The 71,360-nt window shown below is 44.8% G+C and overlaps 1 protein-coding gene and 1 long non-coding RNA gene across 7 annotated transcripts; one reads left to right on the forward strand and one right to left on the reverse strand.

Moving 5' to 3' along the window:
* The first annotated feature begins 2,610 nt into the window (after positions 1 to 2,610).
* Positions 2,611 to 52,480, forward strand: SPOP (speckle type BTB/POZ protein). 6 transcript variants are annotated; one of them, XM_083408428.1, is made up of 11 exons: positions 2,626 to 2,740; positions 29,806 to 29,860; positions 37,105 to 37,249; positions 37,798 to 37,919; positions 40,540 to 40,691; positions 40,832 to 40,959; positions 44,806 to 44,983; positions 46,482 to 46,537; positions 47,622 to 47,744; positions 49,872 to 50,014; positions 51,100 to 52,480. In XM_083408428.1, the coding sequence occupies exons 3-11, from the start codon at positions 37,172 to 37,174 to the stop codon at positions 51,242 to 51,244; spliced, it is 1,125 nt and encodes a 374-aa protein (XP_083264554.1). In that variant the 5' UTR covers positions 2,626 to 2,740; positions 29,806 to 29,860; positions 37,105 to 37,171; the 3' UTR covers positions 51,245 to 52,480. The 6 variants fall into 6 exon arrangements, with proteins under 6 accessions (XP_083264550.1, XP_083264554.1, XP_083264552.1 ...); XM_083408425.1 differs by lacking the exon at positions 2,626 to 2,740 and adding an exon at positions 3,012 to 3,033; XM_083408427.1 differs by lacking the exon at positions 2,626 to 2,740 and adding an exon at positions 3,107 to 3,504.
* LOC310661898 lies at positions 3,946 to 6,063 on the reverse strand. The gene is made up of 2 exons (XR_014504157.1): positions 4,877 to 6,063; positions 3,946 to 4,110 (listed from the first exon to the last, which is right to left on the reverse strand). It is a non-coding gene; the product is annotated as an uncharacterized lncRNA (long non-coding RNA).
* Positions 52,481 to 71,360: the final 18,880 nt, after the last annotated feature.

Genomic DNA, 71,360 nt, shown 5'->3' on the forward strand with positions numbered 1-71,360 from the left:
CCAAGTAAGAAGGGGAGGGAAGTCAGATGTAAATGGAATACAAATGAATCAAATGATTATGAATATACCTTTGTTTTCTTCATTATGTTTTAGGATCACATGTTTAATGACAGGAAAATTTGAAATCTTATAATGTGATTTTATGTTAAAAGAACCCAATAAAGATGAACTGAAAAAAATAATAATATGGAAAGCGTAATGCGTAAACAGAAGAGGTTTAAAGACTCTTTCAAGGCAAATCTAAAAAAATGTAGTATAAACACCAACAACTGGGAAACACTGACCTGTGAGTGCTCTAGTTGGATAACAGCCTTTATCAAAGGTGTCACGGACTTTGAAGATGCTCAAACTCAGAATGAAAGGGAGAAACATGCAAAGAGGAAGGCACGCTTGGCAAACCCTCACCGTGATCAACTCCCGCCTGGAAACCTATGTCCCCACTGTGGAAGGACGTGTGGATCCAGAATTGACCTCCACAGTCACATACAGACTCACTTTTAAAACCGTGTTCATGGAAGACAATCTTACTCGGCTATGAGTGATCGCCAAAGAAGAGAGAAAGAAGGGTATACATGATACAAGTAAAGACCCTCACGTTTTTTTCTAAAAGGATTTGTAATCTTCACACTCGCACCCACAACTCTCATTTTATGCCCTCTGCCCTTCCTCAGTGGATATTCCCCCACATATGGGAACTGGAGACAGATTGATGGAATTTCCACTACGGGCTGAAGAACAAGGCAGGGGAGATTTATCCAGTCTCTCAACCTCAGTTTCCTGATCTGTAATACGAGAACGAGATTGATTCACCTATTTCATTTTAGGAAGAAAAGCAATTGTAATAGTAAGCTCAAGGTGGAGTTAAGAAGCCTGCTGTTAAAAAGAAAACCAACAACCTGCAGTATCCTACCTTAGAAGAATTAAATATTGCCTGTGGGCACCTTGAAAGTCTGCATCTTTAACCCCGTCAAAGTTTCATTCAAAAGCCCATGCTGCGTAGGCAGTACCTTTGTAGTTTAATTTGATACAGGTAGCTCATGAGTCTCAGAATTCAGAATCAAAGGACTCCTTTTGCTCCTAAACCGTCTGCTTCATGGATTAAAAGCAGGAATTCATAAACACACCATGTTGCCAGCAGCAACCATACATTTATTTCTGACAAGAGCTGCGTGCCCATTGAAAGAGCACAGCTTCTTTCAATGCAATCACAGTATGAAAAAGCCACTCACTGTTCCACACTTTGGTATGGGGGCTCTTCTGCACACACAAAGAGGACTCTCCTTCACTGGAGGTTTTTAAGCAGAGATTGGATGGCCTCGCAGGGTCCCTTCCTACTCCACAATTCTATGATTTAGAGGAGGATTGGAATTCTGGTCTCTCCTTTTGCATTAATAATAATAATAATAATAATAATAATAATAATAATAATAAATTTTATTTATACCCTGCTTTCCCCAGCCAGAGCCGGGCTCAGGGTGGCTAACACCAGTAAAAACATAATTGGGGGGGGGGACCAATTTAAAATACAGATTAAAATGCAATTTAAAATGCAGCCTCATTTTAAAAGTAGCCCATAGATCTAAACCATAAGGGGAGGGAAACATAAGGGTCAGACTCAGTCCAAACCAAAGGCCAGGCGGAACAGCTCTGTCTTGCAGGCCCTGCGGAAAGATGGCCCTAGTCTCTTGTGGCAGAGCGTTCCACCAAGTCGGGGCCAGTACTGAAAAGGCCCTGGCCCTAGTTGAGACCAATCTAACCACCTTGTGACTTGGGACTTCCAAAATACAGTATTGTCATTTGTGGAAGGAAGTCAGAAAGGGGGGGGGGGCTTCTGCCCCTTTCTGTTTCTTCAGCTACCATTGGCTCATCTGCTCTGATTTTGGGAATGTGATGCACTGACTGAGGCAACCCAGTCATATGGGCAGGGTGTAGTAGTAGTAATAATAATAATAATAATAAGTCCCTAACAGAGAAGAATAGCAACTTAAATTAATGGACTATGCTGAAATGGCAAAAATGATCAGAAGAATCAGAAATCACGAAGACCAGAATTGTAACAATGGTAAAAATTTATAATTTATCTTAAAAAGCATTGTAAAGAGTTTGAATCGTTAGCAGGATTGGAATAACACTTGTAGTTTAATTGTGAATTTTGGATATATTGGAGATGTAAAAGATTTGGATTATAAAAGACGAAGGAGGAAATGACTAACAACAGGACCCCCAAAAGGTAGGAAGGAAGTCCAGGAGATTCTTTGGCATCTTGTTTTTATGTTGTATGTTGGATATGTGTGTAACATTTTAATTTGAAAAATCAAATAAATAAATTTTATTAATAGAAGAAATAGGACGACCCTATTTTTATCAGAGAAATATTGGAGGGTCTGCACCTAAAGAGTTGTGCTTTTGACATATGTACACAAAACCTGTAGTCACTCAGAATAGGAAGCAAGGGGTTTTAAACGCATCTGAGGAACAACTGTGCACCGTCTGCCGCACCTCTTCTTTATGCTTCCCCACCCCGCTAATCTAAACTCAGCATTTCGACGAATTGCTGTTTTTCCCGCCAATTTTTCTTTCCAGGGAAGGTCCCTTGCGGCGCATGCGCAATACCTCCCCTCCTCCTGTTGAGTGAATGAAGCGTCGTGGCGACGTCACGGGAGAGTCCCGGATGTGTCAGGTCAGGGCGCTATGAGGAGACCACAAGGGGACGGTCGCAGCTACCGCATATCGCTGTCAGGTGAGGTGGAAAGGGCGGCGGATGTGGCTCGCCGTGCCGTAGGGACAAAGGGAGACGTATATTAACGGCCGCGGGCGACCGGCCGCAAAATTATGAGCTGGAAAGGCCTGACGCAGGGAGAAGGGGCGGGGCAGAGAGAAAGAAGCCTCGGGCGAGAGGTGCGCATGCGCGCGCCTTGTGGTTTCTGTGCCGCTGGAACTGCAGGCGCATGCGCCTTAGGTTCAAACGGTTGCCGGGGACCTGCGCAGGCGCCTTACTGTGCACTCGGCGTCGTGCGGGAGAAGGAGGCGCAGGTGAGGTCCAGGGCACGCATGCGGCGCGAAAAGTTTTGTAGCACGCCGCCCCACTGCGCCTGCGCAAAGGGGAGTGGAAGGGCAACAGCCACATCCTGCAGCTTCCTGGCTTCCCTTCTCCCATCTCCTCTCCCCCCCTCCCGTACCTCCTATCCCTTTCCTGTTGCGCTTGCGCATAATGTTGCTGCAGGGGCCTTGCGGAATAATGATCCTCCGCAGCTGCGCAAGGGGGAAAGAATTGCAAGAGGAGACATGCTGCCAAATAGTGAGCCGCGAGTGCTGTTGCTAAGCTTTCACAAGGGGAAAGGAAGAAGGGGGCCAGGAATGATGGTGGAGTAGAGAGGGAGGGGGTTGTCTTTTTTTGCCTACGTTAATGCCCCACTCACGTCACCTGCCTGGGTCACTGGCCTACCACCCCTGATTATTCTGATAGCGAACAAAGTGGCAGAAGTTACTTACTGAGGCCAACAGGTAAGAGCTCCATTCTTCTGATACACCCCCCACCCCCTCTAACTGAATGATGGAAAAAGTGGTTGGGAGAGATAGATCTGTTAATAAAGGAATTGACTGGAGTGGTGGCGTTTGATCCTTGAAACCTTGACTGGGATCTTGTATGGTCCAATGAGTTTTGGTTTTGGATTTGGGAGACATGGTGTGAAATCACTGGTAAAAGACTGGAGGGTGGGGGAGAAAAAAGCCAGGTAGTCTGTGGGTAAGGGCTTCTACTTCCCACACCTGTTAAAATGGTAATGATAGCATCAAGTTTTTGTTTTGTTTTTTGTTTGTAGGGATCGGAAAGTTTAGGATCAGAGATCATGCCAATGAATGGGTGGGTGTTCCCTGTGACAGGTTTACATGAGTTGGCTTTTGAGTTCCCTCACTTGTTCTAAAATCTTCACAACACAAGTCAGATGGAGTTGTGGAATGTGTAAGTTTACTTTTGAAAACTTAGAACCTTTGAGGTGGAGAGAGTTAGAAAACAAAATAGAGGCCCTTTTCGTATACTTTGCCACCTCATTCATTGATCTAGTAAAAAGTGATAATTTTCATGATGAATGCGGTGCAGTGAGTTCGATTCTGAAAGGAAGAAAAAGAAGTGAGGCAGAATAGTTATTTCACAGTTTAACTTAGCATTACTCCCAGAGGTCTGAGAGAGCAGATAAATGGACTAACTAGATTAAGAGTCAAAAGTGGCTCCTGTGTTGTGTGGTAGCTGCATATGAGGGAGAATTTTTTGCAGCTTCAGCTGTCACAGTATTGTAGTAATGGGTAAAGCTGCAGCTGCTGAAAGTTTTTCTGCTCTGTAGCTACTGAAGGCTTAGGAATCTCTTCTTCTGCATTGAAACTGACCATCGTAATGTCTGGACAAACCATCAAATACAGAAGTTGTCAGCACCTCCAGTCTTTGTTGTTGCTGTGCCTTTTTTTGACTTACAAAAGTGCTGCCTTGCTTATGTTGTCGTAGCACCTATGTAACTCATCCAAACTGTTTTCAAACCATCTGGCGGCACAACCAAAATAAGCAACTGAGTGTACTTAATAAAGGGTTGTGTGCAAAGCAAACTGATAATCAGGATATTTTAGACTTTTAAGCCACCCAGTCCCCCAAAAGTTCTGAATGTATAACAGCATTTAATATTAAAAAGGCTCCATTTGGACATACCCTCCACGAAAAAACCCCAAACCCACACATGTTAACATTCGTTACTCATTCATATGACCACTTGGCTAAACGAAGATCGTCCATCACTTGCTAAATATTTTGAGACTTAGGCTCTGATGGTACTTCTGGGAAGAGGACCATAACTAAGATGTGAGTGTGAAATCTCTCAGTGTGCCTTACCATGGTATTTTGGCATACTTCTTTGGAGAAAGCTTAGCTCAGTCAGTTATGTTTGGAAGTGGGTGAGAGTAGAGAGAAACCTAAGAGTAAAGTGTTACTGGAACAAGGAGTTGCTGGAAGAGATGATGATGTGCTAGCATCACACCAAATCACTCTTGTCAGCATTTCTCACCAAGCTGTGAGGGGATTTATGGGTAAGTTACCAACTGCATGGCATGCAGAGAGGGTGGGAGTGATAAGTTAAAAGCAGGGTTTTTAAAAAATAGCCACTCAACTAGGCACCCATGATGGGTATGAATTGCTTCCAAGTGATCAGGCAGGGAAGCTTTTGTAAAATGGTTCTTATTTTCTTTTCAGCCAAACATCATTAACATTGACATGTGTGGGCAGCAAAGCTAGTGGGGGGAAAATAGTGTGAACTAGTAATTTTGTAAAGTTATTTGGAGGACTGTCTTAAAAGGTCTGGAATAATGGCTGCTGTACAGGAGTAGGTCGCCTGTTCTGTGGACCGCTCATGAGCCAGGGATGTTCCAAGCTAAAAGCTGTGTTGTAAAATGGTGGGCTTACAACTACCAAAGCATCATTCAAAAATCTGTTCAAAGTGGGAAGGCAGTTGGCCTAGAGAATGTAGAATTCCCTTTGGCATATTAGGAAACAGATCAGTGTCAGTTGCCTGTACATTCCGAGGTACATAACAGACCAAACTGAAGGTGTCTGACTTGCTGGGTGGCAACTCTCACCCTTCTGTACTGTAAGAAAAGGATGGGGCAAGGGGTTAAGAGGATCTTGGAATTTGTGTTAGAAACTCCCCAGGCACGTTTTGTGACTGGAGCTGGTCCAGTTGTGACCACGTGGAGATCTCTGGTTGCCAGGTTGGCGACTGGCATCTCCATCTGGCTGGCCTCTCCAGCTTTCTTAAGCAGAAGACCTTATTTATTGTATTAATATCCTACCTTTTCCTCCAGGGGGTACATGGTTCACTCCTCTCCTCAGTTAATCCCTACAATGACCCTGTGAGGTAGGTTGGGAGGTTATGACTGGCCCAAGGTTACCCAGTGATTTTCATGACTCAGTAGGGATTATCCCAGGAACTAGTCCAGCCACTACATCACACTGGCTTCCTAGGGTACGTCTGCTATAGGGCAGCTGGAGATATATATATATATAGAGAGAGAGAGAGAGAGAGAGAGAGAGAGAGATGGAAAGCAAAATGTCCCTTAGAGAAGGATCTGAAATATTTTACCTTGAATCTTGAATTTGGTTTTTTTCCTGGATTGTTTTATTTGATGTATTAATGTGCTGTGTGTAAACTGCTTTGAGATTTTTTTCTTTAAAATATCAAATGGTATAGAAATGAAAAGAAGAGTAAATTTCATGGGGGGGGGCAATGGGACTTAGACATTCTGTTGTGGCAACCGTAACCTAGGTTTAAGGTGCCATTTGGCGATTAGCTTATATATCTGAGTTTCTAACGCTGCTTGGAACAGAAACTCCCCTGAAATGCTTTCCTTTTGACACCTGATGCAGAGAGCTATTGTAGAAGTTTCACATGCTTTATCTGCTTCCGTGCTGTACCATTTGAGACTGTATGCGGAATCAAATGTTTGAATACTCTCCCACTTAAAAGAATAGGCCCTTCACATTCAATGCAAACGTGTCAGGGAGAAGACTAGCTAATAATCTCTTCCCTGACATGATAGTTCTGAATGTGTTGTAGAGTATTTTCTGTGGGGAAGCATTCAGGCATTTAATCCTCATCTTCAGGCTGAAATGATACAGCCCAGCAACATAGACAGGTTAGACACCTGTCCACATGTGTAATCTCTAAGAATGGCCCTGGGCAGTTGAACAAGCTGCCTTAATGGAGAATTGGTCAGTGAATGCCAGTGATGTAAGTCAGGAGGCGTTGGGGAAGAACGTGACCTCCTCTAAGGAAGGTTTGCCTTATACTTTGAGAACCACCACCGTTTTAGGTGGTTGTTGAGTCCTGATTGAGGAACAGTATAATCCAGATTAAGGGACACAGGTGGCGCTGTGGGTTAAACCACAGAGCCTAGGACTTGCCGATCAGAAGGTCGGCGGTTCGAATCTCTGCAACGGGGTGAGCTCCCGTTCGGTCCCTGCTCCTGCCAACCTAGCAGTTCGAAAGCATGTCAAAGTGCAAGTAGATAAATAGGTACCGCTCCGGCGGGAAGGTAAACGGCGTTTCTGTGCGCTGCTCTGGTTCGCCAGAAGCGGCTTAGTCATGCTGGCCACATGACCCGGAAGCTGTACGCCGGCTCCCTTGGCCAATAAAGCGAGATGAGCGCTGCAACCCCAGAGTCAGTCACGACTGGACCTAATGGTCAGGGGCCACTTTACCTTTACCTTTATAATTCAGATTGTCCCTTCCACTGATCTATTAGATCCTAGCGTGCCAAAATTGACGGGATGATCATTGCCCGCCCATCCAAAACTGAAGAACAAAATATTTTTGAATGTTTTATGTGCCATAGTAACTCAGCCAGCGGCTAAAGGCAGGTGATTGGGCAAGGAAGCATTTGTGAAATCTAAAACAGTGGTTTATCTAAGCCATTGATGTGATAGGTATAGGTAACCTATATATAGTGGCACCACGGGTTAAGTACTTAATTCGTTCCGGAGGTCCATTCTTATCCTGAAACTGTTCTTAACCTGAAGCACCACTTTAGCTAATGGGGCCTCTAGCTGCTGCCATGCCGCCAGAGCACGATTTTTGTTCTCATCTTGAAGCAAAGTTCTTAACCCGAGGTACTATTTCTGGGTTAGCGGAGTCTGTAACCTGAAGCGTATGTAACCCGAGGTACCACTGTATATGGAAAGGCAGACTACTATATTTTTTTTTAGGAGCTGCCATCTAATTTGCAAGAACTTGTGCTAAGCCATGTGAATACAGTTTTGCTAAGATGGTTCTTGTAACTGAAATTCAAGCAAATTTGAAAAATAACGCCTGCCCTGCTGCTAGTGCTTCCTGCTATTTATCAATCTGAGAATGCTTCTAATAATTCAAACTGCTCCACAGCCTTTGCACTTCCAAGAGACCTGGGAGTGGAGATTTTTGCTGCTTGCCTTTTCTAGATAGGAAATGGAGGCTGAGAGATAAGTGACTTTACTCAAGACCACAAAGTTGCTGTGTTCAAACACAGTGCTAGGCTGCATAGGATGGTTTGTTGAAAATACTATTCACAAGTTGTTTGCTGGTGCCTGCAGCTTGAGCTCCCCCACTTTGCTCCTCTCATACCGCAGAGCAGCTGGCTTATAGCATTGCACCCAAACCAGCACTTGGAAGTTTCTCTCCAGATCAGCTGTGATTGGGAAGCCATAGTTTTCCCCTTGGCTTCCCAGTTGTGGTTTATTTGGGAGAAACACCTGCTGGTTCAGGTGCAATGCTGAATTATCTGTTCTGTGGTTTGCTTGACTGAAGGAGGTGTGATACTGGAGCACTCTGACCTGCTTGCCTCACCACACAGTTTGCGCCCGGTGTGCTTAAGCATATACTATTTTGTGGCTTAGTATTGCACCCAAAAAGGGACGCGGGTGGCGCTGTGGGTAAAAGCCTCAGCGCCTAGGGCTTGCCGATCGAAAGGTGGGCAGTTCGAATCCCCGCGGCGGGGCGCGCTCCCGTTGTTCGGTCCCAGCGCCTGCCAACCTAGCAGTTCGAAAGCACCCCCGGGGGCAAGTAGACAAATAGGGACCGCTTACTAGCGGGAAGGTAAACGGCGTTTCCGTGTGTGGCTCTGGCTCGCCAGAGCAGCGATGTCACGCTGGCCACGTGACCCGGAAGTGTCTCTGGACATCGCTGGCCCCCGGCCTCTTGAGTGAGATGGGCGCACAACCCTAGAGTCTGTCAAGACTGGCCCGTACGGGCAGAGGTACCTTTACCTTTTTTTTTTATTGCACCCAAATGTAGCTGAGGCGAGCTTTAATCTATATCTGACTGCTTTGTTCACTCGATTATACATCCACCCCCACCCCCCTAAATACAATAAATGGATTGGATCAAATCCTATAGTTCTGCTTATGGTTAACTTAACAGATTTGTATAGTTTGGTTCTTTCTGTGTCTGTGTAATTAGGGCTCCCCTTGGATATACAAGCAGCAAACCATAGTAAGTAGATACGGCATAAATCAAAGATGGGGAAGTGCATTCTGTTGGTGAGCTGGATCCTTATGACCCCTACTCTCTACTGGCCGTTTGACAAGAGGGCAGGGCTGCCCACATGCCAGTCACTTGATGTCACAATGGCATTAGATGACCCATTTATGCCAATGCAGTTAGAGGTCAAGCAGCGTGTTGGTAAAGGCACTGCATTTTGCATACACTGATGAACAGCTGATTTTCAGGTCTTGCAAATCAGGTCTTGCATGGGGCTTTGCACAAAACTTTGATAGTGGTGGTGCTACTACCGATCAGTGGTTGCAGACCCCCTTTCGGCCCATCCGTGTCTACACCTGTCTCACACCTTCCAGGTGTTAAATATGTTTGGCCCCATTGTGGGCCCAGTGGAGAAGCCTGCAGGCCAGAGGTCCTCCGCCCCTGGGTATTTGCTTAGTAAATGGATTTGCTTAGTAACTAGCAGCAGTTCATGTTTTGGATTTGCTAAGTAACTAGCATCAGTTGACGTTTTAGGGCATGGCTTTGGTGGTGTGACTTGTCTGATGGACCTCATAGAGTAGTAAGATCCCATGCCGTCCCTTTCCAAAGTTCTGCATTTTGTGCCACTGTTCTTGAGGAGTCTGTGCTACAGAAAAATCTAGTGTTTTGTTGCTTGCCTCTTATTGTGAGATCAAGGACTAATTAAATTGCTTTAGGCAGTAGAGCGCTAGATACATTGTGGCCTGCAAATGAGACAACACCAGAGGCTCTTAAAAGTTTGCTAACTTTTTTTTTTTTTTTAAAGAAAAGCTTTACACGCTAAACTTTGTTTCCTCCTGCTCATTACTACTGGCCTAACATAATGCTAACTTCTAAGTACTGTCCTCTCCCTGACTACTGTGAGTTATGATGGCAACCCTCACCACTAGTTGCATGATACTACAGCGCTTACACTGGGTAGGACAAATGAAACATGCATGGGCAGGAATTGTTGGTCAGAGGAAAAATAATGGTGGCTACTAAGGCCTGTTGTAGTGTCCCTGCAGTCAGCTCCGCCTACATGGTGAGATCCCACCCCTACATATTGAACTGCTGTTGGGGGCTACCATTCTCTTACCCATAGCTGCTCATCCACTGCCTGGGAACAGTGGAGGGATAAGTAGCATGACAGATTAAGCACTCAAGCCATGCTGTGTCATACAAGTGGCTGTATTGGCAAAGGGGCGGGGAGTGCTCTTCTGTATATCTGTGGTCCATATATAGCAATACCCTAGAGGTCCCGGGCCCTAAGGAAGTTAGATTAGCCTCAACCAGAGCCAGGGCCTTCTCAACACTGGCTCCGGCCTGGTGGAACGCTCTGTCTCTTGAGACCAGGGCCCTGCGGGATCTGATCTCTTTCCGCAGGGCCTGTAAGACAGAGTTGTTCCACCTGGCCTTTGGCTCAGAATCACTTTGATTCCCTCCCCCTTTTTCTTTTTCCTTTTTCCTCCTATGATGAGATTGCTCCCTAATTGTTTTAATATTGTATCTTAATCTTTTAAATTGTATTTTAATCAACTTGTTTTTATTATTGGTTGTTAGCTGCCCTGGGGACGCGGGTGGCGCTGTGGGTAAAAGCCTCAGCGCCTAGGGCTTGCCGATCAAAAGGTCGGCGGTTCGAATCCCCGCGGCAGGGTGCGCTCCTGTTGCTCGGTCCCAGCGCCTGCCAACCTAGCAGTTCGAAAGCACCCCCGGGGGCAAGTAGATAAATAGGGAACGCTTACTAGCGGGAAGGTAAACAGCGTTCCGTGTGCGGCTCTGGCTCGCCAGAGCAGCGATGTCACGCTGGCCACGTGACCCGGAAGTGTCTCCAGACAGCGCTGGCCCCCGGCCTCTTGAGTGAGATGGGCGCACAACCCTAGAGTTTGTCAAGACTGGCCTGTACGGGCAGGGGTACCTTTACCTTTTAGCTGCCCTGAGCCCGGTCTTGGCTGTGGAGGGCGGGGTATAAATAAAATTATTATTATTATTATTATTATTATTTATTATTATTATTACTATTACTATTACTATTACTATTATTTTATTATACCTGTCCAGGATCTCTTTTTTAGAGAAAGACAGGGTGATTTTGCATTCCATTAAAATAAGTAAACAGGCAAAAAAAACCAACAATCAAAATAAAAAACCAACCCTGACTGGGAATGATTTCTGTTGTGACTCATACATATTTCCGAAAAGCTAGAAAGCTATTTGCCAAGGATTCATTCTTTTTGAGTTTCTACTTGCCTTCTGCACTGCATTTAGATTTGTAAATGCTCCTAGTCCTAGAGAAGTGGAGATGTGCGAATTCTCAAGGAGCATTGCAAGTATTCTCGCTAGTGCAGGGTAGGCCTGGGCGATGTATCAATACATTGCTTGAAACCACAATTTAAAGTTAAAATCGTGAGGCTGATTACGGAATTTCCGATCCGGCAGTGTATTGCGAATCCCTCACAGCCAACACCACACACTTCAATCAGGCCACCCAATAGTCGCCTGCTGCTAACCCACTCCCTCCCTCCACAGCCCAGCCGCCAGCCTAAAAAGTGTGGCTTGCCTGCCAGACAGCCAGTGCTTTCATTTCTTTCCCTGGCTGCACAGGCACTGGCAGGCTACCTCCTCCCTCTGTTCCTCCTTGCACCAAGCGGGACCGTGCCGCAGCGAGCCTATCGTAGGAGTGAGCACTCCACCTGGTGCGGCGGTGCCCACCTAGCCTTGCCAGGAAGAGGCAGAAGCTGTTGCAAGGTGATGCCAAACATCTCTGACCAGCCTTCTTCCTCCCCGCTTCCTTTCTGACATCTTAATATACCGCCATACAGCGAAGTCTAGCTAGCAAGATATTACGATGTTGGAAAGCAGATATCACCCAGCCCTAGTGTAGGGAAAATCTAGCGGTAGCTAACTTGTTTAATACTACTACTACTACTAATAAATTTATTATTTATACCCTGCCTACCTGGCTGGGTTTCCCTAGCCACTCTGGCCTGGACAAGAGTTTTAGCTTTGTAGCCTGGCCCATCAAAAGGCTTTGGGAAGGGGCACCTTTCCATACTATTAAACAAGAATCATGTTCTGGGAGCCCACATTCTAAATGAGTGAAAGCCAAGATGTCCAACTTCTTGGCTGTGGCTCTACTATAAATAACTCACAACTTGTCAGCTCGCCCCAGTTCCAGCCTCCTCCTGCTACAATATAGAAAGAGATAAATGCCCATTTAGTTATCCCTTAATTGTGATAACTCTTCTCCCACTCACTTCAAATTCTTCTGTATTGGGAAGGCAAAGTTGATATAGACCCTCCGCTGGGACCAGTTAGTTCAGCCAGCCAGAACAAACATTATTTAGTTTAGATTAACTTGCCCAGTCAAGAGGGCTCTGTACAGGTATCAGCGCTTGAAATAAAACCAATACATAAAATAAAATTGCCTCCTTGCTTGCCTCCCCTCCTGCTCTCTCTCCTTTACTCCAGTCAGTTTGAAATGCCTCTGCTAAATCCATCTTTCTCCAATTGCTGTGATCACAATATCCTTTTCCGTCAGCTCCCTGTACTTTGGCTACTCCTCACAGATCTGCTGCTTCAATCCTTCCACGTATCTCCCTGAACCTGGAAGTTCTTGCTGCCAAATGAATTGTGGCGGGCAACCACCAGTGAGAGGTTGTGAAATAACCTGACCTGGGAGACTTGCCTGGTGTCATGGTCTTTTCTGGGCCAGGTGAAGACCTCTTTGTTCATCCAGACCTTTAAATACCTTAGCCTCAAGCTCTTTTTCAAACACTGTTTTAATTTGGAATGTGTCGTCTGTGCTTTCTGTGTGGTATTTATGTAGGTCCTCCGACTTAATTGTTTTATTTTCCTTTATATTTATTTACTTGGAATGCCAGTTGATTTTTTACTTATTTATTGTAAAGTGCCCAGAGTACTTTATATGTTATAGGGTGTCATATAGGGGTGTGTGTATAATTTCTCCACCTCTTTCACTTTCTCTACATCAGCGGTTCTCAACCTGTGGGTCCCCAGATGTTGTTGGACTACAACTCCCTTCATCCCTGAGCTCTGGCCTTGCTAGCTAGGGGTGATGGGAGTTGTGGTTCAACAATATCTGGGTACCCACAGGTTGAGAAAGGCTGCTCTATGTAGTCTACTAGTTACTCCAGGGGTCTGCAAGGTTTACCTCACCTGGGCTGGTTCACTCCAGCGGAGATCCCTCTGTGGGCCAGATAGCACACGCGCCCATGATTTCAGGCACTGCGGAAGCGAGTCCCTGCGCCGCGCTGCACTGGTTTAGCGCAGCGCGCGGGGATTCACCAAGCGAGCGGCTCGGTTCGGGGGTGGCTCGTGGGCCATTTAAACAATCCCCGTGGGCCACTTGTGGCCAATGATCCATAGGTTGCTGACCCCTGAGTTACTCTTTGATTTTTCCTCTCTGTTCCTTCTTCCATTCTGTTCCCTATGCCTCTTGCGCCTCCTTCAAGCAACTCCTTCATCTCCCTTCATTGACTGCTCTAGCAAACCTCTTTCTCAATCACAGTTTCTCCATCCGTAACTTCTCCCTTCCACCTCTGTCTTGTCGAACACATAATAGAGTGTAAGGTCTTTTGTCAAGGTAACCACAGAGGCACCGACTCTGAATCAATGTGCTGTGGTAGTAATAGGTCATAGCTCTTCTGCAGATAGAAAAGAAGTAGAAATTCTCATTTGTAGCTTGCAAAAAGTGAGTTGGCTAAACGCTGCAAAATAAGTTAGCACGGCTTAAGGGAAAGAACTTGTGTCAAAGTCTGAACACAAGTAGGCACTAGAGAGTTGCTGTGCTTAGTTCAGAAGAAGAGCAGCGGGTTGTCCTGAATCAAGACATTTTGGGAAACAGCTGAAATACTGGAGCCTTGCAGGAGAGCACTTGGAGTTCTCATCTGAGGGTATAAATTAAATATCCATTAGGCTGCATTCTTTTTTAGCCTGGTTTAATGATGGCTGATGAAAACCCTGCAAAACTGCAGGGCTTGCGAAGAATGTTTGCTTTCTTAAGCTGGAGCAACATGTGGCTGTTATAATATTTTGCTAATTAGTTATAAAAATATACAAAAGAAGAAGAATGGGGGTGGGGGAACTACACATTGTCAGCAGGTCGTGTTTCCAAGCCCCAGCTGCCTCTATTTCTCTTTTTCAGAGTAGCATCGAGAGAGAGTGTGTGATTTGTACAGAAGTAGTTGTAGACAGGAGTGGGAGTGCTTAACCCTTTCCCATGCCCACCACTTTTGCAATCTCCCTGTCTCCAGCGATGAGTGTGGGAAGGCTCTTTCCCCTTTTATTCCCTGCAAGCTGATCACAACCTGCCAGCGTTTTTCAGTGGAGAAGTGGCGCTGACACTTTGGGAAGATGCCATATTTGCATCTAGGTATTGGAGGCAGGTACCCAATTTCTCCATGCTCACACGTTTTAAAGGGGAAAGCTGTGATTTATATATGCATGTACCTGTATCTGGCACATGGTATCACCTGCACATCTGAATTGTACTTGAGCATCATTAACCAAGTACCAAAACAGTTGCTTAAGAGGATGCCTCAGACTTTCATCTTTGTGAATTCTCTCAAAATGTTCCTGCATTTGGTCCATTGTCTTCTATCTTTACATATGATTAATATTACAGTCTTTGACATGATTCTTTATACTTGCTAACAGTGTTTGAAATTTGCCAGGCACATTTTGCACCTGACTATTGGCCACTTGTGACCAAGTGAAGATGCCTGGGCTCCAGAATGGTGCCTGACGTCTCCACCATCTGGAAGTGCATGCCTGGGTATCCTTGGATCTTGACAGTTTTCACACACTAGCAACACATCCTGTAGAACTCTGTCCGTTATATTTTATCTGCACAATCAGAACGAATTTCATAAACCAAAAAGTTGTACTGAAAAATATGACTTGCAAGCTGTCTGACCCCAAAATGGCAACTAGGCATTCTGTTTTGGTGGCTGCAACCCTGGCTTAAGGAGCCATTTGGCACCTAGCTTATATATCTCAGTTTCTAACACTGGTTGCTAAGTTGAGTGACCAGCTAGCCCAAGATACAGGGAACTCTCTGGACTATATGGCTCATTTAGTTTAGACTTAATCTTTAATCAGGAAGCTCTCCTTTTCTAGCTGATTTGAGCTACTAGAAACCCACTTTGGCAAGTGAATGAGGGGAGAGGAGGGCCCAAGCCCCATTACTCCCCCCCCCCATTTAAAAGCCGTTTTAACAATCAATCAACCAACCAACAGGCCCCTACAAGATTTCAGTGTCACAAATGTTGATCATTCACCTGCCTGATATTGGCAACTGAGAGGGCTGTGTACAGTGGTACCTCAGGTACACTTCAGATTACGTACGCTTCAGGTTACAGATTCTGCTAACCCAGAAATAGTTTTTCAGGTTAAGAACTTTGCTTCGGGATGAGAACAGAAATCGTGCTCCGGCGGCGCGGCAACAGCTGGAGGCCCCATTAGCTAAAGTGGTGCTTCAGGTTAAGAACAGTTTCAGGTTCGACCTCCGGAACGAATTAAGTACTCAGGTTGAGGTACCACTGTATTAGCTACGAAAAAATCAGTTGCTAGCGTAAAGGTTTAGTTGAGGTTCTTTATCACTGAAAGATTAATATAGTTGCCTCCTCAACTTACCCAGTTTTCCCAGCAAGTACTTGGAGAACCTGGTGAAGGCCAGTAATTAAAGGCACACTGTAAAAAATGAGTGTTTCCTAAGAAATTGTTAACTTTGGAACTGATTATCACTGAACTCAGATTTCCTAAATCAGGGTTTCCCACACTGTGGTCCACGAGTTTCATTCAGGTGGTCTGTGGCTTGTAAAAATACAATTGAAGATCGTATAGCATCTGGCAAGTGCACCACAATTGCTACAAAAGGCCGAAAAATTATTAAGTGGTCCATCCAGACCCTCAGCAATTTTCAAGCGGTTTATGGGAAGAAGGTTTGAGAACCACTGACTTAAATGGTGCACATGCAGCTGTTATATAGATCTTAATCCCACGTGATTCCGCAACTGTAGCCTGCAACCTCAGCAACTTTAACTACAGATACTTGATATATTGCAACTGAGGAGCTAATTAACACCCTTTTTGTTGGCCAGGTCCTGAGGAACGTGTGTGCACACGCAGCTTCACATATGTGGATCGCTTTATTACCTTCCAAGACAGCTCTGTGACGCTGAAGTTAATGTGGCAATCCCCACATAAGAGCTTTTCTTAACGTTTGCTGGAGCCAAGCCAACTGCTTGCTCTGAGTCTTGTGTGTTTAATTTTGGACCCCGCAATCTCTTTCTTGCCAGATAGGCGTGTTCCTTAGGGCATTTGAGCACTTGCTGCTTATGTTTTACTGTCTTTTCGCTTGAACTGCAGCTTGCCCTGATACCCTGATAGAGCCTTCAGATTTTTATTTCATAATAAGAAATAAGATGCATACTGCAAGTAGTCTTTCTGTGCATCTTCAAAGATCCTTTTTTTAAAAAAATAATTTTTTATTGTTAAAATAATTCAACATTAATACACATACAAACATACATTTCATACAACATACCTACATACATACAACATACCTACAACATACCTACACTCAATCCCACAGATAATTCCCATCACCATCCACCACCCCTCACCCTTTGTGTTAGACTTCTTTAAAGATCCTTATTGGGTGTGGAATGTTAAAACAATGCACTTCTACTGTCCTACTGGAGGTTTTTGTGTAACTTCACTTTGCCAAAGGGTGCACTTCTGGTAAGAGGCTGTGGGAAGAATAACTTATTTGCTGATGCATTAAAGAGAGGAATATCTCTCTCCTGCTTTGATTCAAGGCGTCTGCTTCTCTACCCAGTGATCACAGTGTTACCAGGTCATGAATTCTGAAAACAAAAATACAGTGTTGGGGCACCTAAAAGATGAAGCTGATCTTTAAGGGGCCCTAAGACTTAGTCCAGCCTTTCTCAACCTGTGGGTCCCCAGATGTTGTAGAACTACAACTCCTGTCACCCCTAGCTAGCAAGGCCAGAGCTCAGGGATGATGGGAGTTGTAGTCCAACAACATCTGGGGACCCACAGGTTGAGAACCGCTGACTTCATCTGTTGCAGATAACACAACAAACAGGACCAGTGTTAGAAATTAGCCAAGTGTGTTTTGTGACTGGCGCAGGTCCAGTTGGGACCATGTGGAGATCTCTGGATGCCAGGCTGGCAACTGGGGAAAGCAAAATGTCACTTAGAGAAGGATCTGAAATATTTTTCTTGAAGCTTGAATTATTGTTTTATTTGATGTTTCAATGTGTTGTGAACTGCTTTGAGATTTGTTTTATAAAATATAAAATGGTATAGAAATGATGATAAATAATTCCACTGCAAACAAAAAATGGCACTGAGACATTCCATTGTGGCAATCACAACCTAGGTTTAAGGTGCCATTTGGCAATTAGATTATATATCTGAGTTTCTAACATTGAACATGACTATCATTCCAGAAGTCAATTGATTGTATTTCTTCCTATTCAAATGACTTGGCTTACAAACCGTAAATAACAACAGTATAATGGAACATCACAAATACATCGTAAATCATATAATTAACAAATCATCAAAGCAGTTGCAATCTATGAAACACTATTAACAAACCAGCAATTAAAAAATAAGACAAACATCACAATTGCAGCCTAAGTCATATTATATGTTTAACAGATAAACAAGGCATTTACAAATCTAATAAAACAATATTAACAAAATAGCAACTAGAAATAAGTTCATACATGCACATTCCCCCCAGTGACTCATAATCTTTTACTCTATTCAGTTTATTCAACTAAATATACACATCCATCATACAGGAGGACCCTGATCTAATAGTGTTTCTGCAGGAGATTTCTCTCCATGTAAATAGTAGGTGTGGGGCCCTGATCCATTTCAGGGCTGTAGTGAAGCCAAAGCGTTGAAAGTTCAAACGTGCACACACACCAAATTCCCAATCCACTTTGGGGAGATCACACTGGAAACTTTGCTTTTGAAAGATGCACCAAGTTCTTTCCATGAAGTCTGAAAATATGTTGGCAAGGCATGCATGTTTAGAGTCAAATGTGCTCCATGCTGTTACCTTCCATCTGTCCTTTTGGTTTGGTTCTTTCCCCTTTGCAACTACATTTGGTTGAGCTGTATTCCCTGCTGCTCCAAGAAGGGTGAAACATGTGGGCATCCTTTAGCCACCAAGAGCAGCCAAAAGCACTGCCGCCGAACATCATAGGTTGCTGCTTCCATAGGGATACAGCTAGGTGCCATTTCACCTTTACCTCTTCTCCCCATCCCTCTCATTTTGCTACGTTTGTCTCTCATTCTCTTTTAGCAACAGCTTTATACCAAATTATATAGCCCTGGCAACGCTGAAGAACAGCATTAACAGCAATTTTCCTTTCCGGCCTGCTAAGTAACCCTCCTTATAAATGGAGTAGTGTTTTTTCTTTGGTTTCTTTTACAGCTTGACGTTCAAACTCCTTTTCCTATTTCATCAGTGTGCATCCTTCTCCTAATTATACATCAAACCTCTTGCTTTTGCCATACTGGTTCTATTGTGTCTTTCACATTAGTGCCTTTGCACCTTCCCATTATCTATGGAATATGCTACTTCTCATTTTTGTGTGATATTCCCCCCCCCCCCTCCTGAGTCCCTAACACCTATCTCTTTTATTAAAGGTTTCACATTAGGAGTGATTTCACTATCTTTGTTGTGGGCGGGCCCCAGATCCATTTATCTCTGCTAATGTTGTTTGGGTCCAGCCAACCGTGTTCTCTAGATATCAGTGCTTGTTTATTTGTTTCTGCTCCATTTCAAAAGCTTTGTGTGAAAAGCCAGCTCTGAAATGGAAATGGTAGCCAATTAAAATCATGCTCTAATGTGTAGGCTGTAATTGCATCTCCTACATCCCCCCAATGGTAAACTAATGACACTAAAATTAGGAGATTTATCACACCTTAGAAAATGTGGGTTTCTTAAACTTGTTCAGAACATGACATACCTGTAGACATTTTACATGAGTGCACATTGAGAAGAAGAAATGTCCTCTGTATTAAAAATGGTGACTTTCCCACATCAGAAATGAAAACGAGACTCTAATCCAGGGGTGGGGAAGCTGTGGCCTTCCAGATATTGCTGGATTTTAATTCTAATCAGAACTGACCACTGACCATACTGGTGGGAATTGGAGTCTAGCGCCACTATCTGGAGAGCCACAGTTTTCCCATTCCTGCTCTTGCCAAAATAAGTCTCTTTTGAACTCTGGCAAGCCTCCACATTGGTGGAAATGGCATTGCCAACTGTAGTTTAGACTTCATAGTTTGAGGAAGGGCCACAGCTCAGTGGTAGTGCATCTGCTTTGCATGTATAAGGTCCCAGGTTCAATCTCAGGGTAAGACTGAGGGTGTGTTCTGCATGAAATGCTGAAGAGCATCTGCCAGGTAAAGCACCCCTGGACGGTACAGTACAGTCAAAGGCGACTATGGGGTTGTGGCGCTCATCTCGCTTTCAGGCCAAGAGAGCTGGCCTTTGCCCACAGACAGCTTCCTGGGTCATGTGGCCAGCATGACTGAATCGCTTCTGGTGCAATGGGACACCGTGACGGAAACCAGAGCGCATGGAAATGCTGTTTACCTTCCCTCTGCAGAACTACCTATTTATCTACTTGCACTGGCATGTTTTCAAGCTGCTAGATTAGCAGCAGCTGGGACAGAGCAGCAGGAGCTCACCCCGGCGTGGGGATTCAAACCGCTGACCTTCTGATCGGCAAGCCCAAGAGGTTCAGTGGTTTAGACCACAGCGCCACCCGCGTCCCTTGCCAGTTAGTGTAAACAATACTGAGCTACATGGACCAACTTTGTTTAAGGTAGTTTCCCATATTCATTTGTCGAAAAGATGGCAAATAGTACAGAGCGGGAGAAACGATAATCTCTTCAAAGACTGGTTTTCAGGATCTCTTGGAGAACCTGATTGGCGAAAAGGTTAGGAGAACTGAAATATTACTGCCGTCAATACATAATAAATCTATGGAAGCAAGCTTAGAAGAAAAGATGACACATATATGTTTGGAGTTCACGTTGGCTGTCTGCTAAAAATCCAAAATGTGCATCTAACACCAGGTAAAGGTAGAATAGGCTTCTCGCCTGGATATAGATTTCAGTAGCTTGGCCCATAAGATGATGCACAGAATCCTGTCCTTATGGGGCAGCGACCATTGGGGGCCGAGTCTGCTCTGCTGTAGTCCTAGTGCTGTGGAACATGCACCCAGAAAATTCATTCTGAAGATTCAGGCTTTTAAAGTCTGAGTTGTAATTGTACACAGTTTGTTTTAAGCAGCCCCATTCAGTTGGTACTCACATGATGGGGCAAGGGCACAAAGGGGCTGCAGGGCTTTGCCTTTATTTAGCGCCCCCCCCCGCCAGCAGCTTCCAGCTTTTGTGAGTCCACTGTAACTTGCCCCGCTGCAGACATTTACCCTCAACTTTTGGAAGGATTTCTTAAAGGTTTGCTCTGAACTTGTGGGAAGTTGGAAGGCACCACATGACAGCAGATGTGGGGCTAAAAGTGTAGCCCCGCTTGTCTTGCCTGTTTCTGTGATTAATGACTAAATAGGGCTGCTGGCTCTGCTAGTTTTGGAATCGTGGATTACACTGCTGGTGCTTTATTTAAGTTTGTAAATAGCTTTGAAGAGGTGTGGGAGCTAAATGTGTCAGAGGAATTAAAACCAGGACTTGGAAAGGTATGCCATTGCTTCTGAGCACCCCCATGTCGAAGGATGACAGACAGTGTTCGAAATTAGCCAGGCGCCAGGTGCATTTTGGAACTGGCGCAGTCCAGTTGTGACCATGTGGAGATTTCTGGATGCCAAGCTGGCAACTGGGGAAAGCAAAATGTCACTTAGAGAAGGATCTGAAATAGTTTCCTTGAAGCTTGAATTTGTTTTATTCTGGATTGCTTTATTTGATGTTTTAATATGTGGTATACCTCTTTGTAATTTTGTTCTTTAAAATATAAAGCAGTATAGAAATGGAAATAACAACAACAACAACCCAGAGGAAACAGTGCCTAGACATTCATTCCATTGTGGCGACCCCAGCCTAGGTTTAAGTTGCCATTTGGTAATTAGATTATAGATTTGAGTTTATAATATTGGTAACAAAGTACTGTAGTTAGCCACAAACTACTGATTTTGCCGCAGTTCCAACCCCACGTAGCTGAGGTTAAGCCCCATTGAATTCATTAGGATTTATTTCTGAATAGACGTGCTTAGGATTGTGCTGATAGTCGTTCGTCCTCCTTCTTGCATAAACTGTTTTACTTTAGGGGAGAAGGGGCTGTGCTGCTGAAATTGCTTCACCCCATCTCTGATATGCCTCGGCAGCGTGGCGAACAGTGCTCTTGGCGATTCAAATGTTGCGTTGCTGCAAGTTCTCGAGAAGAAAAAAAAGAGGAATCTGAGGCATGCAGGAGTAGAGAGAATTGGTTTTATCTGCTCTTCTTCGTTTTATTGGTGATTCACTTTTACAGAGATTGTTATTGACTTTAAAAATTGTTTTTTTATTTTTATTACTGCGAGCTGCCTTGAGTGCTATGTGCAGAAAGGCAGGATCTAAATTGAAATAATAAACAACCACAGGGAGAGGGAGAACTTACCTCTGTTCCCGTCTTCTCTCCCTGCTAGAAGTTGGCCAGAGAAACTTTGACCTCTGGTTAGGATTCATCTGTTGAGGTGTTTTCTTCCCCCTTCTTCTTAGCTATGCTGACATCTACTCTCTGGGAACAAGCTGCAAATTTTGGACAGGGCTTGGAATGCACAGAGGCTTCAAGGCGGGCATTTGATAAACAATTTGGACACCAGGTGTTTGTTAAAAAAGAAAAAGCAGCCAGGGGGACAGGCCCGGAAGGTATGTGGTTGCATGCCAAGCCACAGAAGTTAAGAGTAGAAAGTCAAGCTGCCTCACCACCCCCTTGTGTAAGCTGCCTTGTCCCATGTTCTGTCAGTATTCTGGACTCGGAGATGCAAAACAACAGCCCTCGCCTCTGGAGAAATCCAGAGTTGGCTCACAGTTAAAGCAGAGTCACCAGCACTTTGTGCACAACTGTCAAACTTGTTTCCCCACCAAATAAAATAAAGTGCTCAGTAAAAACCTGGAGAGAGAACTTGGTGGATCCGGTTGCCCTGCTGATTGTATCTTCCTGAAACCTGTCTGTCTAGCCATGAGAAGCCCAGAATAAGAACTGCCCCATGACTACTGGGGAGCAGGGAAATAAGTTACAGTGGTACCTTGGTTTTCGAACATCTCGGAAGTCATACGTTTCGGTTTTCGAATGCCGAAAACCCAAAAGTAAATGCTTCAGTTCTCAAACTCAGAAGTTGAACATGCTACGCGGCTTCCGCTGAGTGCAAGATCCTAGCTGTCGGCTATTGGGGTTTTGGTTTTCGAACGTTTTGGAAGTCAAACGGTCTTCCAGAACGAATTACGTTCGAAAACCAAGGTACCACTGTATTCTGAGACCCATCTAGAATTTAACTCTCTGATTTTCTTTATGTACACCACCTCAACATTGTAGCCATGCTCTTTGATTTCATTCATTACGTTTTGGTTTTAACTGAGATTTTGTTTACCGCATAGTTACACTTACTGTTTTAGTTTTCAGTTTAAAAATGAATAGAATAAAAATGTTCCGTAATCCAGAATTCCGGCCTCTCCACCAATCTTATGTGGCTACTCAGTACCAGAGAAAAGGTACTCTGCACATATTCGTACAAACGCTCCTTTTCATCAATCCTGTGTTGCAAAAGAAAGAAAAATCCTAGCAAACTGACTATCAGACTGATCACTCAGAATGTAACCAGTCTCTCTGTGCTTGAGAATGAAAGCGAAGGATCACATGTTTATGTTTTTAACCCCCTTCCCCTGCCCCCCAAAATTGCTCGTGGAAATACAGTACTTCACGGATTGCTCTGATATGTAGATAGGCTTCAGAATACTAGGATCTGAAAGAAATACGACAGTGGAAACTGTTCAGAGAGAAGCATGCTTCCAGCGTACAAAACTGTCCATATGCTCTAGATAAAATCACTGACACCAACAATTAAAGGATCATGGGTAGGAAGTGGAAGAGGAGAGTTTGACTGAGCTTTTGAGGAACAGCTCACAGCAGCAGACCAGTGATACAACTCTGCTGAAGACATCTCTGTTGTTTTCAGAACATTCAGCGCAAAATGAAGCACCAAAGTCCCCCCCCCCCCCCGGTTTCAAAGCAGATCACTACAAATAAACCTAGGAATACATGGCTGTTCACAGCTAGCTTAATTGTAAGGATATAAAATATTACGCTGCTGGATCCGACATAAGGATGCCTGTTTCTAAGTGCGGCAGCTAGGTGCCCTTCCTTAAGAAGTTAACAAGCAGGAGATGGTGGACATTATTATACTTACCCCCATCTCCAGCCTCTGCATAACGCCTTTGAACATCACAGTTCTATTTAGCTGTCGAGACACCTGTTGTCCGTTAATCTGTTTTAAAGCCACCTTCTCTCGTGGTCGTCACTGGATTTTGTGGCACTCAATTCCACAAGTTAATTTGGGATGAAGTAGGACTTCCATTTATTGTGAACCTTCATTGGAATGATCCAGAGTTCAGGTCTTTTGGAAGAGAGGAATTTCTCTTCTTTATGGATTTATATACTTCTTTCATGCGCTCCCAGGGTCACGTTTTCTGGATTTAAAAAGCCTCTTTTGTACATTTTCTAGTTTCATGATACTATTTTTATGATTCAGCTGCCAGCGTAGTGCACATAATGGACTAATTTGGACAATACAGTAATATCTTAATGAGCCAAGAGATGGACAAGCATTATGGGGGTGCATACTGCCTTTCTGATCTTCCTTCCATTGCAGGGAAGCAAGCAAACCAGGAAACCTTCTGTGAGCTGTAGTTTCCCGTTTCATCTAAACTGGGAAACAGTTGAAATAAATAAAAAAATTGTCTAGCAGGACCTTAGAGATCAACTAAGTTTGTTCTGGGTATGTGCATGCACACGAAAGCTTATACCCAGAACAAACTTAGTTGGTCTCTAAGGTGCTACTGGACAATTTTTTTATTTATTTCGACTGTGTCAGACCAACAGGGCTACCTACCTGAATCTGGGAAACAGTTGTTAGCTGTTTCAGAACAAGCCAGGCTATGAAGGCACAGCTTTAAGTTGGCTTCATATTCTGGCCATTAACCATCTTTTCCCAGTTTGGATGAACTGCGAAACTATAGATAATGGAAGACTTTCTGGTTTCCTTACATAAAGAAAGAAGCAAAGGGACCAATGGCATGGCCAAAAAGCTCATTCATATCTCACCTTTATGAGTCAAATAAAGATATCCTATTGCTCTGTACACACACCTGTTTACTCTGCATGCAGTACGCTTCTGCTGCTGATTTGGGAATTGGTGTGCGCACAACATCATTTGCAATTCATACCCTCAGTTTCTTACAAAATAATGCATTGTGATGCATTCACCCCCCCAACCCAGCTTCAGTCTGAGTTGAGAAAAGGGGACTGTGTACCTATCACTGATTTAAAAGGCAGGTAGGTGATTCTTTTTTTCAATTCTGAACCAAGATGATTTGTGGGGAAACATCAAAATTCAGCATTTCATAAGAAACAATGAAATAGATATAGGATGGATTGTGGTTAACATCGTGCGGATATCGCTTCCAAATCAACAGTGGGAGCATAATATATGCAAACAGCAGTATGTACACAGCCTAAATATCCTCATCTTCTTTCATTTCTCCCTTTCTCCTTTTTTCTCATTTAACACTTTCGCTGCCTCTGACTGGTTTCCTGCTTTTCAAGAATTTAAAGGGGGTTTTGTTTTTTAGTATTTTGCACCTTAGATAACTTCCTTATTGTCATTTCTTATCTGGTTTGCCAGAATTTGTGCTTTAAAAAATAAATAAATCTTCATGTATACAATAAAGCAACCTTCTATCCATTTGTCTACTTAACTGGCAAACTTTTGGCCTTGTTTGTGTCTTTTCTTTTCTATGTCGTTTAAGTCTCGATTAGGTTGTTTGTAAATAACCTCTAAGCTTTCTGCAGAGATTCGATCCTCTTAATTATACCTTTCAGCTTCCTTTTACCTTAACACGTCTTCTCCTTGTCGGTTTCTTGACTTTGTTCCAAGGCACGGTTGTTTGTTTTGCCTGGACATTTTTGTGTCTCCTTTCATGATCCAAAACTGCATTTACCCAACTAATTTGAGCGTTGTTGAAGTCCTCCAGTATTATTAATAGTCATTAGCTGCATTTCTGTTTTATCACAATCAGAGTTTGTCAGCAGGGCAATACTGTCCCCTTACCTTTTTCATCTTTTACTGTACCCTATTATAGGCTCTCTTTTTTGCTCAGTATAAGATTTGCATTGAAGGTGGTTTATAAATTGCAGTGAAACAGAAAATCTGCACACTTTCTTGGTTAGCTAGCCAAAATTTGTGGTTTCTGTCAGTTCCGTCTGCCCTGGCTCAGGAGAGGCACTGAGGTTGCTCCCTGCAGTTCTCTTGGCCTTTGAAAGCATTTGGACCAGCTAGAAGTTTTGCTACTTCCAGTTGTCTCTGAAGACCACTGTGAGGTCCCAGATGAGCTTCTGCTATTCATCGCTCAGTTTGCTCTCATCACAGACTTTCTCTCCAAGTAAAAGAGATGCTTTCTGCTGACAAGTGCATTTGTGGACCCCTGATTAGAAACTTTAAAATGTATAAGCGTTATTTGGGGTGTGGGTGGAGAAATTCAGCTTTACCTTTGAATTTTTCTTTGTTCAAATTTCTAGGCATTCTAGCGAGCAAGAACTTTTCTTTCCCTCTGCGTTTGGGAATTTAGGAATCACTTTTAATAAATAAAATTCTTTTAAGCAATAATTTAAAAAAACAACCTGAAGCAGTAGTCCAAATTCCTGGATGTCAGCAAAACATTATTAGGAACCTAGCTGTCAAACATATCTGTTGTTGTTTTCAGCGATCTTCAGCCTGAAATAGGTGACCATGTAATTGAAGAAGGGAAATGAACCATCAGGGGGAAATTCATTGGAGAGCTTCTGTGAAATGCTTAGGATATAAGTCATGGCTGTGATCTGTGTGCAGCACTGAGGGCCATGTCAGAAATATTAGCAGGAGGCCAGCTCTCAATTTGCAAAGGAAGCAAAGCAAAGCAAACCGTCTGCCAGAAGTGTCCACCCACATAGTGCAACAGCAGTTTGGTCAGGATGGTGAAATTCCCCTGGCCACTAGATGCTGGTTGGTGCCAAGGGCTTGGACATATTTTCCCCCAGTTCTGCTTTCTTGGATAGTGGAGTCCGTCTAATGCTTCCTTCTGCCGATGGGAGAGGCACAATGTCCTCCTAACAAATGCTTGCACGTCTTAATGGAAGCCTGACTTAGACACCTTGAGAATTTCTTTCTCTCTTTCTCTCATGTCATGGGCTTCAATTAAAGAAGAAACTCCAAAAAAAGCCAGGCAAGTCTTTAATAACATTGTGATCAAATGCAAAAATCTTGCAGTCTTTTAGATGTAACTCTCTCTAAGTCAGCGGTTCTCAACCCGTGGGTCCCCAGATGTTGTTGGACTATAACTCCCATCACCCCTGAGCCCTGGTCTTGCTAGCTAGGGGTGATGGGAGTTGCAGTTCAACAACATCTGGGTACTCACAGGTTGAGAAAGGCTGCTCTAAGTGGTCGTTGGTTCCAGTTGGGGCTGGTAGGGCAGAATACAAGAGTAAGTGGAGCCAGAACGGATGGCAGCAGATCCAACTAATTCGTTTTCTTGCCAAACTCTTCCTTGCCAAGTTCTATAGTACTGAAACCAAAGTGGAAGAAACTTAGACTGATGGTAAGTAAGCAGACTGGCTGAGAGCAGACTTCCATTTGTCCTAATGGGCCATCTTCCACTGCCCCATCCTCTGTTCAGATTGTTCTCCTTCTCATACAACCTGTTGCTAGTCCCTAAAACCACATCTCCCTTCCAGCTTCCTAGTTCATCTCACCCACCCAAATTTGCCAAAAGTGCTAATGCAACAGATGAGGGGGGCTTATTCCTTCCAGGGTCATTTCTAATGTACAGTCCTCTCTAGAGCCATGGGATTCACACTGGCATGGGAGTGGGGGGTGTTCTCTACTGACATAATCAGTGCTCTTCCTGAGATCATGCAAAGCAAGCCACGCCATAGCCCCCTCTATAATCCGGAGGAATCCTAGACATTTGCATGACATTTTTTATTATCCTGCTGGCAGCAGGTCTTAATTTGAGCCCCAGAACTAGTTTCAACGTCAGGCTTTGCTTTGTACCTTTGTGTCTGCAATTGTTATCTTATGCAAGTATAGGGAGTAGCAAGGACCCTGTGAGCAGTCTCAACTCCTGTTCTACAGGATCTATCCTTTATGTATTACATTTGTGTCTCTAGCAAAGAGCTCCAATTGGCATGCTTGGTTCTCCCTACTCCTGTTTTCTCCTGTTAGGCTGAGAGAGGGTGTGTGTCTGGCCCAAGGCCGCCAAGTGGGCTTCCTAGCCGAGTGGGAATTTGAACCCTTGTCTCCTAGATCCTAGTCTGGCATTCCATTCGCTCCCCAACACCGCTTCTCGATATAGTCAAATCCAGGAAGAATCCACCTGCTTTGCATTTTGGCCTCACTCAGGCGAATGTCAGCATCTCAGACTGGCTTTGTGTGTCTACAATGAGTACACACATTAGTTCTTGGTTGGTCCTGCCTAGAGGGTTGTTAGGAGTTGAAATTGGAGTCCGAATCCCTATTATTGTTGGGACTTGGTTGGGGAAATTTCAGAAGCCTGTAAGCTTGATTTCAGCTGCCCATTTCCAACCCCTGTTGGGTTCTTGCTGCTCTTGCCGCCCTCCCCACCCACCACCAGGCACTTAGTGGGAGTGGGAGGAATGCCTGAGCCTGCACAGGTTTCCCTTCCCTCATCTCACAGCAAGCTCCCATGGATCTTGTGGTGTCCTAAGGGTGTGTAAAAACCTAGGAAGCTTCTGCTTATGGAGAGTCCTGCACAGCAGGATTCAAATTAATGGCTCATTCCAAGTAGTAATTTGATGCCCTGGCATGGCAGTGTGTGAAATCTTCTTTTCAGAGAGTGAAGCAGCGTGGCGGGTAATCTCTCTGTGCCAGGCTAATCTCGATATCTGCTGTGTTTCTGAAAGCTTTGTTGCCTTTTGAAAAATCTATTTAATTTTCTCTTGGTGATTCAGAACTGTGTTGATAATACTCTTATCAGCTTGCTTTAAGCCAGATGTGTATGGTATGTGCAGATTTGTCTGTTTTGTGATGGATTTTTTTTTAACACCTTCTGTTGGTTACTTCTTACTTTTCTTTCCACAGTGCTGGGATTCACTACCACCCCCCCTTTTCTGTTTTAACATGGTGTGTGTGTGTCTGTGTGGTTTGCAATGGGGGTACACAGTTGACAATTCTTGGTTTTTAGCAAATCTTCCTTTTATATGATATAATGGAAACCCGTCCTGAATCTCCTCCTTAGTTTTCCTTCCCCAGACACGCAGGATAACCCACCTTCCTCTTAGTGTCCTTAGTATAGAATGTAATTTGGGGCAAGAAGCTGGATTGGTAGATGGAGCAGCAACTTAGGAAAGAAGATGAGAGTTGGTTAGCTCAGGGTGGTTATATGGAATACAGTTGCACCTTGGAAGTCGAACGGAATCCGTTCTGGAAGTCCAATCAGGTTCCAAAACGTTTGGAAACCAAAGGGCAGCTTCTGATTGGCTGCAGGAAGCTCCTGTGGCCAGGAGCTCCTTTTCCCAGCTTTGGCCTGGTGGCGTGAAGGACTTGGCTTCCCTCCCATCCTGTGGCCAACTTCTGACTAAAAAACCATGCCCCAAATATGCCCCTAGACCTTTATATACTCAAAAATCTGTGCCATTCCATATCCAAAGGTGGATCTTGTCATCCCTCCCTTACACACACAAACAAACACAAATGAATCTGCAAATTGTTGGTTAAACTATGTGCAGAATCAAACAGAAGACATTGCCACTTCAGACTTCCTGACTGGAGCATTGGAATTCCCTGCTCTTAGAATTTCCCATTATTTGCAAAAATTCAGTAAGCCTGCAATTTGCATGGGCGTTACATTCTGGGGATTGCCTCTAAAGCCCAAATGTGATCATGGCTAAGTTGTGAATATTAATTTCAGTGGGTCTTATTTGAGTAAAACTTAGTTTAACACTACCAACTGTATTGTTTAGTTCTTATTATGCTTTATGTTATAAATATGCATCTATAATCTTAGCTGTATTGTGAGTTGCTTTATGAATGCTTTTCTGCTTCAGAAGTGGGATGTATAAACTACTAGCAGTAACAAAAAATAAAGACCACAAGAGGGATTATTTCCTGTGTGTCTGTAAGTATTTACCTGTAGAAGAATTATTATTATTATTATTATTATTATTATTACCCTGTCCATCTGACAGGGTTTCCCCAGCCACTCTGTGGGGGATATTTGTATAAAATATATACCATTTTTCAACCTTAGCAATTCTTGGAACAGTTCACACTAATCCAGTCAGATTTATAGGCTAGTGATGTTACCTTCATAGCAACACTAGGCACATACCACATGGCAAATTCAGTAGCCCTCACCATTGAACATGCAGGCAGATAGTTTTATGAAAATGTGGGAGAGGCTTCAGAAAGCCACATATTTGAAATCTGAGCCTTCGGCATTCTTTCTCTTTCAGCTTTGTCTCTGCGCTTTGTCTCTGCGGTTCTCTGAGCTGGGATTCCACGTTACATGTAAGCTGGTATTTTTAGGAAACCACAGTGGCCTGATTTCCATGCCCTTTTAAAATGTGAAGGGGTTTTTTTGGAGGGGGAAGCGTTATTGGGTTGTTGGTTTTATTTTGATTGTGTATTTTTTGGTTTTATATTTTGATTTTATTCTGTGAACCACCCTGAGACCTCGGGGTATAGGGCGGTATATAAATTCAGTTTAATAATAATAATGATAATGATGCCATGGGAGCCAAACTGTGGATTACCACAAGTAAGCAATCAAAAGGGGGTTTGCTTGGACAGACACAAGCCGCAGGTTGTGGTTTGCACATATTGCTAAGCTAGCCCTCTGGTTTCCTTCCTTCCGGCGTGACACAGGAAAGATTGGGTGTGCGCAATCTGAGCAGTGTGCACTGACACCACGTGCCCCTTTCATAAGCCGTAGGTGCAGTGTGCATGTCATGCTAGGCCATTCTTAAACCGCGACTTATTTAAGAGTTGTTTATTGCACCAACCAGACGTCATTCTCTGCAGGCAGAAGTAACTACAGTGGTACCTCGGGTTACATACAATTAAGTTCTTAACCCAAGGTACCACTGTACTGATAACAACACATACGTAACAGGCTGTATGTAACTATATAAATTCTTTTTAAATGCAATTCAACATATATCAAAATATATGGTTCTATAGACCAACTTATCATATAAACAAAACATATTACAGTGGTACCTCTGGTTACGTACTTAATTCATTCCGGAGGTCCATTCTTAACCTGAAACTGTTCTTAACCTGAGGCGCCACTTTAGCTAATGGGGCCTCCCGCTGCTGCCGCGCTGCCGGAGCACGATTTCTGTTCTCACCCTGAAGCAAAGTTCTTAACCCGAGGTACTATTTCTGGGTTAGCGGAGTCTGTAACCTGAACCGTCTGTAACCAGAGGTACCACTTTATGAGAAATTAAAGTCCAGCAGACTGATCAGGAAATACAATCTATTCAGTTCTTATACTGGCAATATCCACGGTGTGGAATTCTTATATCAAGCTTGTTGTGTTCCACGCGAAGATGCTTTTAAGAATTCCTTGTATGCAGGTATCAGACGAAAAACTAGGAAGAATGGCACATGCAGAAAATAAGACAAGGATTCCAGGATAATTCCTTGTTTCGCCCAACTGGGCTTTGTCAGCCGTGCATATTCTGGATTATATAAACGAACATAATGTGATGTGAAATGCAAAAGTAACTATGGCTTGTTTTGTCATACTCTGCCCACCCTCAGCTGCCTCTCTGCTTTACATCCCTTAAGTCTGTTGTTTCTCATAGACCGGCATCGCCTCACAGTGTCACCATTTCCCTTCCTATTAGTTGGCTGTGAGAGCGAGGGTGTGGAAATCTCTGCGATCTTCCGTGCAGCTGCCATTAAGCAGCTGCTCTCCCCTTCCATTCTCCCAATAAACAAATGGCCCTACTCCTTTGCAGCTTTTAGTTTTTCAAACCCCTTTCTTCCCCTGTACAACCATGTTTTTTTGTTTTCCTTTCCCCAACCAACAATCAAGTGTCATAATGAATTTATGCTTTGCGCTTAGTAAGCACTCTGCTGCTGAAAGACTGCTTTTACTAATGCAAACTTTAAGTCATTTCACCTGTTAGCTGGCTTGAATTTCAGGATCCAAACCTGAAGTTTTAAACCCTACTCCCCGCCCCCCACTCAACAGACACTCTTCTGTACTTCGCTATCAAAGCGTAAAGTCGCAGGGAACCTTTAGCTACGTGGGGAAAGTGCATTTGTTTGGAAACAGAAATTTGCCGCCCCTCTGTATCTTAACCCTCTGACCCCTACAATTTCTGTTTCTCTGTGTTAAAATGCACAGCTTTTCCAGCTGCTAAAAAGTCTGGTAAAATCCCAACCCTGCTAAGCTGCCCAGCTCTGCAGAGGTGTGAACATCGGCCTGTGTGAAGCGCCCACCCTAGCAGCACAAACGCAACTCTCCAAAGGTCTTTGTTCAGGAAAGTTACTTGGAAAACGGATGAGACACGTGCGGCTTAAAAAACTTTAGCAGCAGGTGTTGCGGGGGGACTGCAGGTGTGGTTGTCAATGGTGTGTGTGTTGCAGAGTTAGCAATGTTGGCTTCAGGGACAGTGCCAATGATCTGAGCATGGAGAGAGGCTTTAATTTCTAGTCACTCTTGCCTGATGTCTCTGTCACTTGGTGTGCTGTTTGGGCAGGGTGATAAAAGAGACCACTTGCTATGGGTTAAGGAGGAGCCTGGGTTAGCATGTGCTAAGCCATAACTAAGTTAAGTAAGCCAGCAACAAATAATGGTTTGTTTTCCTGAACAGACCATAGTTTAGATACTGTGCTGGGTTCAGACATAAGCCTTGGTTAATGTTTATTTAAACCGTGGTTTCATTTCACCTGAGAATCAGGTCATAGCTTGCCTGTCGCGCAAGCCCCAGGCATTACGTTCCAACTAGGGATGCTTGAGAAATTAGAAATTTGCCTGTTCCAGTATGACCTGATCTGCATCTCTTGGACCAATGTGTTGATTGGAACTTAGTTACCCACTGGCATTTGCAATTCTTATATGTTCTGAAACAGTTTTTGACTTCTTCTTTTTAAGTATTTAAAAAAAGTTTAAAGTGTTTATTTGAGAGAAAATTTAGAAATGTGTAGTTTAAATGTATTATTTTGTGGATTTCAAAACATGCAACTTTACTTTAAAAAAATGAAGGGATCCGTTTATAGCTAAGCACTCAAACCTGTACCCTATGCTGGGACCAGCAGCCTGTTCTCCTGCTTGGAAAAAAAGTTATTAGGCAGATACTTGGCAGGTAGGTCTATGAATAGCTTTTAGGTGTTGATCACTAAAAAATGGAAACCTCGTGGCCTCTGCTCACCAGATTCTGGAATAACCATTGCTCCACGTCTTCTAAGACATATGGGGGAACCGTTGGTGCTCCACGTGTTACTGAACTACAACTCCCATCAACCCCAGTGAGCATGGCCAGCGTTGAGGGATAATGGGAGTTGTAGTTTATGGGATAATGGGAGTTGCAGCATCTGGAAGGCCACATGTTTCCCACACCGGCTCCAGAGGCAAAGTGAAACTTCCCTTTGACCCACCACAGTCATTTCTTAGCAGTGGTTTTTAATAAATATTTTTATATATATATAAAAATACCATTCACACGAAAGCTTATACCCAGAACAAACTTAGTTGGTCTCTAAGGTGCTACTGGACAGTTTTTTATTTTGATTTTATTTATTTCGACTGTGTCAGACCAACACAGCTACCTACCTGAATTTTTAATCTTTCATCCCTAGTTCAAGTTGCCTGATTTCTGTGTGTAGAGAGTGCCCAGCTGTGGCATTATTGCATTTTTGTCCCACCCTGTCAGCCAGGATAGCTCCGTTGGTATAGCATGAGAATCTTAAACAGGCATAGGCAAACTCGGCCCTCCAGATGTTTTGGGACTACAACTCCCATCATCCCTAGCTATCATGACCAGTGGTCAGGGATGATGGGAGTTGTAGTCCCAAAACACCTGGAGGGCTGAATTTGCCTATGCCCGCTCTTAATCTTAGGGCCGTGGGTTTGAGCCCCACGATGGGTGAAAGTTTCCTGCATTGCAGGGGGTTGGACTAGATGACCCTCGTCGCCCCTTCCAATGCTCTATGATTCTGTGATTCTTCCATCAGGTTGCTCAGAGTTGTACTTCTCCGCCCCCCCCCCCTTTCATCTCCCATCCATGCTTTTAGATGGAAGGGGAAGTGGCGGAGGTTTGAGGGCACCCAGTGAGCCTCATGAATTATACTTGAGAGTGGATTTGAACTCGGCTCACCCGAAACCTTGTTCAGCACTCCGACCACTGTGCAGCACTGCCTAAACACTGCAGCATATGTGACGGCAGCTAAAGCAAATGCTGCTGACATAAGTGAATAAAAGCTGGGCTTCAGTAGTGCTTTGGCTTGTTGGCATGGCTATTGAGAAGTACATGGCGGTGGGAAAAGTGCTTGGATTAAAGACCTGCCAGTGGTAGCTCCCAGCAAAAGGGAAAATGACACTCTGATGTGCAGGTTTGACCCTTTGCGGGATGGTGTGAACAGATTTGTCCAGGTGTTGTGTGCATGAGGCCTGATACACCCCAACTAGGGTGCTATATCAAAACACTGTTGTTGCAGTAGGAAAACAGGCTTATTCCTTACTTAGCATGAAGATTTTTGTAGAGGTAGCATTCATCTCATTACCAGCCTTCTGGAGTGTACAGGAAGGCAATTGTCTTGGATCGCTGATGGTTGTACATCTGTTATTTAAGGAGTTTGTGTCAGTTTTTCTACTTAGAATAGAGAAAGAATGTGTTTATATCTTGGGCACCCTGGAAGGTAGAAAGCACCTGAAAATTGTATCAGAGCTTGGAACTAATGTGCCAATTTTAAAAATATATATATGAGAGAGGTTTGTTGTTTTTGGAACGGGAACAAAAAACAGCAGTTCTGTTCATTTCTCCCCTTTCCCCCCACTGCAAATTCTATGAGAACATCTGTTTTTTTCTTTAGCTTATCTCTCGCACCTCTGCTGTTTGTGGCAGTTTTGATTGTTTTGGTGTGTTTTTTCTTCTTTTAATTTTAGATTTTGTCGGGCTGGTGGATACACACATTTTGCCAGCTGTTAGCAGTCAAGTGTGTTAGGGAGCCACGAGGGATGGGAAGAGAGAGCCTTGTGCTGCTCCCAGAGGACCCAGATTGCTTTGGATGGGCAGGTAGCTCATAGTTCTGCAAGTCTGAGAAAAGGATGGTGCTGGTTGTAGAGGGAACCAGCAAGCCACAGTGCACAAAGAAAAGGATCTGCAATTCTTTATCTGAGCTACTCCACCAAAGCATGTGAGCAAGGCTTTGAGGAGCAAATCTAAGGTACAGTGGTACCTCGGTCTTCAAACGTAATCCATTCCGGAAGACTTCCGAAACATTCGAAAAATGAAGCATATACTGTACTTCCGGAAAACTCAATACGGAAGCTGTGTGGCACATTTGACTTCCAAACAGCGTTTGAAAATCAAAACGTTTGACTTCCGAGACGTTCAAAAACTGAGGTACCACAGTATAATCTTCCCAACATAAGTGAGACACATATTTTAATTTTTTTAACAGTTTTTATGCTTAGACACTTTCATACGCAATATCTCAAGGCGGTGCACAGCCTAAAAACATAACCAACAACATTTATACATACATACATACATACCACCCTTCATCTGTAGATCTCAGGCAAGTTCACAACATAAAATTACAATGCAGACAAACACAAAATACATAATAAAAATAAGAACAAAAACAAGCCAATAATCCCTCCCCTTTCCACGCCACATTTAAAAGGGCATCAGATGTCAATCAGTCAAAGGCCTGGTTGAAGAGGATCGATTTTGCCTGATGCCTGAAGGAGTATAATGAAGGCGCCAGCCAAACCGCTCCAGGGAGAGCATTCTACAAACAGGGAGCCACTACAGAAAAGGCCCAGCCTCATGTTGTCACCCTCCGGATCTCTAGTGGAAGAGGCACATGTGGAAGGGTTTCATATTATGATTGCAGGGTCCAGGTCAGTTAATATGGAAAGAGGCAGTCCTCGAAGTATTGCAGTCCTGGGCCGTTTAAGGCTTCATAGGCTGTGACCAGCGCTTTCAATTGGGCACAGAAACTAATTGGCAGCCAGTGCAGTCAAACCAGGATTGATGTAATATGCTCCAACCATCTTGCCCCAGTGGGCCACCTGGCTGCTGGATTCTGCACTAGCTGAAGTTTCTGAACTGTCTTCAGAGGCAGCCCCACATATAATGCATTTCACTAATCTAATCTAGAGGTCAAAAACATAAGTAAAAGCTGACTGGCAAAGAAAGGCCTGTGTGAATAATGGTTTTCCAAAGACATTGAATAGTGAGCAGCCAGCCTCTCATTTGCAAGAGTTCGCTAATTTTACTTTATTTTTAATTGAACATACCTCTCAACTTGGTTCATAGCACGCAGCAGCTTTTGTTGTCCTTGCCAGTCTCTTCAGTCCTCATAATCTAGTGCCCCACATACTGGTAAAATTCCAATTGTAAGCTCCTTGGGGCAAGGACTGCCATCTCTCTAAAGTAATGTACAGCGTACCTTAACAGTGCTCTTTATTTTGAATTTTAATGATGCAAAGTTTCGAGCTAGCGAAGCACCTGAGTTAGCTAGCTAGAGTGAGTCTGAAGTGGGTTCATATTGTTTTAGTGTACAAGTGCTACGAAAGGTGCAGTAGTTGACTTTGGAGGGGAGCCTTGTGATATACCTTACTTTTAGGTTTAGGGGTAAATTGTGTGCAAGAATAAGAATGCATCTCATGTCTCCAGGGCTGTATTGTTTGGATGCAAGCCAAGACTTCACAGGGCTGCTGCTGAAAATCTTTGAATTATTTGTGATGGTGGTTTGGCCCCAGGTTCCTTTTGTTCAAACACTGCTAAATGTCAGCTTGTGTTTGAAAAAGCACAGGTAGAGCGTGGGATAAAACAATTATAGTTGTCTCTGTACGTAGAGTGGTGCAAGACCTTGTACCTGTCCCATGACTCTTACCTTGTTCCCTTTTATTCCTGTGGATCGAAAACAAGGTCCATATTTTTCAATAGGCTCACGATTCTTGTTTTTCTCGGTTGTTCTCTTGAAGTTGCAAACCCATCCGTGGTGCATGATTTGACAGCCACTTTGTTCAACTAGCTAAAAGCTATGCTTTGATTCAGATCCCATCTCTGCTTTTGTCATTCCTTATTCCTCAGTTTCTCATACGTAAAAGAGGAGTCCTGATCTACGCACAGGAAAAACCCCGCTATAAATAAGTCATAAAATAAACCGTTATAGCAAAAGGGAGGGTGGGGAAACCCTATGTAAAATTACATAGAAATGTTTCGTGCTCAGTAGCACAATCTGGTGTTGCATGTTTATAATGCATTTAAAACACCCTTATTTGACTAGTGTAGCTGAGAAACTAGTGGCCCACAGTGGGGCATTAAGGTAAGTAGTAAACATTGCGAAGCATTATCTTCCTCCCGCAAATTCAACTTGGTGTAGAGACAGTATAGTAAGGTAACAGAGGTAGGGAAATCTGCAGTGCCTAACCTTTTCCCGTAATAAGACAAATTTTTAAAAACAAAGCACTGGAAAACTAGCCAGAACCCATGCTATTCTGAGGTAACTTAACAATTGCTGGGAAGTTTTAACTAACCTTTATATCCCTCTTCCTCTTTAATCAGGGTGAAGTTTGTACACACAGATTTCTTTAACTAACCTGTGGAATCCTGTCTGACCTCCAAACTGGCGATGTCAAGGGTACCGAGTCCTCCTCCTCCGGCAGAGATGTCAAGTGGGCCTGTTGCTGAGAGCTGGTGTTACACTCAAGTAAGTCCGCATTTTAGCATCCTTTCGTTTGCCCCACGGAGGGGCAAGGAATATCTTAGGGAAAAGCAATACTGGCTGGCATATTTGGTGCCTTGTTCAAATTGTCCGGTCCCGAGCCAATGTTTTGGGCAGCGTGTGATGCCTTCTAAAACTTGAAGCTTGAGTTCTGCCCACTTTTAACAGTGATGAACCTGATGTGTAAAAGCAGGGAATCCCGTGACCCATGTGATGTTAGTGTCAAGTTTCCCAGGAATGGCTGCCCTGCTTTCCATGTTCTGGATACCCTGCTAAGGTCTGTTTGAGCCATCTAATGGTCTAATGCAGCCTTTCTCAACCTGTGGGTCCCCAGATGTTGTTAGACTACAACTCCCATTATCACTGAGCTCTGGCCTTGCTAGCTAGGGCTGATGGGAGTTGTAGTTCAACATCTGGGGACCCACAGGTTGAGAAAGGCTGGTCTAATGTATCATCATTGGAAATAAGGTCTGTTGTCTTTCCATCATCTTGCTATTTGTAACTGTCTTTCTGCTGTTCTTTTCCCCCTTAAGATCAAAGTGGTCAAATTTTCCTACATGTGGACCATCAACAACTTCAGCTTTTGCCGGGAGGAAATGGGAGAGGTCATCAAAAGTTCAACATTTTCATCAGGAGCGAATGATAAATTGAAGTGGTAAGGATCATTATACAGTGCACAATGGGGACCAGCAACGAACACGGCATTTGGTAGCTTGTGGTGCTTAGAATTGGGTTCAAAACCCCTACTTAGCTGCACACTCACTGGGAGGCCTTGGGGAGGTTGCTAATGCTTAGCCTCAATCCTGCCTTCTGTAAAATGGCACAATAATGACTTGACTCGTGGGGTTGTCTTCAGAATGACTGAGGCAATGAACTGCCCTGACCTTCAGGGGAAAGGAGAAACGATATACAAACATGCTTCATATCAATATCCCTGTGGTTTACTTGTGACTCTTAATACCATCCATCCATATTGAAAATGCAGCTAAGACCAAGGTGTTAGAAAAGATGCAAGTGGGTAATACCTTCTTAACAGGAATTAGCAAACTATATGGAGCAATCCACGGGACACAGAGCCTAGGACTTGCCAATCAGAAGGTCAGCAGTACGAATCCCGTGACTGGGTGAGCTCCCGTTGCTCGGTCCCTGCTCCTGCCAACCTAGCAGTTCGAAAGCACATCAAAGTGCAAGTAGATAAATAGGTACCGCTCCGGCGGGAAGGTAAATGGCGTTCCCGTGCGCTGCTCTGGTTCACGAGAAGTGGCGTAGTCATGCTGGCCACATGACCCGGAAGCTGTACGCCGGCTCCCTCGGCCAATAAAGCGAGATTAGCACTCCAACCCCAGAGTTGGTCACGAGTGGACCTAATGGTCAGGGGTCCCTTTACCTTTACCTTTATGGAGCAATCCGCGAAAATAATTGTAAATAATAATCTCTCCGATAACTGTAAAATAATGAAAGGCACTAGACAAGGCTGCCCATTATCCCCGCTGTTGTTTATATTGATGCTGGAAGTAATGTTACAGGGTATAAGAAAGAACGGGGAAGTGAAAGAAATTTCGGTGGGACAACAATCCTATAAACTAAAGGCTTTTGCTGATGATGTAACAGTAGAACAGCCACTTGAAAGGGTTCCTAAGGCATTAGAGGATATAAGAAAGTTTGGGAAGGTGGCGGGCCTTAAAATAAATGCAGAAAAAACTAAGATATTAGTAAAAACATGGGTGACCATTCAAAAAAAGAACTGGAAATGGTGAGTGGATTAAGAATATGTATAAAGGTGAAGTACTTAGGGATATGGCTGGCTGTGAGGAATCTCAACTTATTTTAAGATTATTACGTAAAGGTGTGGAAGGAGATTAAAAAAGAGTTGGAAATATGGGGGAGAATGAAACTTTCCCTAGTGGGTAGAATATTAGCCATTACAATGAATGCTTATATTACCTATAACGTTTTTATTTCAGTCCCTCCCTGTGGTCAACAATTTACACTGCTTCAAAGAACAGCAAAAAGATATCACTAGATTTTTCTGGCAGGGGAAGAAACCAAGAATTAAGCATAAAATTTTGATAGGTAGTAAAGAAAGAGGAGGCTTCACTCTGCCAGATTTACAATTATATTATGAGGCAGCGTGTCTTTGTTGGCTAAAGGAATGGATTGTATTGAAAAACACCCACCAATTGCATTTGGAAGGTCATGATCTCAAATTCGGCTGGCATACATGTCTATGGTATGGGAAAGCTAAAATACATAAATGTTTTTCAAACCATGTGGTTAGAAAGAAGGTATATAGAGTTTGGGAGAAGTATGAGAACTTGCTGGAAAGGAAGACACCTTTGTGGTTATCACCAATAGCAGCAATTGTTTAGAAGAGAATGAATATGGATAGACAAGACGACATAAAGAGACTTATTGGATTTTTTAGAAAGGGAACCTAGACTCAAGACTATGGAGGAAATAAGTATAGTAGCCAGGTAACAGACTGGTTACAATATTATCAATTAAATGAGTGATTCAAAATGGATAAGAAAAACAGATTTTCAGACCAAAGCTCGCAATTTGAAAGAGTTTTATTAGAAAATAATCAAAAGTTATTATCTAGAATGTATAATTATTATATATATGTATAAGATGTTATTGGTAAGATATGAATGAGGGAAATGTTGATTTCAATGTAAATGTGGTTCTGGAAACTGTAATAATGAAAAAATATTTTTAAAAATTATTTTTTTAAAAATGAAAATGTAGCTAAGAAATCTGCAAGGGGCCAAAATGTGTTGTCTAACAGATTGCAGCAAGGCATGACCATGCCATCTAAGCCACAGGCACACCACAAGATCAATATCTCCAGATGGCTCAAGCAAGTGAGCCAAGCCATACTTGTAATCCATGGGCACTGGCCAGTTTAAACTGGGACCCGTACAAGATAAATCCAACCTAGTGAGGAATCCAAAGGAAGAGCACTTGGGTGCATCTCCATCCTATTTAATATCTAGTTCTGGTTGTCCTTGCTCCTCCAGAAGAAAGCCAAGGATGTGGGAGCACGAATCCCATGCAAGGGAGAGAAAAAAAGTCCAAACAACTCTTTTCCTCTTTTGGGATCTCTGTGGAGTAACCGCAAGCATCGCCTTATCAGAGGTTGTGCCTCCCTTGTCCCCTACATTGCATTTGCTTTTGTGCACCCAGTGCAAGCAGATCTGTGTGTGGAAACTTGTTTCTGCCAGCAGGTTTAAGACCATATCGAGAAGATGAAGATTATCTTTCTGCTTCTGCAGGTGTTTGCGCGTGAATCCAAAGGGCTTGGACGAAGAGAGTAAAGATTACCTTTCGCTCTACCTGCTACTGGTCAGCTGTCCAAAGAGCGAAGTCCGAGCCAAATTCAAGTTCTCCATCCTGAACGCAAAAGGAGAAGAAACGAAAGCAATGGGTACGCAGAGTTGGTGGCCGGTTCCTTGCGCTTCAGTTGCCGTTTAAACACAGGCAGCGAGAGCGAATGAGAGCCCTGCTTGTGTGTCTCTTGGCTTTCCTTTTTCAAAAAAGAGCCCCCACTTGTTTATATATTTCCAGAGAGTCAGCGAGCCTACCGGTTTGTGCAAGGCAAAGACTGGGGATTCAAGAAGTTTATTAGAAGAGATTTTCTCTTGGATGAGGCCAACGGACTCCTCCCAGATGACAAGCTCACTCTCTTCTGTGAGGTAAGGAGGGGAAAACGACGTGAAACCTTTTCTTTCATTTGGAAGAAAACCGCAGAAGGGCTGCAAAGACGTTTCTCAGCTCCCATCGCATGTCCAATCCCTTTGTCCATCACTCCTTCTGAACTGAGCACAGTAGTTGGAGTCAAATGGTGACCCTGAGTGTTTTGTTTGGGAGAGGGGCCTTTTGTAACCCCCTCCGTAAGGTGTGGCTTGGCTCGCTTGCTTGAGTTGTCTGGAGCTATTTCTCTGCAAGCACCTTTTCTCGCTTGTGGCATGCTGTCATGTGAATTATGTGGATTAACCTGTGGAGGGGGAGGATGAGGAAGCAGATGTGTGACTAGAAATGTATAGTTCCATAAATCCGGGGGGAGGGGGAATACTACCTTTTTTTGCCTTTATGAAATTTATAAAACAGTTTTGTACAACTTTATTCAGAAGACCCACTCTTGTTTAGTGGAGCTTACTCCCCCGTAAGCATGCATAGGATTGCAGCCTCAAAAACTATCAGTGCGTTAAAGTGAAATCTAAAACATGTTTTCTCGTAAGTAAACCCCATTCAGTGAACCTTGGCTCCTGGATTGCAGTGTTGGTTTTGTAGATGCCCAAAGGGCAGTAGATGCCAGGGTATTAGTTTCTAGTATCTCCACACTAGATCAAAATTTCCCAGAAGAAAGGAAGTAGCAATTTACAATGGTACCTTGTTTGCCGAACGGCTTGGCTCCCGAACAGTGCAAAAGTAAGTGTTCCAGCTTGCAAACATTTTTTGGAAGCCGAACGTCTGACGCGGCTTCCGATTGAGTGCAGAAAGCTCCTGCAGCCAATCAGAAGCCGCACCTTGGTTTTCGAACGGACTCCCGGAACAGATTAAGTTTGACAACCAAGGTACCACTGTACAAGAAAACAGAGGCCCCAAATGGTCCTCTGATGAAGAGGGCAGCACCTCTAGGAGTCGAAATGCATCTTGGGTTTGAGTGTCACATACGTACACTTTTGCCATGTTCTTTAGGTAGCCTTAACCTCAGAACCTTCATGTTTCACATTTTGAGTGAGTAAAAAATCTTGCCTTAAAAAGCATTTGACTCGTGCCAAAAGAGAAAGCAACTTTTGATGGAGTATTGTCAGTGATCTCCAACATTTTCAGTTTTTCTGTAGGATAGATTGGGGGTGGGGGGGGGAGGGTCCTGGTAGAGCACAGTAGAGAAAATCATGTTTCTTCCAGGCCTTTGCATCGCTGTGTGTGGGGCTTCTTCGTCAGTAGACAAGGCCTGTTCCCCGCACAGCATGGGATTCATTCTTGGAAAGTATCAGGCTTTTGTCAGAGAAAAAAGCTTTTGGATCTGGCAAGCCAGAAGTTATGCATAGAAATGAAAACTTGTGCTAGTTTTTGCTGATGCCAGGAGGTTTTCCTGCCATTTAGTGCCATATGCTCAGCGAATTTCCCCCCGTTTCTTGCCACAGGTGCTTACAGCTGTGTTTCTGTTTGGCAGGAATGCCATTTTTGTGTGTGTGTGTGTGTGTGTGTGTGTGTGTGTGTTTGTGTTTTCCCCTCTGCTGAGGCTCTCTAAGGATTTGATAACATTTGGTGAGCTGGGAGACTGTTACCAGGGTTTTTATTTAAAACTTGGAATACTGCTGAGGAAGAGGGTTTGTCTGTCTTAAAAAAATAAAAAATCGCTTTAGTTCTGCCGGGTCTTCCGTCTGTCAACCTGCAGCAACATAGGCTGCAAGTTTGGCCTGATCACATGAGATACTGGTACACCTGCTCTTGCACAGCCCCTGTTTTGCTGGCTAGTACCTGTGGAGCTGCCAGTTAGCTTACATTGAGATCCTTGCAGCATCCGTTTCCAGTTTGAAGTGGCTGCTTTCTCAAAGAGGCAGGCACCCGATTCTTCGTTTTCCATGTTTGCACTGCAGGATTCAGAGCAACATTCTCAGGATCTCGGTTTTTGTTCAGTAAAAAAACAGGGTTTGTTTTAATTTTAATGACTTCAGAGGTACCAGACACAATCCACCCAACATCTCACAACATTTAAGTCCTGCTAATTGTGATGGGTGAGATTTTAAAGCGCATGCGTAACTTCCATTGAAATCACTGATTCTTGAACAGTTCACTTTGGCATTGTTTATAAGGATAAGTAACATTTCAAACATTCAACATTTCCTTTGGGACGTGGGTGGCGCTGTGGGTTAAACCACAGAGCCTAGGACTTGCCGATCAGAAGGTCGGCTGTTCGAATCCCCGCAACGGGGTGAGCTCCCGTTGCTCGGTCCCTGCTCCTGCCAACCTAGCAGTTCGAAAGCACGTCAAAGTGCAAGTAGATAAATAGGTACCGCTCTGACGGGAAGGTAAACGGCGTTTCCTTGCACTGCTCTGGTTCGCCAGAAGCGGCTTAGTCATGCTGGCCACATGACCTGGAAGCCGTACGCCGGCTCCCTCGGCCAATAAAGCGAGATGAGCGCCGCAACCCCAGTCGGTCACGACTGGACCTAAATGGTCAGGGGTCCCTTTACCTTTACCTTTAACATTTCAAAAGCAGTAGTTTCAGAGGTGGGGATTCAGAGCAGGCTTGCAAATTGTAGTTTTTTTTATTTTATTTGAAATTTTGCTGCCTGTCTCCCATTGGAAAGCAGCGTCAGAGTGGGGCACACATTTTAAATGTGGGTATTGTCATCCAACAGGGATGATAACAAACCTCCAATTGGTGCTGGAGTTTTGGGCTGTGAAAATTTTCAGCATGCCCTCAAGGCCCTGTAAGGCAGGGATGGGGAAGCTACTACTATTTCTGGCTGTTGGCCACGCCAACTGCAACTGATGAGAGTTGGGAGCCTGTCAACAACATCAGTTTCCCCTTCTTTCCCCTAATGGCCATGTGCTTGGAAGTCTTTTAAAATGGGCAATATGCTCATTCCTGGAGGATAAGTCACATCAGAGGCAACCAGTCATGATAGTCATATGGTACCTCCATGCTCCAGGGATATTCTTATATCACTTAATTTTAATTTTAATTTTTTAAATCACCTCCGAAATAGCTTATAACTCCAGGTGAGGAAGTTTGTGAACCTCTGAACTAGTTAACTTGAGCCTTCATTTTTGAAAGACCTGGAGCTTGGGTTGTGCTCAAGGTTAGGGACTGATAAAACAGATGCAGGTGCGGTCAGGAAGGAATCTGGCTAGTGACTCTGGCTGAATCGAAATGACTTCATACAGTGGTAATCTGCTGCAGAATGTCTGTAATTGCTTGGGAAGCTGGCCTGTGACACTCTGCCAAGCGGTGACGTTTATTTTACTACACCTCCATATACCTGACATGAAATCAGGAGGAACAAGGAGGTTCAGGAAGAGCGTACAGAAGACTGGGCTCCCTGGTGTTGGTCTGTACCCCATTGTAGGTTGCCATATAGTAAGTGTTCATTGGTATTCATCTGTAGAGAGGTTTGTGTCGCTTGTGGCCTGATAGCTTTGTCTTCTGGAGCCATGTGGAGCTCGGCAGATTTGTTTTCTTTGACATCTCTGCTCCTTGCTTGCGGCACATAGTGCCTTGGACCAATCTGTAGAAATGGATGGCCCTGCCTTGTATCCCAAAGGAGAGAACTTAGATGAACTTCTGATTCCATCAAAATCTGTGGGAATCCTTAGGCAGCCGTGCCGGTATGTGGGTGGGAGCAGAGTTTATTTTCAGTGCATTGCTGTTTTTGTCTTAAACACCCCTAACCAAGAGCATCTGTGGGGTTTTGTTTCCCTCCACCCTACCCCACTGACCCTCTGTGCTCCTCCCCACTTTTTTTTTAAAGTTCACTGTGTTGCTGCTGCTGCTGCTTTTGTTAACCCCCTGTACTTCCTTGCAGGTGAGTGTAGTACAGGACTCTGTCAATATCTCCGGCCAGAACTCCATGAACATGGTGAAGGTACCTGAATGCCGCTTGGCTGATGAGTTGGGAGGCCTCTGGGAAAACTCTCGCTTCACAGACTGCTGCCTGTGTGTGGCAGGCCAGGAGTTCCAGGCTCACAAAGCCATATTAGCAGGTCGGTATCGACATGGGCGCGAGGCTTAGCAGGATGGCGGATGGACTGATCAGGGACAAGCCGACTGCCTTGATGAGTGTTTTGGAGGTTGCTTCCCTTCTTTTCCAGAAAGGGGCTCCAAATAGCGGGTCCTATAAGATGGGAACAATTGTTTTGACCGGGGAATGAGGGGCAATGGGAATGTATCATATCGAAACCTCAGCTTTAAAAACCCATTTAATGCTATTGGGAGGGCGGGGAAGGTGCAAATTGTAAAAACCGCTTTGCCAGAGGTCTTCTAGGACTTATATCAGGCATGTCCAACTCCCAAGAGGACTGTGATCTACTCCCACTATAAAAAAAACTGGCAGTGATCTACGCATTAGATTAGATTGACCAAAGTTGTTGAACTTTTTTGGGGGAAGCCAAAGTTGTTGGACATGCCTGCTGTATATAATGCAGTTCCGTGGGAGCCCAGGAAACACCATTCAGCTTTCTTTTTTCCCTTTAGAAAGGCAAGTTTCTGTGTCTTACGACTGCAGAGATATACAGTCTTACCTTGGTTCTCAAACAGAATGCATTCTGGGAGTCCGTTCGGCTCCCAGAACTGTTCGAAGACCAAAGCGCGGCATCCTGCTGCCAATCAGAAGCCGTTGAAGCCACGCCGGATGTTCGGCTTCCAAAAATTGTTTGAAAACCGGAACGCTCACTTCTGGTTTTTCATTGTTCGGGAGCCAAAACATACAAGTTCCAAGGTGTTCGACAACTAAGGTATGACTGTACTTGAAAGTGTGTGGCAATTCCTGCTGGAATCCCAGACGGATTACTCAATGCGATTTCCTAGTAGTTTAGGAGTCTGCTCTCCTGTGTTCCCCCCTCAGCTAGGCCCCTGCATAGATTTTTCACTTTCGTGCGGCTAGCAAAACTGGAATGAATTGTGACAAGCTTGTAAAATTTGTTCAACTTGCATAATTCATGCGTGTTGCAGAACCTAGCTTTTCTCGGAGCAGAAAGATGTCTGCCTGGGAGCAGAACGTTTTTTGTCTCTCTTATTAAGCAGAGGGTGCACACGGCCCCGTATATATTCTGCTCCAAGCCGGTTTAACCACCACGGCTCCCTGGAGGAAAACCCTCTGAACTGTAGTGGGAGGGAATGGAGCCGAGAATGTCTGTGAGTGGTCTGCACCTTCACAAAACTGCAATTTTCAGAGCTGCTCTTGGGTGGGGGGGTGGGCTGGGCTGATGGAAAAGCTAGTTTTAAGCTGGTCTCCTTTCTCTAGTGTGCATATGCCCTTAGGAAGACATTTGATAACATTTCTCTCATGATCGTTTTATTTATTTTTTACGCCCTGTTATATTGGTACCTTTATTTGCAGGTACTGATTGCATGTGTCAGTTCCTCTCTGGAGAGGAAGGTTATCTCTTCACATAGTTTTAATTGCATTTTGTGGTGTTCTTTTCCCTCCTCCCCAATCTCTCTCTCTCTCTTGTGTTCCCCACCCCACCCCTCTGGCCGCAGCACGTTCTCCGGTTTTCAGCGCTATGTTTGAACATGAAATGGAAGAGAGTAAAAAGGTAAGTGGGCAGAGCGGCTTTCTGGTCGTGAGGAAGAGCCATTTGCTGATCTGCAGACTGGGAGAGATAATTCAGGAGCCGGAACAACTCTTGGTTCCCCCAGCAAGTAGCTGACAAATACTGCAGACTTTTGACCTCCACTTGCAAAGGTCTTGCTCAGCACAGAGGCTCAAAGCAGAAATAAAATACATTGCTGTCATGTGTCCAGGTTGGCAAGGCCTCTTGCTATGGGAAGGAATGCTAGAGAGCTGACACTGTGAACTGTATTTTAGCTAGATAGGTCTTGACCGGAGGAATGACTGGGGAACAAGCGCTGCCAATGGAAACAAAAACCATGTCGGGGGAATACCTTTATTAGGCCAACCAAAATATCACACAATATAACGTGCAAGCTTGCGAGTTCTCCAGAAACCTTCATCAATCTTGCGGCATTTTGCTGGACCTAATAAAGGTATTGCCCTAATATGTATTTTGGCATTTACCCTACAGTGAAAAGAATTCACTGTAGGGTGGACATTTGCCTTCCAGTTTTTTATATTTCAGGGAGCCAGAGCTCGAGCCCTGGGTGCAAGTCCAAGGCTTGTTCAGTTGAGAAGCTTCCTACCTGATGCCTTTCGTTCCAAGATACACTGTCCCCACCATTCCTCCCTTGCAGCCTTGTTGTGAAATTAAGCTTTGAGAGATGGGCATATTGTAAGCCACCAGGAACCTTCAAGACAGGCCAGAAAAGAAATTTGGAAAGCACCGTAGGAGGAGTTAATACTCCTGTGCTGCCATTACAAGTTGTGATGGCATTTATGTAACAGTAAATGCTGGCTTCTTGCTGCTGCCTGAGACAGTGGAAAAGCGAAGCTTTAAGGAAAAGTCTCACCATGTTCTCTTCTGTAGTTGGAAGAGGCAAAGGAGACTGGAATGTTTCTGTTCCTCCTGCATCTTCTTCCCCAAATATTTACGTGTTCTCTCCAAATAGTTCCATTCCCCCCCCCCCCCCGGAAAAAGAGAGATCTGGGGGTGGAGACCCAACAGTTGGGTCTGTTGCCTGAGTGTCAGAAGAGTAACCCTAATTCCCCCCTCTCCGGTGCAGAATCGAGTTGAAATCAACGATGTAGAACCTGAAGTTTTTAAAGAAATGATGTGCTTCATTTACACGGGAAAGGCACCTAACCTCGACAAAATGGCTGACGATTTGCTTGCAGCTGCTGATAAGGTACACAGGATGCTTGGCTGGCTGGCTGTTGACTTTTTTTTTCCTCTTACAAAAAGGGAGAGGGGGACCAGCACAGAAACCATGGCTTCAACATCATTGTGTTTAGACTTGATACCTAGGCCTTTGGTTTTGTGGTTTTTTAAAAACCAAAGGAGTTTTCGTCTCCTGGAGACGAAATTGTGGGGGACTTGCTGGCATGAACATGCTGTTGGTGTCTTACCAGATTCACTCCAGGGTCTTTGGACACTGTTAAAGAGATTTCCTTGGTCCACCCAGCCTATTTTGTAAGCTGTGGTTGGCTGTATACTTGAGGCGGGCCACATCCCACTGCTGTCAAGAGGCCCAGGGCCTGGTCAGCCACGAGGCATTGCTAACCCATCTCCTCCTAGTAGTCTGTCCCATCCTCAAGGTGTTCACCTGCGAGAGGAGAAGCAGGGCCAGTAGAGACGAACTCTTGCTTCCCGATCTTTGCAGGAATGCACTGAAAGATGAACAGTCTGCTGTAGAAGCTTCTAGGATGAGACAGCAATCTTTAGGTACACCCCTCATTGCGCAGAGAGAGGGGTGCCCTGCTCTGTTGAGAGCAGTGTGTGCCCTTCTTGTACACTGCCATTTACATAAATCCCTATCACCCCCTGGACCAGATTAAAAGGGATGTGATGTCCGTCTGTGAAATGCGACTTCACTGCCTCAGGGAAAAAGCCTCAGAGCCAGCCTCTCACAACTCCAGGAGTATGGGGGTGCCTGCAAGTTAAGGATGCTATGCTGATGCTTCGAGGTCACATCTTACACCACTGAATTGTGAGGTTTTGTGCTGTTCCTTACCTGTGTGTGGCAGGTTGGGGCAAAAGGGCAGAGGTGAAGAAGCTGGGCTTCTCCGAATTGGAATTTCCAATACTTGGTTCAAGTCGTTAATAGAATAGCAGTGAAAAGCCCCTGCCGTATGTATGCAGGGAAGAAAAGCAGCATGGGGAATTTAGGATGGACTATCGCAGTTTTAATTGGGGGGTATAGAAATTTGTGCCCCCTTCACAAAATCAAAATATACTACCATGCAGCAGCAGATGCCAAATGAGTCTTGCACACTTGCCCAGCAGAAGCCCATATTGGCCTCTGGGGATGGTTTAGTGGCAAGTTAATTTTCAGCCTTGCCTAGCAACAGCAGTTGTCCAGCCCATTGATCAGACAGTAAGGTTTGGGGGGGTCTTTAATTGTGACTTTTTATATAGCTCTTCCCCACCCCCTAATCCTTCCAGGGTGTCTGTATAAGAACAGAAAGCAAAACCTTTTATGGCAGCACATGAAGCCTCTTAATATTTGCCCGAGAGGCTTGGGAACAGCTTGTTCTGTCTTCCTCCAGTCTCTTGGGGAAAATACGTAATTATACTATAAACAAAACACAGTGCATATCCTAAACCCTGGAGACCTGCCATTGGGCTCTTGGGTGAAGATGCGATTAGAGAGTTAGGCTTTGTCTTTCAGAAGTGTTTATTGAGGAGGATGGGAAAGGATGTTGTTGTACCTAAAGATCCAGACTCCATTGACCTTTCATCCAGCTGCTTGGGCTTAATATGTTCTCTTTGGCCAGCCCTCCCAAGCTCTGCAAGCAGAATTAAGTTATGCAGATTGCCTACTACAATTTTGCATAATTCTGCTTCTCCACTTAGGTTTGGCACTCATTATGTGTGTTTTTGGCAAAAGAACTTAAGACATCTCTTCATTTTTTCCCTCCCCAGCCAGAAGGCTTCAGACTTTGGTGAGATATGCTGACAATTGCCCAGAATATGCATCTCTCTTCCTCTTGAATATTGTGCTTCCAAACATTACTACTGAATAATTGAAAAAAAAAATACAGTAAATACACTTTGCATGTATCAGTGCTATGCTATAGTTACAGAAGCACTGCGCAAGACTTGGAACATTTGCTTCAACAAGGAGAAGACTGCTAGCACAGAACTTTATAGGTTTAAAGGAAGTGGGGCACCACACCTACAAAAGCCATTCAAAATAGCAGTGCTAAAACCCACCTGTAGGGAGTTTTGCCACCACAACGCAGCCTCTTTTGGGTCTTCCTCTTTCAGGGCAACCTCATTTCAGTACCTCTCTGTACTCTTTTTTTCTTTTAAGTATGCTTTGGAGCGCTTGAAGGTGATGTGCGAGGATGCTCTGTGCAGCAACCTGTCCGTAGAAAATGCAGCGGAGATCCTCATCTTGGCTGATCTACACAGCGCTGACCAGTTAAAAACTCAGGCGGTTGACTTCATCAACTAGTAAGCAGGTTTTATCCTTTCTCCCCCTCCCCTCAGAATGTGGGGAAATTGACAAGTAAGAACCCTAGAGAACAAAGCCCCATTGCACCTCTTTGTGTTCAAGCACTCTCATAACCAGCTAAAATTGGTGCACCAAAAACAAAAAATTATTACACTTCCTCTGTTTTGGTTTCTCTTGCTGGCGCATCTGCAGGTTCTTTTTTATCAAACATAATTTCTTCCCTTTTTGCCCTTGCGCTGGAGAATCAAGTAGTGGCTGTTGCATACTCCTTCTGCGAGGAATGTGGAAGGCACTTTTCCAAAAGGGCACTCTGCCCCACTGTTTTCTGCCAAGGGGGACAGTGGTAGCTCCATTCATATTCTTTCTCCCTTAAGCATCCCAAGAGAAACAAACAAGGAGCCTCGAAAGCAAATCCTGTAAGAGAAGAGAAGACAGGTGTGTTCTGCAGTGGACAACCAGTGCAAAATACCCTCTCTCTTTCTCTTTCTTGGATGAATTGGATGTTTCTTTTAGAGCTGATTGAGTTCTTAAAGATGTCACACCCGTTGCGTCTGAATGGGGAGTTGCTAAATGCAAAACCAGCACCTCTGATTTGGGGTGCAAGTGGGGGAGGGGGGAAATAGCCTCTGAAGCAGCCTCGATTCTTTCAGGCTAGGGGTCAGCAAACTTTTTCAGCAGGGGGCCAGTCCATTGTCCCTCAGACCTTGTGGGGGGGCCAGACTATATTGGGGGGGGGGAATGAACACATTCCTATGCCCCACAAATAACCCAGAGATGCATTTTAAATAAAAGGACACATTCTACTCACATGAATCCCAGACCGTCCATGGGCCAGATTTAGAAGGCGATTGGGCCCCAGGCCTTAGTTTGCCTACCCATGTTTCAGGCCAAGGTAGTGTCATCTTGCTTAAATTGCACCGCAGAGTATCTACAGCAGATGATAAGGCATTTATACAAGACATAAAAGCAGCTGCTGAAACCCTAAAGTGGAAGTATTGATAGCTTGAGAACTTCCCCTTCCTTCTGTGTGTTTTGCCTGTCATTGTCAACTGGTAACCTTGGCTCCTTTGTTGTTTGTTTCCAGCCATGCTTCCGACGTCATGGAGACTTCAGGATGGAAGTCGATGGTCGTGTCTCACCCCCATTTGGTGGCCGAGGCGTATCGCTCGTTGGCCTCTGCGCAGTGCCCTTTTCTGGGACCCCCACGCAAGCGGCTGAAGCAATCCTAAGGCCGGACCCCATCGCACAACCCTGTGTGTGTATGTGTGGCTTTTTAAACAAAGAAAAAACATGGAAGTAGCAACAGAAGCAAGTTGCTTTTCCAAACCTTGACCACCAGGTAGACGATGCAACCTGTGGAGCTTTTAACTCTGTTGTGGGGGTGGGTGGGTGGGGGAAGAGACTGCTTTGAGGCGTGCAGACTTTTAAAACGAAACAAAAAATCAGCAGCAAATAAACTTTGGGGCGAATGGGGAGGGGTGGACTTTGGGTTAAAGGGGACTGTTCAACCTAATATATCCCTGTTGCTGCAATGTCTGTGTGTTTCCCTTTTGACTTGGCCAAGTCAAGAACTTAAGGAGTTGGCCGGGTGCTGGCCTGAGACAACAGATCCCAACAGTGCTAAATGGAATTTAAGGCGAGAGGAAAAGGGACGACGTTATGGCCTCCGCATCCGACAGCACAGAACAAGAAGTCGGGCATGATCAGAGCGAGGAGGACGCTCTCTTTTGTTCCGGAAATGACAACGGGGTATGCGGGGGTGGGGTGGGGAATGATTCTGCCTTGATGAGATGAAGCCCACTCACGGGAGCATCCATGGGATTTGTATCGGGACTTTTGGGAGAGGGAGAGACTCCCGGCCGCCGTGAAATCCCTCCATCCGCCTTCCAGCCATGAGGCGACGACGGTCTCTCTCGGTAGCACTTGTGTACATGGATGGCAAAAGCGAGCCCCTCTCACAAACTGGCAACTTTTAAAAAGTGACGAGGGGGCTGGGGTGAGGATACGCTCCCTGGACGACTTGGATAGGACGGAGACAGCCATGACCGGCTTTCAGGAACTGTTGGTGATGCTCTGGACTTGGAATTGGCTGTCCAAGAACAATGGTTACCTGTTTAGATATTGTGGGAATTTTTGTTCTTTTGGTATCTCTCTCCCCCTGTTTTAGTTTACTTCCTCTGAGCTCCTGTGATTTCTTCACATCCTTTTCTGTTTTCGTTCTGTTTTTTAAAGAAATTTTATCGTTCATGAACACTGTGTCAAAGGTTTCTTGTCCTGCGTTGCAAAAATGATTCTTATCGAGTGTTTGTACCCAATCCGCTGGTTTGTAGAAGATTCTGGTCCTTCTCCGTTCTAAGCCAGTTTCCTTTTACAGGCAAGAAGTTCCAAAATAACTGGTAAAGCGTTTCTTTTTTTCACCCCCTTTCCTTTTCTTTTTGAAAATATAATTACTCTTTTGTACTGTGTGTTGTTCTTTCTTGTCTTTATGGCTTTCTTTCACTTTTTTATATAAAAAAAGAGAAAGACCTTTCCCCTCAAGTTCATATTTGGTTTATGTGTCTGCTTTATTTACGCTGATGTTATTTGCAGTCCAGGAACTGGAGCAGCTGCCACCAAGATACTTTGGTTTCCTATTTCAGTAAGAGCTAGTTCTGGGAGCCGACCTTTCCCACCAACGCTCCTGGACTTAGCAGAGGAGATCAGTGCTCCTGATTGGCTTGTCCCTCTTCAGTTTTGCATAAAGTGATTGGACCATTCAGAGGTGTATCTAGGCTCCCTTGCATCCATGGCAAGGAGATGTATTGGCACCTTTGAAGCCATGGGCAAGAATCTCAAAAGTTTACTTTTATTTGCCTTTTGCGCTGTGCCAATGACTTCCTCCATGGCCATCGGGGTCGGGTCTGCTCTGTTCCACCTCCTCTCCTCCGTCAGTTGGTCCGTCTGTCTCCTTCCTTCCCGCTTTCCTTCCTTTTTCCTTGGAAAAGCGACCTGGGGAGCACATGGATGGCCAGAGTGGAGACAGGAGATTTTTGCGTCCCCCTCCCTGGGCCTGCACCGTTGGCAGGGTCCAACCCGGCCAACCCTTCAGTACACCCCCTGGGACCAAGAATCAGCCTCTTCCAATCCCCTCACTTTGCCTAAAGCAGCAAGCTTTAGGGTGGTAGGTGTGCTCACAACCATCTTCAGCTCCGAGCTTGAGGAGAAGTTCCCGGAAACAGCGGCACAGTATGACCAATATCTCAATATGAATTATTTGGATAACAGCCGCATTCGTCTCAATTTGCCATTTGAATAAGTGGAAGAATATAAGTTTGGACGGGATGGAAAAGATGATGATGAATGAACTTGGTGGGTGGGTCACCCCAACCCCAAAGTTTTATGTTGCAGGGAATCCCTGATACCTGCAGAGCATTCTCGTCTTCTCCATTCTTTCACCACCAGCGGCAATTTTTAGTTTTTCTTCTCTCACTGATAGTCAGCGTTCGACAGCTACCACAAATGTTTGTTCCTCATAGGGCTGTTTCATGTTTTGAAGATGGGTTGTGCTTTCCTGAACCTTGGAGTTTGGATACCTTTTGGCTCTGATTTTAGTAGCAATCACTTGTGGTGGAGATCGCTCTCTATGGAAGATTCCCCTGTAAATAGGTCCCCACGTTCTCAGTTAAGGTGAGTTGAGAGGAGAACCTAAGAGTTATACAAGTTCTGAAGCTGTTCTCTTAGTGTTCAGGCTGTGCAGCGTGCCTGCTGTCAAATCCAATAAGCTATTTCTGGGGTTATACTATTTTAGGGGCCTCCACTGTGACTCTAGAGCAGAATATCAGGGTCACGTTCAGAGTGTTTCACACCCTAGTTTCTGTATTCGGGCCCCTTGTGAATAGGTTTTCTGCTACTCACTTTCTATAGATGGGGAGCAGAGGCCAGGGGCTTGCTTTTTGAAATGTATATTTGGTGTCTTGCCATTTCCCTGAGGAATTTTGCTGTCAGACGGCGGTCAGTAATATTATACATATAATATTGTGCCAAGTTTGGTACAAATTCAAGGCAAGTCCACGGCAACAGCTTTACAGTCTTAACAAAACAAGGCACAGTGGAGAGAGGGGGGAAAGGAATAAGTTGAAACAGGAAATTCAAAAGTGTCATGAACATAAACGAGATTTCTTGCTGATTTCCAGACATACTGGTTGCTTCTAGGAGGGAAAAAGGTAGGTTTTGAGAAAGGTCTTGGGGAAAGGAGAGTATGCCACCAGGACATGAGATGAGGAAAGAGGAAAATCCCAAACGATAAAAACAAGCAAGATGGAAAAGGGAGGCAAATGAGCAAGAGAAGTAGAAACTAACAAGTAGAACAGTTATCAGAAGAACGGAGAGACCAAGCTGGAGAATTTAAAAAAGATTAGAGGAGAAAAGGAGAGGAGAAGAAGGAATAGGTAATTAGATGTAAGAAGCCGCAACTTGTTTTGGGTGTGGGCGGAACAGCTGGCAGCCGATGCAAAGAACTGTAAATTGGGAGTAAGGTTATCATAACTGAGTGGGACAGTATAATTGGGAACGATTTGGGCTGCTGCCTCTGTTCTCTCTCAGCCTCTTCCCTTCACCATCTCCAGTACACGGATAATACTGACTCACCCTGCAGGGTTGGTGGTAAGGGTTACTGAGCTAATAATGTAATACAGTGGTACCTCGGGTTAAGTACCGTATTTTTTGCTCTATAAGACTCACTTTTTCCCTCCTAAAAAGTAAGGGGAAATGTGTGTGCATCTTATGGAGTGAATGCAGGCTGCGCAGCTATCCCAGAAGCCACAACAGCAAGAGGGATTGCTGCTTTCACTGCACAGCAATCCCTCTTGCTGTTCTGGCTTTTGAGATTCAGAATAATTTTTTTCTTGTTTTCCTCCTCCAAAAAATAGGTGCGTCTTGTGGTCTGGTGCGTCTTAATAGAGCGAAAAATACGGTACTTAATTCGTTCTGGAGGTCCGTTCTTAACCTGAAACTGTTCTTAACCTGAAGCACCACTTTAGCTAATGGGGCCTCCTGCTGCCGCCGGAGCACTATTTCTGTTCTCATCCTGAAGCAAAGTTCTTAACCTGAGGTACTATTTCTGGGTTAGCGGAGTCTGTAACCTGAAGCGTCTGTAACCTGAAGAGTGTAACCCGAGTTACCACTATTATTATTATTATTATTGTTTGTATACCACACTTCACCCGTAGATCTCAGGGCAGTTCACAGCATAAAGGGCCAAATGCAGTCCCAGAGAACTCTTGCCAGGCCATAACTCCCTCCTCAGCCACACCCCTCACTAGTCCTGCTTTGCCTCTCCTTGAATGTTTCCCCCTGGCTGGCCTGCATCCTTGAGTTTTGCTGATGCCTTTTTATACGTGGAACATTTTGCACAGTTGAAAAGCACAGTAAAAAAAATGCTAGCAACATGATGTTGTGCTATGCTGCCTTGCAAGAGAAGTTAAAGGAGAGTTGCATGCGAGGACTTTTAAAATGCTCCTGGATGAAGCAATGACGATAGCCCTGAAGCAGCCCTGACAGTTCACAACCAGGTAGTCTACAGCCAAGGTAACTTTTTAATCCAGGCTGCATTTGCCAGTGGGAATACAGCACACTCTAGCTTCTCTCTGAGCACACGTTGTTATTAGAATTGTAGCCTGACTTTCCTCCAGGGATGTCAAGGTGATGTTCAGGGCTTTGAACCTGGGTCTTGCCATTCCTAGTCTTGGCACGCGAACCCGTACCCTATGCTGAGACCAGCAGCCTGTTCCCCTGCTTGGAAAAAGAGTATTAGGCAGATACTTGGCAGGTAGGTCTATGAATAGCTTTTAGATGTCGATCACTAAAAAATGGAAACCTCATGGCCTCTGCTCACCAGATTCTGGTCCACGTCTTCTAAGACATATCGGGGAACCATTGGTGGCCCACGTGTTACTGAACTACAACTCCCATCAACCCCAGCGAGCAAGGCCAGTGTTGAGGGATGATGGGAGTTGTAGTTCAGCAGCACCGGGAAGGCCACAAGTTTCCCACACCGGTTCCAGAGGCAAAGTGAAACTTCACTTTGACCCACCACAGTCATTATTAAGCAGTCGGCCAAAAAGACATGGCAGTGTGTCCTTTTGCAAACTGGTTCTCTTCCCGCTTCACCCTCCTCCTGCCTCTTCTTAATGCATCGCTGGTGTGAGTGCGAGACACCTAGATACAGTCTGAAACAGCATTTCAAGTGTTTTCTGATAGCAGGGAGGTTTTCTCGTGTCGGATCGCGTCGCATCTCTGTCTCTAGGTACGAGCAAGAAAGCTGGCTGATTTTTTTCCAAGGGAAGGAGCCGTGTTGTTTACTGAAAGGTTCGCTGCTACATGACAAAGTCTTCATCCCCATTGGGTTTGCAGGAGCAGCTATAACTGCTCAGGGAGTCTCTCGCCTCGGCTTCCAGCTGCAAGATGCAAAGCACACTTGCAACAAGTTAAACGGGCCTTGACATCACCAGCCTTGCCTTTTCTTCAGGGAGGTGCTTGACTGGAAAGCCAGGCTGGTTTTGGCAATCGCCTTCCCCGGGGAGCCAGAGACACACAGGCAGAAAAGGTAATCTGTTCAGGGACTTGCGTGGCCTTTTTCCCCCCCTCCGAGGGAAGAAGAGACCCAGAATGGATGTCCTCTGCACCTTTGGGAGATTTCCCCCAAGCAAGTGGATTGATTGCATTTAGATTTATAGCCTGCTTTGTTTCTTCAAAAAGTCGGGAAAGCGAGAACAAAAACCAGCGGCGCAGATGGGGAGCTTACGCATGGGAATGGGGGCACAGTTTTAAAGCTGCACACCCAGTGTGTAGATGCACACATGGGAAAACCATGCATGCAGGATCTTTCCCCTTCAGTGGCAGGAAGTGATCTAGCATCTACATGAGGTCGAGAATGGGTTCTGGATATTGCACCTCTGGGAAGCACCACCTCCTGGTTGACAGGTGTTGTAAACAAAAATTGCCCTTTTCCCTTATGGGGTATCCAAGAGCCCATATAGACTCCTCACATAGGTTCCCTATTGGTAGGAGAGAATAACAGAGGCCAACCAGAGAATATTGAGAAGCAAAAGCAGCTAGTAAGCTTGATCTTTATTGATCTGTTGCAACAGGGTGCTCCCATCACCCGCAGGAGAGGAGGAGGACCCAGAAAAACGGTGTGCAAGGCCTTATAAAGACTTTTGGAATTCCCATCCTATAGATCAAGACCACCCCCAGAAACATCATACATACATCACAGAAGGGGTGTAACCTAAGACCACCCCTCAGATACATCACACCTACATCACAGAAAAGGCGGTCTAAAACAGAAATTTGAATATTGTTTTTCTCTTGTTGTTTATCTCCTGTCTGGGAGGTTACTTGATTGGATTGCCTGGGGAGCCTGGCCATTCTTTTGTAGTGATAAATACTTAGTTCCTGGGCCAGGTCACAGGCTCACACCCTATTCATATCTTAAATGTGTCCTTAAGACAGGATTTGTGAGGAAAGAGACAATAGGAAGGTTTTCCACTTTGACCTTGCAGAGAAAACATTTGGTCAGTTTAGGAATCAAAATGGTTCCAGGTTGGCCTTCCTGTGCGTGCTTCTATGTACGTGCTTGGTTGGTACACTTATGAACATTACCATATATCTAAGACCATAAAATTCCTATCACACAGGCAAAGCATCAAGGGAGATGGGCACCAACGGGACAGCCTGTTCTCTCTCTTTCACTCTCTCTCTCTCTCTCTCTCACTCACACCTACCTCAGACCAGTTATTTCTGGTCAGCAAGCAGGTTTCTGGCTTTGCACACATCCAGTTCACTGCAGCACCATTTGAACGTTACTTAAGCAGCTGTTTCTTTCTTTTGTGGGAAAGAGGGCTCAGTCGGTAGAGCATGAGACTCTTAATCTCAGGATCGTGGGCTTTGAGCCCCACGTTGGGCAAAAGATGCCTGCATTGCACAGGGTTGGACTAGGACCCACGTACCTACAGGACCGCCTCTCCTGGTATTCCCCACGGAGGACCTTTAAGGTCCACAAATAACACGTTGGTGGTCCCGAGCCTCAAGGAGGTTAGATTGGTTTCAACTAGGGCCAGGGCCTTTTCAGCACTGGCCCCGACGTGGTGGAACACTCTGTCACAAGAGACTGCAAGACAGAGCTGTTCCATCAGGCCTTTGGTTTGGACTTGGTCTGACCCTTATGTTTCCCATCCCTTATGGTCTTGATTTATCAGCTATTTTAAAATGAGGCTGCATTTTAACCTGTATTTTAAATTGGTTTTTATTTTCTCCCTCTCTTTCCCCCCTGTTATGTTTTTACTGTGATTTTATTTTATTGGTGTTAGCTGCCCTGAGCCCGGCTCTGGCCGGGGAGGGCGGGCTATAAATATATTATTATTATTATTATTATTATTATTATTATTATTATTATTATTATTTATTATATCCCTGTGGTCCCTTCCAACTCTAAAGTTCTGTGATTCTATAGAGGCACCACCTCAAGCGGGGACCGGTGAGTGAGGGTGTCTCCATTCGTAGGCGAGAATGGCGTGCCTTGAATTCTTGTGGAGTTTTCCCTCAGTGTATGGGAGCTGCTAAGTTCACAGCTGTTCATGAACCATAGAAGAGGCAATATAAGTTTAATTACTGGGCGGCTATGGTCAAGAGAAAAACCCTCCATTTTGCCAAAGCAGTTTCTTGCTACACTCCGTCCCCAATATCCCCCACATTTCCACAGACTTTGGGGCTGCTTACTCAAGTCTGAGCCTGGCTTTTCTACAGGTGGAACTGACTGAAATTTGTATCTGGGCAGCTATGCCACTATACCCTTTGTATGGCCAGTAAAATAATTGAAACCATTCTGCTTTTTGGTATACAGTGGTACCTCAGGTTACAGACACTTCAGGTTACAGACGCTTCAGGTTACAGACTGCGCTAACCCGGAAATAGTACCTCGGGTTAAGACCTTTGCTTCAGGATGAGAACAGAAATCGTGCGGCGACAGTGGGAGGCCCCATTAGCTAAAGTGGTACCTCAGGTTAAGAACAGTTTCAGGTTAAAAACGGACCTCCAGAACAAATTAAGTTCTTAACCCAAGGTACCACTGTACACAATACACTTTTAAGACTTGGCTTTGTTTACAACCCTGTGAAGCCGAAAAGATAATTGGGATTTGAACCTATGTTTACCACATCCAACCCTTTCACCTGACCTCAAATGTTTTGCTGTCTCCGGGCTTCTTACAGAAGCTCTTTTCTCTCTTTAAGCTTGAAGGCACAAGCTTAAAAAGCTGTCTTTGTGTTTGAAGGGTCAGGTGTTAACTCTGGGTACATGAAAGCCTGATGGGGCTCCAGGATCTTTTTGTGTGGCGCTTCCCTTCACCAGTGCTGGGTGAAGATGCACTTTTGTGGCGTCCGAAGGGAGAAAACAAGATACAGGCTGTTCCAGGTGCGCAGGGCCTTGCCAGTTCATGTGGCTGATGCTCATAGAGTCATAGAAATGTTGAGTTGGAAGGGACCCTAAGGATCATCTAGTCCAACCCCCTGCAATGCAGGAATATGCAGCTGTCCCTTACGGGAATCGAACCTTGGTATTATGAGCACCACGCTGTAACCAGCTGAGCTATCCAGGCTCCAGTTCAAGCTCACCTGTGAATACACATGTCCTCATATATTTCCTGCCTGTTTCCCTGCAAGTACGCGGCAGTTGATCTCATGGGCGTCGGGTAAAAGATTCCTGCATTGCAAGGGTTTGGACTACAGTGGTACCTCGGGTTACATACTCTTCAGGTTACATACGCTTCAGGTTACAGACTCTGCTAACCCAGAAATAGTGCTTCAGGTTAAGAACTTTGCTTCAGGATGAGAACAGAAATTGTGCTCCGGCAGCAGCGGGAGGCCCCATTAGCTAAAGTGGTGCTTCAGGTTAAGAACAGTTTCAGGTTAAGAACGGACCTCCAGAACGAATTAAGTACTTAACCCGAGGTACCACTGTAGATGACTCTCGTGGTCCCTTTCGGCTCTATGATTTCCAGAAGGCAGCGAGGCCTGTCAAATGAACCCAGTGGGAGTAAAGGTGTCAAGTGTTCGTTATTTCAAGGCATCGCTCCTGCATAGCGCATACCCTGTGTCCCTTTTAAATGTGTGCCAAGTTTTTCGGCTTGTCTCAAAGCCTTAAAGTGCCTAGCCCCTGTCTAGACAAACCAGACACTGAAAGCACTCCTTGCTCATCATCCATGTCCACAAAACATCTCTCATTGCTTCTGCCCCATATCTTGGGCTTTTTCAGACCTCTGGTGGACAATAGGTCCAAAGTTGGTGAACCGGCACTGGAAAAGTCACCCTGGACACCCTTATGTCTTAGAGAGTGCTGATGTCCTTGAGAAACTACAGTGGTACCTCGGGTTACATACGCTTCAGGTTACAGACGTTTCAGGTTACAGACTCCGCTAACCCAGAAATAATACCTCAGGTTAACTTTGCTTCAGGATGAGAACAGAAATTGCATGGCGGCGGCAGTGGGAGGCCCCATTAGCTAAAGTGGTGCTTCAGGTTAAGAACAGTTTCAGGTTAAGAACAGACCTTCAGAACGAATTAAGTTCTTAACCTGAGGTACCACTGTATACGGATTGAGATGGAACATGAGGAAGAAGGCAGCTTCTGAATTGTCCCCATGCTACTGTAAAGGTAAAGGTAAAGGGACCCTTGACAGTTAAGCCCAGTCACAAACAACCCTGGGGTTGTGGCGCTCAACTCACTTTACAGGCCGAGGGAGCCGGTGTTTGTCCGCTCCACAGACAGTTTTTCCAGGTCGTGGCCAGCATCACTAAGCCGCTTCTTGTGCAACGGAACACCAACACCAGAGCAGCGCACAGAAACGCCGTTTACCTTCTCGCCACACTACTTGCACTAGCATGCTTTCGAACTGCTAGGTTGGCAGGAGCTGGGACCGAGCAATGGGAGCTCACCCCGTCGCTGGTATTCGAACCACTGACCTTTTGATCGGCAAGCCCAAGGCTCAGGGTGGTGCTGTGGTCTAAACCACTGAGTCTCTTGGGCTTGCTGATTGAAAGGTCAGTGGTTCGAATCCCCACGACGGGGTGAGCTCCTGTTGCTCTGTCCCAGCTCCTGCCAACCTAGCACTTCGAAAGCACGCCAGTGCAAGTAGATAAATAGGTACCACTACGGCGGGAAGGTAAATGGCGTTTCCGTGCACTCTGGTTTCCGTCAGGGTCTTCCGTTGAGCCAGAAGCAGTTTAGTCCTGCTGGCCATATGACCCTGAAAGCTAGCTGTGGACAAACGGCGGCTCCCTCGGCCTGAAAGCGAGATGAGCACCGAACCCCATAATCGCCTTTGACTGGGCTTAACCATCCAGGGGTCCTTTACCTACTTCGAATTACGTCTAAGGTTATAGAAAGCCATTGCAAACATCAGGTCTGATCCAACAAGAGAGGTCCATGTCTGGGATCAGATCCACATCTTCGTGTACATCTGCATCATGCTCTTCAGAGGTGGGCAGATGTGCATGGTTTGCATCTTTGTCCTGTTGTGACCAGTAGAACTCCAGCAGGTTCACTGCAGTGCCATTTTTTTTAATGTTTTGAATTTGTTAAAGACCTCGGAGAGGCGCAACCTGTTGTTGGCATTGCAACTCTGCAAGCTGATGCTTCATCTATCAATTTTGTGTTCTGTGTGGGTTTCTCTTGGCTCCCCCCCCCCCTTTTTAATAAACGGTAATTGATACAGCCGGAGTCATCTGGCGATGGTAAGATCAGAGCTGCTGCATGCTGTTCATAAACCTCCCACTAACATCGCTCCCTGCATCTTTCTAGTCTGTGCTGTGCTGCTGCAGAGAGTTTTGAGCCAGATGAGCAGCTGGGAGAGCCAAACTCCACAAGGGAAGGGTATATTTATCTAAACAATCTTCCAGATAAACATTATTATTTTTTTGTTTCGGAAAGCCATTTTTGATGATGTGCTCTGCAATCTAAACATGGCATTCTCTGTTGTAGGATGTTCCCCTAAGGTGTCTTTCTAGCCACCAGCTTCTCTTGTGTATATGGTGCCATCATTTAATCTCTTATGTTCCGCCCAGAAATGTAGCTCCCGACAAGACAGTTTTGACGAGGATGGAAACGTAAGGTTTTCCACTATAAAATCTATAGCATATTTTTTGCTCTATAAGACGCACCAGAGCATAAGACGCACCTAGTTTTTGGAGGAGGAAAACAAGAAAAAAAAATATTCTGAATCTCAGAAGCCAGAACAACAAGAGGGATCGCTGCGCAGCGAAAGCAGTGATCCCTCTTGCTGTTCTGGGATAGCTGCGCAGCCTGCATTCACTCCGTAAGATGCACACACATTTCGCCTTTTTAGGAGGGGAAAAGTGAGTCTTATAGAGCAAAAAATGCGGTATATATATATGGAAGAATTTGAAAACAGTGTCCCACCCCACCCCCAATTTGTATTTGCAAGATACGACGAATCAAAAACGTAAAATTTCAGTAACTATGGAGCAGAGAGAGAGTTCAAATCTGAACATTGACATTTCGGGAACAGATTTGAGTATAGGTGAAGTCTGAGTTCCAGTTTGAGTGGCTGGCTTTGTTTGGTTGCAACAGCTCCTTTCGTATTTGCTCTATTTAAAAGGAAATATATGGGAGCCCTGTTGGTTGAACAGCAGGGGAGTTTCATTTAAATAAGCTAGAATTCTATTGTGAACTTGTGTTATGGGTACTGTAGAATTGGGAAAAGGTTCAGGAAAGAGCAATCCTGCAAGGGGCTGCAACAACTCTGTGACGTGTGGCTTTTAGTGTAGAGAAAATGTGAGTAAGGGGTGATTTGACACAAACAAAACTGCATGGTGTTTTTTTTTTTAAGAATGGAAGCCCTTTTTAAAAAAATAATACTACAGTATGAAGAATTCATGAGCAAGTTTTGAACTACAAGCAGCAGAATAATTAAAGATTGTTGTGTTACGACTGTTAAAAAAAAGAGGGAGGACAGGGTCCAGCAAATTGGGGACTAAGAAAAACATCACGGAAAATGGGATGGGAAGTTGGCAATATGATTTTTTTTATTAGAAAAAAATGTATTGGAATTTTTTGTTGATTTTTTTTGGGGGGGGGATTTAATAATATTTTAAGAATAAAACTACGCACGGTATGAAGAAAGTTGATAAGAGGAAAGGACTCATGGGCAGCCAATTATTTAATTTCCTTCACAAAATGTATACGCTACTTGATTGTCAGAAAAAAGGAAAAAAGCCCCCCCAAAGCGGTTTACAATTTAAAAAAAAGATTAAACAAAATTACCAGTAAGGAAGATAGACAGCGAAAATTTTAAACGCTCAAAAAGTTAAAATATCAATAGACTATAAAAACAGATTAAAACTCACATTGGCCTTCTTTAACATCTGATTGTTGGGAGATGCAGGACAGACGGAATGAAGCACCTGTTCACACAACTTGGCTTTAAAAGAGTAGCAGACAAAACTCACGGAGGACGAAGCAATGAAATGGCTCTGTTCTAGGTCTGCTGCCAGAGGGAGTGTGCTTCTGAACACCAAGAGGGCTGTTGTGCTCAGGTCCAGTTTGTGTGCTCCTCCCACAGGCATCTCTGTGAGAACAGGATGGTAGTCTAGATGTGGGAGCGATGCTCATGCTCAGCCGTTGCAGCATAAACCTCAATGTCCTAAGCAGCTTGAAGCCCAACATATTGTGTGTTGGGGCATAAACTTGCATGCCAGAAGCCACTTCACCTAAGTAGAAGCGTCGCCTCATGAGTTCTGGCCCGTAGGCCTCATGCTGCAGTGTGTGTGTGTTGGGCTTTTGGGTACCACAGGGCTCTTGGCGTCTGGATGATGATAAATAGATAGATAGATAGATAGATAATTTTATTTATACCCTGCCCATCTGGCGGAGTTTCCTAAGCCACTCTGGGTGGCTCCCAACAGAACATCATCATCATCATCATCATCATCATCATTATTATTATTATAGCGATAAAACACCAAACATTAAAAACTTCCCTAAACAGGGCTGCCTTCATATGTCTTCTAAAAGTCAGATAGTTGTTTATTTCCTTGACATCTGATGGGAGGGCGTTCCACAGGGCAGGCGCCACTACTGAGAAGGCCCTCCGCCTGGTTCCCTGCAACCTCACTTCTCGCAGGGAGGGAACCACCAGAAGGCCCTCAGATCTGGACCACAGTGTCTGGGCTGAATGATGGGGGAGGAAACGCTCCCTCAGTTATCCTGGGCCTGAGGCCATTTAGGGATGTTTATGGATGTATGCATTGGACTGCCTTTCCCCTTCCATTGGTTAAGAGCCACACAAGTCCTGTGCCTGTGTTGTGCATTCTCATGTGTGCATGGTTTTACTCCACAAAAAATAGCATTTGATTTCCGGGAGATTATTCTGATTGCCTTTTTTGCTGTGGGAGAAAGCTTGAATGTGAGGCGGGGAGATCATCTAGCGCTGGGGTAGTCAACCTTTTTATACCTACCGCCCACTAATGCATCTCTCTTGATGGTAAAATTTCCTTACCGCCCACCAGTGCTCGATGGAAGGAGGATTCAGCTTGTGCCGTAGAACCCCCTACCGCCCACCTAGAATCCTGAAATGCCCACTAGCTGGTGGTAGGGACCAGGTTGACAACCCCTGATCTGGAGCATAGCCATGGAAGAATCTAGAAGGGTATTTCCTCTGGTTTACAGGGGTAGGTATGGAGTGCTTTGTGTAATATTACTCTCTTCCTGTATTTCCTGTCTCACCATTTCCCATTTCACCTCTTCTTTTCCCTTCTGTTTTCCTAGTCTTTCGTTCCAGGCTGCATGGGGAATCTCCCAGGAAGCGATGATTTGAAAGGGATTTTTTCTACTCCGCAAAGGCTCTTTCCTCCTATCTCCTCCTGACTGTATTGCTCCCCTGTCTGTCATGTAGGCCACTTTTCATATCCCCAGACGCTGCTCAGGCTTGTCTACTTGTCAGCCCCTTTTGCCTCCTCCCCTTCTCCTGTCATTCTGCACCTTTTGCTTAGAATAGCCTTTTATTCACCAAGTACTTCCCTGTTTAGCACTCTGTGCCTTCCCTGAATAGAGGATGCAGAGGGGTGGGTGTAAACCAATGACATTTGCATGGCTGGAGTTAAGAAAGTGGGATGTTTTGAGAACAGGGACTGGTGCAGGAATATCGTCATGGATATCACGGAAATGTAGAGTTGGGAGGGAACTCAAGGATCACCTAGTTCAACCCTTCAGTGCAGGAATACGCAGCTGTCCCATACGGAGATCGAACCTGCAACCTTGGCATTACCAGCACCATGCTCTAACCAGCTGAGTTATCCAGCTTTGTGTGGTGGTACCCACTTTTGCCTCACCTGCCACTGTCTAAGAGGCATTGTTGAAAATGAGTGCCCACTTCTGGTTTAGATTTTGTGTGTGTGTGTGTGTAAGAGAGAGAGAAAGAATAGGTAAAGGTAAAGGACCCCTGGATGGTTAAGTCCAGTCAAAGTCGACTATAGGGTTGCGGCGCTCATCTTGCTTTCAGGCCTAGGGAGCCAGCGTTTGTCCACAGACAGCTTTCTGGGTCATGTGGCCATCAAGACTAAACCACTTCTGACACAACAGGACGCCATAATGGAAACCAGAACACATGGAAATGCTGTTTACCTTCCCGCCGGAGCGATACCTATTTATCTACTTGTACTGGCGTGCTTTCGAACTACTAGGTTGGCAGGAGCTGGGACAGAGCAATGGGAGCTCACCACCTTCGTACAGATTTGAACCGCCAACCTTCTGATCGGCAAGCCCAGTAGGTGCTGTGGTTTAGACCACAGCACCACCTGCATCCCTTCAAGAGAGAGAGAGAATATAAACAAGGGAGCATGTACCCTGCTGGATAAGAAGGAAGGTCAATCCTGTTTCAACCAGTGGCCAACCAGAAAGTGCCCAACTGGAGCATGAAGGCAACGAGCCTTGTTTGTTACGTTTGTGTTTTGTCTTTCCCCAAAGTCACTGAAGACAGTGTACGTGGCTCTCACTATCTTCACAACAACCCTCAGGTGCAAGTTAAGCTGAGGTGTGTTGAGTAGCCAAAGGTCTCCCAGTGTCTGAGTGGGGATTTGAACCTGGATGTCCCTGGGCCTGGTCCAGCACTCTTTCAGCACAGCTTCACACTGGCTCCTTGCAACCAGTATGAAGAGGCCTTTAGCCTCTGAAACCAGAAGGTTCCATATAGCCACCATGAAGAATAGCAGACCTTCCAAGTGTCCTTGTTTTCCAGGGACAGCCCTGGAGTTACAGAAGCCATCCTGGTTTCCGATTTGATCCTGGAATGTCCCGCTTTTCTTTAGGATGTCTCTGTTTTCCTCACAGAAATGCTGGAGGGTATGGTAGAACGTCCCTATTTTCATTGGAGGGTACAGAGTTATGCAACCACCGAGCCAATGAGATCCAGTCTTTCGAAGACATATGAAGGCAGCCTTGAATAGGGGAGGTGTTTTTTTAAAAAAAGTTTAATGTTTTATCGTGGTTTTTATATACAGTCATACCTCATGTTACGTTTGCTTCAGGTTATGTGTTTTCGGGTTGCGGACCACAGAAAACCCGGAAATTACCGGAACTGGTTACTTCCAGGTTTCGCCACTCACGCATGTGCAGATGCGCCAAATAGCGCCTACGCAGACGCGGCGCTTCAGCTTGCGAACGTTGTGGGTTGCGGACGTGCCTCTGTCACGGATTACATCCGCAACCTGAGGTTCCACTGTATGTTGGAAGCCGCCCAAGAGTGGCTAGGGCAACCCAGTCACATGGGCGTAATATAAATAATAACAGTTGTATTATTATTTCCATCGGAGAAATGCTGGAGGGTACGGAATAACTCTTGATAGACTTTTCCTCTGCAACTTGGTCTAATCCCCCTCGAAGGCTGCCTGAGCTGGGGCCGATTGCCGCCTCTTGCGACTGTGAATTTCATAACTGAATTACGAACTGCGTAAAGTACTTCTGTTTCCTCCACCTTGTCCTGAAGAAATCCTTTGCCAGTACATTTCTTCGGGGGATCCTGAGTTCTAATGTTACGCGCTAGAGAAAGAGAGAAGAGAGATGACCCGTTTCTTCTTCTGAACCCATGCAGTCATTTTACTTTTTAAAAATCGTACCAAGGCAAGTGAATTCTTCACTCGGAGGGTTTTGGTTTTCTGTGTGCTGGTGAAATGAAAAACTCGCCGGTGAATCCATTGTCTCCTCCAGGCAAACAATAAATGCAGACAGCAAACTTCGAGCCCCAGAAGCTTTGCGGAGCGTTTCCAACGATCAGTCTAACGGCGAACCAACCATTATTGGCTAAAGAGATCTTTCACTGCCGGCTCCCTTGGGCTTTAAATTATTATTGGCGGATTCTGCTGAGGTATTTCTCTTGTTTATTGTGAGAGTTTATTTTACTTTCTCCGACCTTCAGTTCTTTCTCCCCTTATGAAAGACAACAGCTTGTCCATTTACCAGAAAAAACATCTAACCAAGCAGAGGGAACGGCTGTGCTTTTGAAAACTCTCTTTAAAGCTTTTGTTCTGCGGTTTAGACAGCCCTCCTTATATGCCTATATGAATCTGCATATGGGAGAAATCTGTTGTCTCCTTTTGTTTCCCTTTTCTTTCAGAAGAGCATTTGTAGTCTTTTTGACAAAGACTCTCATGCTAAACTAATTATCTTGGCTTTTTTTATATACAAGAAGAAGAAGAAAGGAACGCATTTTGGATACAGCTTTGCATTATTACACAGCTCAGCTCAGTTGGTTAGAGCGTGGTGCTGATAATACCAAGGTTGCAGGTTCGATCCCCGTGTGGGATAGCTGTATATTCCTGCATTGCAGAGGGCTGGACTAGATGATCCTCAGGATCCCTTCCAACTCTACAATTCTATGATTCTATGTCTTTCCCCACTAAAAAGGTGACTAGAGGAAAGGTAATAGGTAAAAGACCCCTGGATGGTTAAGTCCAGTCAAAGGCGACTAGGGGGTTGTGGCGCTCATCTTGCTTCAGGCTGATGGAGCTGGCGTTTGTCCACAGACAGCTTTCCGGGTCATGTGACCAGCATGAGTAAACCGCTTCTGGCACAATGGAACAATGTGAGGGAATTCAGAGCGCATGGAAATGCTGTTTCCCTTCCCGCCGCAGTGTTACCTATTTATCTACTTGCACTGGTGTGCTTTCGAAGTGCTAGGTTGGCAGGAACTGGGACAGAGCAATGAGAGCTCACCCTGTCACGAGGATTTGAACTGTTGACCTTCTGGCTGGCAAGCCCAAGCGGCTCAGTGGTTTAGACCACAGCGCCAGCCATGTGAATTCTGCACCAGAACTGCTAAATTTAATGACAGTTATTGGACGTTCAACATCACCCCAACCCCAAAGAAGCTTAGAGGAATTCTTCAAATGTAGAGTCCTTACTGAACCCTAAAATTTAAAAATATACTACTTTAGTAGGCATGGCTTCTCCCAAAGAATCCCGGGAGCTGTGGCTTGTTCAGGGTTCTGAGAGTTGCTTGGAGACCCCTTATTCTCACAGAGCTATGATTCCCAGAGTGAAGAGGAACAGGTTGTTTAAACCTCTTTGAAACTTGTAGCTGTGTGAGGGGAATGGGAGTCTCCTAACAACTCTCATCGCCTTTAACAAATTATAGTTCCTAGGATTCTTTGGGGGAACTGTTACTATTAAAGTGGTATAATACTGCTTTAAATCTACTGTGTGTGTGCGTGCGTGCGTGTGTGTGCATGTGTGTGTGTACTCTCTCCTCAAATCAAGGATCCAAAATGTCTTTCAACTTTATGTCTGGTTTGGCATAAATCTCAATCCACCCCTTAAGTAGCCCTGCTCAGAGATTTACAGGCCCTGGTATCTGAGCTTCTGGCTCTCTCTCACCAGGCACCAAAGTGGCGTGCTGGCTTTGTGCCGTTTTGTGCTGCAAACCATGCTTCTGTGCCGCCCCCCCTCCAAACTTAGTACAGTCCTGAACGCCTTGCAAGTCCATCGTTTTGGCTCCCGAATGCCGCAAACCTGGAAGTGAGTGTTCCCGTTTGCAAAGGTTCTTTAGAACCCGAACATCCTCCGTGGGTTCTGATTGGCTGCAGGAGCTCGTGCCTTGGTTTCCGAACGTTTTGGAAGTTGAACGCACTTCTGGACTGGATTCTGTTCGACTTCCGATGTACAACTGTAATTGGCACTCAAGCTGGGAGCCATAGGGACACCCCAAAACCCAACCTCGTCTGATTGACTCCAAACCAGTGCCAAAGAGGCATCAGGCTCCCAGAGCCTTCTCAAAAAGGGCATATGGCAATGAATGGAGAGCCAGTTGGGTGCAGTGGTCAAAGTGTCGGACTATGACTGAAGAAACCCAGTTTTTGGGTTCTGACACCTCTCAAGTGAGCACCATTGCTATTATAAGAGGAAATGGGAAGTGTTCATGGTGAAAAACAGCACTGGTGGGCTGGGCAGACCAAATGATCTGACAATGTATAAGACAGCTTCCTATGTTCCTGATGGTTCTGACACAGCATTGAAAGAGGAGGGAGGTGCGTCTAAACGCCAGGAAAAAATATGGCAGAAACAAAGAGGAAGGAAGAACTCTTATTAAATTTGTATCCCGCCCTTCATCCATAGCTCTCAGCACAGTTCACAACATAAAAATACCATATAAAAACACAAAGTGCATGACAGAAACAAGAACAAAAGAAATAAAAACTGAGTGGATAGGAAGTTTGAGGGCTTCATGCAGAGCCACAGGTTGCCTGCTTGTGTGCTATGGCGTGGCATTAATGTTATTTATTCATTAAATTTTAAATTTGTTGGTTATTCTGCCTTGCTCAGGGCAACCCAAAGCAACCGAAGGCCAAACAAATAGACAAAAATGTGCGAACCAGGCTCGCCAACCTTCAGCCTAACATCTTGGAAGTTTATTGTGCCGATTAAAGCTGAAGGGAACCTTGAGCGACGCTGCCTTGAGCTCTATCAGAATGGCAGGATGTAGATGTGTTTTCAAAAACAGAATTCCTCTAATCAGTAATATGAAATTGCGGTGGGGAGGACGGTTTGCAAGCAGGTTTGAGGCCTCAGAGCCCTGGTGTGCCCTAATCATGTCATTGCTTCACTCTGGGGTCTATATAAGGATTTCTGGCCAGTATTGCTGAGGGACGCAATCCAGGCTTCAAATTATTTCTTCCAGACCTCCAGCTGACTTCTGGGAAATTAACCCAGTTACTTCAGATTTGTTTCCAGAGTGGATTACGGCGAAGCCTGCCTATCCCCAGTTTATATTTTGTGCCTCCTTTCTCCCCAATCCCCAAAGATTGGTTGGCCCATTAACAGGATCTGACCCGAGCCCCATGCACAGCCCCTGGTAGAATTGCTACGGGCTGCTTCCGCTTTTCCAGGAAACTAATTTGGCTGCAGGTAGAGCAGGTTGCAAATCTTTTATCAGTCCTTTTGATTTTAGCTTGTCTGTTGTGCTGGTTCATTAGAAAGCTGAACTTGAATGTACTTCGCTCCTGTGCAAGTCAGGTGTGAGATGTTAAACACAGGTGTCCTTGTACGAATAGGTTTTCAGTTTCTCGGGTTTGCCAGGGTTGGAAATGGCAGCAGCCCCTATTGCGGCTGTTTGGGGGGAGGTGTGGGGCACAGATGAGGCTACTGCCTCCTTCCTATCTGGGCTGCCAAATGTATGCAAACTGATCTGTTTAGCTTCTGGTAAGTCCAGATTCTCTGAATAATCTGACTGTTTACAAAAAGGCAGCAGAGCTGATGTCAGCTTGGCAGACAGAATTTGGAAGCATGGATACTGAGAATTTGGAAACAAGGATGTGGAGAATTTGGAAACACGGATATTGAGAATTTGGAAACGCGGATATCAAATTGTTTCATTAATCTTTGTGTATATATATATCTGTAAGGCATAGAGAGATGCAGTGGAAGGAAGGAAGGAAGGAAAGAAAGAAAGAAAGAAAGAAAGAAAGCTCAGCTGTTTCAGAGGGTGTTTTTTCCCTGCCCTTTGTCTCTCCCAGGGCAGCTGATAATAATTAATTTTTGCTATAGCTCATGCAGGGGTCTAAACTGCCTCAAAGTCTTGTCTTTCTAATTGCAGATCTGAGATGCGTTTGCAGTGAGACAGTCTTGGTTTGTGGTTTTCCACGGACAAGCGAAATGTTCTCTACCTATCCCCAGAGCTACTCTTTTTTCCTAGGTTTCTGAGTAGATTTTATTTGATTGGTTTGTATACCGCCCTTCATCATACAGTCTCAGGGTGGTTCACAGTATAAAATACAGGATAAAAACAAGCAAACAATTAAAAACA

The sequence above is a fragment of the Podarcis tiliguerta genome, assembly GCF_965153285.1.
Source record: "Podarcis tiliguerta genome assembly, chromosome: 13".
NCBI classification, from domain to species: Eukaryota; Metazoa; Chordata; class Lepidosauria; order Squamata; family Lacertidae; genus Podarcis; species Podarcis tiliguerta.

Coding starts and splice junctions, on each gene's coding strand:
- SPOP (XM_083408424.1), top strand. CDS start 37,172: ATGTCAAGGGTACCGAGTCCTCCTCCTCCGGCAGAGATGTCAAGTGGG. Junction 37,920..40,539: donor GCGAATGATAAATTGAAGTG/GTAAGGATCATT, acceptor CTGCTTCTGCAG/GTGTTTGCGCGTGAATCCAA. Junction 40,692..40,831: donor AGAAGAAACGAAAGCAATGG/GTACGCAGAGTT, acceptor ATATATTTCCAG/AGAGTCAGCGAGCCTACCGG.